Source organism: Pelobates fuscus, chromosome 4 (genome assembly GCF_036172605.1).
Source record: "Pelobates fuscus isolate aPelFus1 chromosome 4, aPelFus1.pri, whole genome shotgun sequence".
NCBI lineage: Eukaryota > Metazoa > Chordata > Amphibia > Anura > Pelobatidae > Pelobates > Pelobates fuscus.
The window spans coordinates 204,040,063-204,112,151 of record NC_086320.1 but is presented as its reverse complement, the minus strand read 5'-3'; positions in this window follow the sequence as shown (position 1 = coordinate 204,112,151).

The window sequence follows — 72,089 nt, the reverse complement described above, 5'->3', positions numbered from 1 at the left end:
TCATCAAGCCTGGATTTGAAATCTGGACTAAATGCAGGCTTTTTCAGAGCCTGAATTGCAAAATCGAAACATTAATAAATAGTATAAAATAAGAATGGCCCTATATTCAGCCTGATTGTTTGCCAATTTGGATTGGGCCAATAAATCCTATTGGCCTTTAAAGATGTGTATGTATATTTAGGGCTGCCATCAGAAATGTTGGTGCACCTGATACAGCTCACACGCACCTGATTCTGCCCACAGGGTCTACCTCCGAGTTCGCCCACAAGGAAAAGTGTGTGTACTGAATGTGGTGTGTGTATAGTGGATGCAGAATGTGTGTGTGTAAAGTGGATGCAGTATGTGTATCATGGATGCAGTGTGTATAGTGGATGTAGATTGTACATTTGTGTAATGTATGTAATATTTTTGTGTATTAGATGCAGAGTGTGTGTTGTGTGTTTGTGCAGTTAATGTAGGTGTGTATAGTGAATGCAGAGTGTTTGTATAGTGGATGTACTGAGTATATAGTGAATGCAGAGTGTGTGTTTGTGTAGTGGATGTAGCATTCGTGTTTATTAGATGCAGTGTGTATAATGACTGCAGAGTGTGTATATTGATTACAGAGTGTGTGTTAGTGCAGTAGATGTAGTGAGTGTGTACTGACTGCAGAGTGTGTATAGTGAATGCAGAGTGTGTGGTTGTGTAGAGAATGTAGTGTGTGTATAGTGACTTCTGGGTGTGTGTTTGTGTAGGGGGTGTAGTGTGTGTATAGTAACTGCAGAGTGTGTATAGTGAATACGGAGAGTGTATTTGTGTAGTAGATGTAGTATGTAGTGTGTGTATAGTGAATACAGAGTGTGTATTTGTGTAGTGGATGTAGTGTATTTATAGTGAAAGCAGCATGTGTGTTTGTATGATGACTGTAGAGTGTGTGTTTGTGTAGTTAATGTTGTGTATGCATTGTGACTGCAGTGTGTATAGAGAATGCAGAGTGTGTGTAGTGAGTGCAAAGTGTGTATATTACCTATAGTGTGTATTTGTGTAAGGATCTAGTGTGTGTGAAGTGGAGGGGGAGCTTTTTTCACATTTGTGTATATTTCATCCCCCCTTCCTGCTTCTTACCTGACCAGGGAGCGGGAAATTGCACTCCCTGGTGGCATGGTGGAGGGATCCACCTGCGGTAAACTGCTGTTAGGACTTATTCTGAATACCTGTGATTCAAATCATAAAAGACTAAGTTGCAGGCTATTTAGATGTTGATTTGCTAAATTTAAGCTTTGATACATTAAAAGCAAACGTCTTCACCTCCCCAATCAGTCAAATTAAGAATTTGTTTGTGAAACCGTATTTAACTCAATGCATATATAATGCATGCAATGCATATACACAGGGCCGTCATCAGGCATGACAACCATGACTGTTGTCATGGGCCTGGCTGTCCTGTGGGGCCCAGCACACTCTGACTTCCCTTTCCAGCTCCTCTGTCTAACTCTTGAGTGCTTGCGTACTGTGCGGAGCATTGCCATGGTAACCTGACGGCTGTGGGGCTTGCAAGAGTTAGACAGAGGAGCTGGAAAGGGAAGTCAGAGTGTGCAGGGCCCCACAGGACAGCCAGGCCCATGACAACAGTCATGGTTGTCATGCCTGATGACGGCCCTGTGTATATGCATTGCATGCATTATATATGCATTGAGTTAAATACGGTTTCACAAACAAATTCTTAATTTGACTGATTGGAGAGGTGAAGACGTTTGCTTTTAATGTATCAAAGCTTAAATTTAGCAAATCAACATCTAAATAGCCTGCAACATAGTCTTTTATGATTTGAATCACAGGTATTCAGAATAAGTCCTAGCAAAGCTTTTTATCAAAATCTTATGTACTTTATTTCCCCCAAAACGTTTAATAATAGTGCCCGTATAAACATCGCTTTGCTGTAAAGGATGTTTTTCAACTAATTCATCAGACAGTCAAAATGAAAAATGAATCTTATGATACGTGTTCAATGACCTTGCTTTAAAGCCAGCTAATGGAACTCATCCATACCTGCCCACACAGACATAATCAAGAGAGTATGTTATAAAGAGTGTAAAAAACCCTCACCATTCTGACATTGTGTAATAAGTACACTTTCAGGGTTAGTTTATAAAGTTCAAAGAAAAATATGAATTTGCAAAGAGCCTGTGGCATGTAAATGTTCCTACTATGCATATATCCTGCTCTTCAGATGCCCTTGGCCTGGTTATTGTGTAACATTATAGTTTTGGCAGGACAAAAGCCTGACTTTGCTGCTTCCAGATAGGCCTTTTGGTCTTAGCTTTGTAGACACACTTCAATACTCTCAGATCATTTATCTACAAATGATGCTGGAATTGACCATGCTTTTGAAATGTAACACATATTTTATTAATTATTGCTGTGTTTAAAAAGTTTATCTTGTTCCAAAGCCCAAAGTTGCCCTGCTTAATGGCACATTCTCCAGCCACAAGCACTGTATTGCGGCCAGGACCTGAATTATGATTTATTGGAATTCCCAGGTACACAGGCACAAGGAACTTAAAATCAACAGTGATACACGACCTTTTCATCTCAAACTCACTCACACTACTTGCACTTAAAGAGACCTGGCTGTCCCCTGCCTCTTTATGTTTTGGTGGGCTACAATTCTCTCACACTCCCAGACTCAACTGTAAAGGAGGTGGTGTAGGCCTCCTTCTTTCCCCTCAATGTACCTTTCAACCAATCATAACTCCCCCTGCCCTAACCTTTATTCCCCCGCCTCCCCCCGGTAGTCCAAAACTATTCATTGAGCAATTTTCCTCATGGCTTCCCCACTTCGTCTCATCTAGCACTTGGGGATTTCAATTTCCCAATCAACAACACCAATTGCACTAATGCCTCTCGTCTGCTCTCTGTAACCTCCTCCTTTGGCCTTACGCAATGGTCCAATTTAGCAACCCATACAGTGGGAAACACTCTTGATCTCGCCTTCACCAATCTCGCCTCTAATCTCTCCAATATTCTTTTTCCTCTATCTGACCACCATCGGCTGACTTTTGACATTGGCATACCTAAGACCCAATTGACACCACCGTCTGAACATCAATCTCACAGAAATCTCCAATGTCTTGACCGCCCAACTCTTCTTTTAACTATCTCAAACTTCACCTGTCCTATCTCTGCAACCTACTTTTACAATTCCACCCTCTCCTCTCGCTACTGCCTTTTGCATCCAAGATCCTTGAAAGAGTTGTGTAGGTGAGATTGACAGACTTCCTCGAGTCCAGCTCTCTGCTAGACCCGCTTCAGTCTGGTTTCCACGCTAAGCACTCTGTGGAAACGGCACTGACTAAAGTATCCACTCACTGCAAAATCTTGTGATCACTACTCTATCCTTATTCTCCTTGACCTTTCTGTGGCTTTTGACACTGTTGATCATCAACAGCTTCTTCTCATCCTCCGCAATATCGGTCTACAAGATATTGCTCTCTCTTGGTGCTCCTCCTACCTTTCCCAGCACTCTTTCAGAGTTTCTTTCTCTGGCTCTGCTTCTTCTCTCCAACTCCTCTCTGTTGGTGTCCCCCAAGGTTCAGTCCTTGGTCCCCTACTGTTCTCTATTTATACTGCCTTCCTTGGTAAACTCATTAGCTCCTTTGGCTTCCAATATCATTTATATGTGGATGACACGCAAATCTACCTGTCGTCTCCTGATCTCTCCCCGTCTCTCTTGACTAGTGTCTCTGACTGCCTCTCTGCTATTTCTAACTGGATGGCTGCCCACTTCCTTAAACTTAGCTTGACCAAAACTGAAATTCTGGTCTTTCCTCCCTCAAGTGTTGCTACTCCTGTGTCTGTCTCCGAACTCTTCTTCACACGTCATGTTCAGTCTATCACCAAATCCTGTCGCTTCCATCTCAAAAACATTGGGCTTATCTGACCCTACTTAACGCCAGATGCGACTAAGGTGCTGGTCCATTCCACTGTCCTTTCTCGCCTTAAGTACTGTAATCTGCTTCTCAGTGTTATAACGTGCTCTCAACTTGCAACGTTACAGCCCATAATGAATGCGATGCTGAGGCTCATCTTTCTGTCTGCCCGCACCTCCCACACCTCACCCTTCTGTCAGCCCCTACATTGGCTTCCTGTAAGATATAGGGCTCAATTTAATATTCTGGTTCTTACTTTCAAATCTCTACATAATGCTGCTCCCACCTATCTATCCTCCCTAATACACAAGTATGTCCCGTCTAGGCCCTTACTCTATCTTCTGTCCATACTCCCACCTCTGATACTCGCCTTCAAGACATCTCGAGAGCTGCACCGTTCCTGTGGAACTCACTTCCCTCCTCCATTAGATGCTCCCCCAGTCTCCACTCCTTCAAAAAAATTATTAAAACCCACTTCTTCATAAAAGCGTATCAATTAAACTGTTAATAGCTCCCGACTGATTCCTCTATTGCATCTGTCATTAGTCTAATACTATCCTTACCTTTTGTGTCACTTTACCCCACTCCCTCTAGCATGTACAGTGCGCTACTGTTTCACAAAATAAGGATGTAGCTGGAGGCCTGAGTGTCCAGATCAATCTACTGGATAGGACACATACATAGCATAAAAATGAACATCCTACCTCGGCTACCTTTTCTGTTTCAGGTCCTTTCCATACCACTCACCGAGCCTGATCTTGAAACTACACAGAAACACATAGACTCATTCATCTGGAACGGCAAAAGACATAGACTAGCGAGAAACATGCTGTACAGACCTAAAACGAGGGGAGGCTGGGAGTGCCAAACCTCCTCATGTATTACTCTGCGGCCCAGATTGCACAGATGGTGATGTGGCACTCCACTCCAGGGGAAAGACGGGTAGAATTAGAGTCAAAACTTATGGACTCGGATCTCCCCACGTTCTACATGTGGCTTTCTAAGTCCCAACGAGCACTACTTACAACTGAGTGCCTGGGTGTCCTTGCCTCCCTAGTGGTCCTACTCAGCCCCTGCTTCCTTTTGTGCAGCATGATCTGGCGTTTGGCAGTGAGGATTGGTGGAGGTAAGTGTGGGGCCGGGTGAGGGAATGATAATATGATATGTATTAAATATCTAATATATAAAGATAGATTATTTTTTTACTGCTCCTCCAATTTTCCCTCCATTGGTCACTTCTCACTTGATCTGTGAATCAAAGCAACATTTAGTATCCATTTAGACACAGATTGGCGGAGTATGAAATTGAAGCACAAATGGCGCAAGACAGAGCCCTGCAAAGTGGCGACAAAATAGTTTGGTATCTAACGGGCTCCAGTCTGAACTAGGTTAAAGTGGGCCAATGCTGCCGCTGCTTTAGCACAAAAAGATTGTCATAGAATGCATGACCACCGTATTTATGCCCTAAATCCACCTATTTGTGTATATACAGATCCATCTCCACTCTACGGTGAGGGTGCTGTGAGCAAATTACGTCCCTATAAAGACCGAAAGTCAATACGAACTCCAGGATTGAAAGTTTTTTGTTTAACCTCGGATCTCTAGCTTTGAGAACGACTGAAATGTCACCGTAGCAGAATGCTTTGTTCTCAACTTTGTCTTGGGAAGTGCTAAGTAGAGACACAAGGTTAACATCTTTCCCGTCTAGAATGTCTTTACGCAGAGCAGTGGGCACCAGGTGTGAAGGAGTGATAATGTGAGTGGATGTGGCTGTGGGGAGAGTAGTTAGAGTGACGTTACCTTGATATCCTGAGTCGGGAGCAAGCGACTCAGGAGACAATTTTAGTAGGAGGGGGACCCACAGTGGGGGTTTCCAATTTCTCAAGTCTTTAGTTGACCAAGTGCATGGACGTCACCAAGGATAAGATCATGGAATGCATTTCTGCTAAGTTCTCAGCAATGTTCCTGTGAGCGCAGGAACTTGGTCCTGGGGTGCCTGACAGAGCTGACAACAGATGATACAACTCTGCCTTACTGTCGTAGCTGAGAAAGGGATGCCTCGCCTACGCAACTCGGCTGAAATTTTTGAGTCCAAAAACGAAGTGAACCCGGGATAGTCGAGTCATGAATCTCTGTAGAGGATGTAGGTCTGGCTGGTGAGCCTATCGTAGATGGGGAGTCCGGGAGACCTAGATCATCTCCAATGTCGGAGCCCTGAGACATGCTGTGTAATAGAATAATATACTATGAAATAGGGGAAATAACTTTCTCAACATAAACTAGTATAGGAACTGGCTTGCTATCCTAATGTCCAAAGATGAAACAATTACCTAATTGGGAGTGAGACCCTGTGTGTCAAAAGCAACTTCCCCACTGTTTTTTGGAGAGGACTAATGGCCAGCCTTTTACCCTGTGACTATGCCCCCTGCAATAGAACTGGTTAATATACTTTAAACCAGCTATTTTCGTGCAATTGGACTATATGGTTCGTTTACTGAACAACTGCATGAACAGAGACCACCCTGGAGCTTGTTAACGCCTATTAACAACTTGGAACGTTTCTCGCCGCAGTGTTCTAATTGTTCGTCTGGGTGGCCGCGATTCCTATGAACAACCACAAGGTGATGGCCATCTTGTTCGCATGAATGCAGTCAGTGGTGTTTGGGCATGAATTTCCTGGAACTAAAATCGGATACAGAAACTCCCGAACACCGTTGAACTTCCCTCATCACCTGCGTTAGTTTCTATTCAGCTTAGAAGGGCACTGTTTGGTGAGATCATTCGTCTGGATGAAGGGAACAAGCTCCAGGGTAAGACTTTTGACTCTGTTCAGTAGTTTGTTTTATTGTTTGTTTATTTCCAAACTACCGAACTAGACCGGCCGCAAGCCCTGATTCTCTGGAACTGTTTTGGTCATGAAATCATGCGTGCAGTCGGTTAAAAGAGACTTTCAGGAATTTCCTGATTTCCTGTTTCTTGGATATGTTGTTCACCGAGATCAGGGGATGTAATATTTTTGGGAATATGTTATGTTTTGGGGTACTTATGGGGCTTTATAAAAATTAGTTTTTTTCATTCCTATGGATAATTAAGTTAATGCATTAGCTACCTTAATGATATCACAGGCAGAGGGGAGGTATACTGTATGTGGGAGTGTTGTACTGTTAATTACTGTTTTGATTGGTTTACGTCCCTTGTGTCCCTGTCCTTCATCAGGTTCAGTGGGTGTGCCTCTGACCTGAAAAACTGTATAAAAATCCAATCTGTGCCATTAAACCTTCTGTTCCTGTTTGACCCTCAACACGTAGTCTTGTCTCATGATTGGAGGGGAACTGCTATAATCACACTGGGGATTGCTATACTTGGTATACTCCCCCTGGGTTCTAATTACTAGCTCTTCTAAGAGCTGTTCCTGATACGCTCTCCAGGAGGAGAGGTCTTTCCCACATGGTCCCAGATGTCAGAGTTTCATACAGGGTGGAAGGAAGACGGCGAGATTCCAGTTAAGGTTGTGGAGTCTGCGGTGCTTGTGGTGTCCAGTGTTGTGTTTATCGTCCTCGGCGTCAGCTCGGAAGCATCCGTTGACGGAGGTGGCCAGTCGGAGTGCCAGGAGGTCCGTCACACCCTGCTAACTGCCAAACGGCATTTGAGAAGCGCTGTCTATGAGTGGGACACAGAACAAAGCAGAGATGTAGTGGTGGGGAGTAGGCCTCTCGGTGATGTAAAAGATACAACATGGATGGCCATGTCAGTTGAGGTCCTCTCTAATGACTCCTAGTTGAGTCTATTGAGGCTCTGACTATTAAGTGGCCTGGGGTTGAACCTCCGTGGTTAGGTGGGGAAGACCATTCAAATGGCTGACGCCTCGGATGCATTGACTACATTTGCATTGAAGTCAGTTCCACTAAGCCTGCTATGGAATGGAATGAATATGGTGTAGTTTGGAATGGGGAGATATGCTGTACTTACCTGCTCATTAGGTAAGAACTGTTAGGATATATCTGGTTTGGGCAGCTAAGTATACCTATGGAGTGATATATGCAAGGGACTAGTGATGTTGTAATAAGCAACCTAACCTATGAAAGGTAAGTGCTTGCTAACTTTCCCAAAAGGGGAAGGAATTGACAGCGTGCACTATACTAGTTATTAAGAAAATCCCAAATAACCTTGCTATACCTTAACAGGGTGCAGAAACAGGATAAGACACGAAAGGTGTTTCTTGTTTTAGTTAGTCAATTAACGGATACTGTTGAATTATCTAAATATAAAGCGATATATTGGAGTCAATACCTTGGATACTTAAAACTACTTAAAAACATGGCAGGGAGGTACTCGAGTCATGGTAGGTATGATGGTGAGAATAAGTATAGATAAGCGTGTGACTGGGTCAACAATAAACCATCTTAGGGATAGTGTATGGTTAAAAGTCCTAGGCATGACTAGGGCAGGGTTACGTGATTAAAATGGACACAAGAAAACCTGGCTGAGGGCTGAATGGATGGCCAAATGTACCTGAATATGATGTGCTCTCAGGAGCAGAATAAATCCAGAGAAAGAAAGAGAGCGCACCGTAACGGATGAGAATCAACGAGAGCTGGAAAACAGAAACATAATAGGCCGGCTTAGAGGAGCCCCAGGTAATAACCTGTTTGAGAACATAACTATGATGACAACTTCCCTGAATACCTGGTAGAAATTTGCAGTGTGAGAGCGACCGTAGTAGATTGTTTTATGCCCGGGGGGAGGGTTGAAGCAACTGAAAAACAAAATGAGAGCCATACTATGACCATAAGTAGTGGTACTACTGGCATATCCGACAACTAACATGTACAGAGGATTTTTTAATGCATATACTCCTAACAAAGCCTAGCAATTAGACCCCATGTAATATTATATAACTGTATGACTTGAGGAACCGATGTTTTAACGCAAATTGAGGTAAAGTTATTAATGCGGTAAATAGTAAGACAGATGTGTTCAAAACACTATCGAACAGGTATGTCAGGTGCATAGAATTTGTGTGTAATGCACCTGACCCAGAATGAGGTTAAGTAAGCTCCCACAGCATAACCAAACCAAACAGTTAATGGGAGAAGGAAAACAACTCAAAGGAATTATTCAGCATTCCACAGAGAGCAAATAGCGAACTACAGCATGTATATAGTGACTGAAACTGATCAATGACAACGGAACACGATTGTAACAACGAGATATGTGTTTAGTGATGCGTGGAATATGAAGAATATGCCAATGTGTGGTTGCTTTAAGAAGTATGGCTAAGCCTATTGGGAGTGAGAACCTAGTTAAGCTAAAGTAGTAGCGAACTGAGCAGCAATCAGCTGCCTGTGGGGTAACACTAAATGGCCGCGAGGGCCATTACCTTGACAGGCTTAACAAGCCCCTGGAGCTGTTCTGGGGAGGAGGGGGAGACCCTTGGCAGCATCCTCTGAGAGTTCCCTAGGGACCCAGGAGCTCTGGGTAGTCGGGGGAGGTAGGGAGGGGGTGTGGTGCTGCTTTTACCCTGCTTGCTGGAAAGAGCACGAAAGGAGAGGGAGTTCAGGGGAGTCGTGCGGCGCTGGCAGCAGTGCAGGTCTGACTGGAACCCGGAAGTGAGGGATCGTCCAAGGCAGGGTAACTCCTCTCACAAATACAGGCTATTATCCTTAATACATATGTATACACTTTATATTTTAAAACAATATTGCACTATTTATTTTACATGTTGATAATCCCCAATATATATTGACGGATAAGTGTTAAATACTATAAGTGCTGCACTTGTACTTTTTTGTTTAGGTGGTGGGGTTGATCACCCAAACATCAAGTTTGTTTTTTGCAGGAATGACAAAATGCCTTCCAGCCAAAGTGACAAGCTCCTATTTTCCTCTCAAATTGTTCTCTAGTGCTCCTAGCAGTACTAGCTGCTAGATACAGCATAATAAAATCAATGCCACTCTCACACAGAGACAGCAAGGGTAAATACTGTATGACTACTGTTTTATCTCCCTCAGTCAAAGTGTCTAGAAGAATCCTGCATGGAATTATAGTTGTTTTATTGCTCCTTATTTCCCTCTATTGGTCACTTCACTTGATATGTAAAAATAAATTGCATTTACTAGTCAGCATTTAATAATTCACTAACCTGAAAACTATATGTAAGTTTTCAATTTAAGGTCAAAATAGCTGAGCTGGAAAATGTATCTAGGTTTACAGTTCAGCCTTAAATTTGAAATTCAGTTTGAATTCACATTGAATTTTCACTTTAGTAAATAACCCTACAAGTGGATGTCTCCTAATCATCAACCATCTTTTTTTTTTTTTTTTGCTACCTCTTGATTGAACAATAGATTCAATCCACGTGATTGGGCAGCTCTTCTGTCCATCATGGAAAACTAAGCTGCTTATCTGCCACCAAAAAAAAAAAAAAAAGCCTCTTCTCTATTCCATACACATTTTCTCTGCATTGTTTGGGTTCACTCAAGTTGGTTCAACTGGGATTTTACCATGTGGCTGTTTGGATATCACAAATTCTTCCGATCACCCAATCGGCCTGATTTGAGAGAAACTGCAGTTTGTTCTGAAAAAAAATTTCAAAGTCTATTATTAATAGACTGTAATAACAGTGTCTGGCTATTTTAATAATTATATTGTATCTTTATCGCTAATTCATTTTTGTGATTTAATTTGTGGAGTACCTTTAATAACAAAAGCAACTAGCGTGAATTAACTTTTTTTTATTTATTTAAAAAAAAAGAAAATGTCTCTATGAAATATTACAATCATTTTGTGATATGCTGTCAGAAATAAGCAAAGTTCAACACATGTATAGTAAACTGTGTATTATTTTCCAAAAATAACATACAAAAGAAAGTGGTGTAAATTGCTTTGCTCCTTTTTCATTGTATAATAATACTTTACCTTCATGTGCATCCACTACGCGTGTGAAATAATTCCCATGTGATAACAATGAAATTGCCAATTTTGTGTCTCCCTTTTCACATATATCTGTAGACCCACAGATAAAATAAGGATTTTGTATTTCATTCAGCGATAACCTCTATCACGAGACTGTAAAATCCTTTTATCAACTGTATCTAATTCTGTAACTTGTTAGAAGAGCTCCTGCAATCTCTGAAGACATTATTTTTTTTTTACACTTCGGTTGATGGAATAATGTCTTTACATTCTATCAAAGGCTTCCTTGAATTTGAACATTTCAGCAGTTTTTTATGTAAATGAACGCTTGGTTGTCAAACACAAACAACGAATGAAAAAAAATAATAAACACAAACATAAAATAAACTAATTGAAATATAAATATTAACCCTTTAACCCCTTCGTGACGAATGACAGACCCGGTTCGTCATGCCGGGGAAGCAGTTAATGCCGGAAGTTAACCCCAGATCGCCCCAATCGCGATGATCGCGGGGTTAATGCTTCTCCGGTCTGCCTCTGTATTCGAGGCAGACCGGGAGCACCCGATCATGCTGTTCTGCAGCAGTAATCGCTCTGACAGGCTGTCAGAGCGAGCACATGTGCTGCAGGGACTTCTGATTCGTCTCCCTGCTCTTCTGCATTCTGTGTGAAGTGCAGGGAGACTGATCAGTTATGATCTTCTCCCTGTTAAAAAAAATAAAAATAAAGTTAGTTTAAAATCCCACCCCACTTTACCAATTTTAAATAAGAAAATAACCCCTTCCCTGCCAATTGATCACTGACTACAGTTATCAATTGGCAGGGACTACATTTTACTGTGCTCTTATTTTTTTTTGTGTGTATATATTAAAATGATATATTTAGCTAGCTGGCGTGGTTTAAAGTTAGTGGGGAATTGGGGAATTTTGTGTTAAGCTAGCTAGGGGTTAGCGTTAAAAAAAGTTTTAAAAAGATAAAAAAAATGTTTTGATAACGTTAATAAAATAATTAATACAATTAATAAAAAATAATTAAATAATTATAAAATAAAATAAAAATAATTAATAAAAATTAACCCCTTCCCTGCCAGTTGATCACTACTTACAATGATCAAAATACAGATCACAATATTATACCATGATCCGATTATTTTTTTAATCCCTTAGGGTTAACTTTTATTTATTTTTTTTAAGCCTCAGGGGTTCAATTTATTTCATTAATTAATTTAAATAAAATTATATATTTTGCTAGCTGGGGTGGGTGGGAGTTATGGGAAATTGGGGAATTTACGGTTAGTGCTGCTTACTGCTAGTTAGGGGTTAGTGGTAAAAAAAGTTTATAAAAATGTTAAATCTGTAAAAATAAGTTTTAAGAAAGTTTAGAAAAGTTTAAAAAATTTTATAAGCAAAAACAAGTTTAAAAATGAGTTTTAGAAACTAAAACAAGTTTTAAAAAGTAAAAAAATACACTTAAAAATGCTAATTACCACTACACTTTTAAAATATTCCTTTTGAATTACTCCAGGGTGTATTCTTTAATAAACAGTATGTGTTTGTGGGGAAGTTTGAATAACCAACAAGCTAAACTATTCCAAAATGGAACATGGACACAGCGTAAAACTTCAAAGTTAGAAAAAAAGAATGTCAGCTTCTCAAATGTGCCCCTTCAACATTCACATATACCTGGCAAAGGTACATACGGGGGTATTGCTGTACTCAGACGACATATCTGAGCAACCTATTTAGTATTATACAGTCGTAGCACACATAAGGTTTGCAAAATATACTGTGCAAACTTACTTAGAATGTCAAAAAGGCAGAAAAAATGCTTATTACCACTACACTTTGGTACAAACTAGTGGAAAATTTATCCCACGCTAAGGTTCAAAATATGACTTTTGAAATACCCTGGGATGTCTTCTTTAAGAAATGGTATGCCTTTATGGTGTTCTTGTAATATGTAGCCTGCTCAAGTGCTCCAAAGTGGGACACGGACGCATCAAAACCCTTCTTGAAAATTCACACTTAAAAACCTGAACTTGTCGTGTCTCTTTCACAGCACTGTAACTTCACAAAATAGTGTCTAGGTCATACATTGGGCACATTGTTTCACTCAGAAGATGTAACTAAGCATAATTTGGGGATTTTTATGACAGTGGTACATATCAAGTGTAAGCAATGCTCAGCAAAAACGCAACATATATGTAAAAATTAAATTTTATCCCCTCTTACCACAAACATTGACATAAATTGGTGAAAAAATGGTGACAAGTTAAGTCACAATATACACCAGATAAGATACCCTGGGGTGTCTGCTTTATCAAACGAAAGCCCTTTGTAGGATTATTTAAATAGTCACACTGCTATAATACCCTAAAATGAGACATAGGCCGGTCAAACCCATCTACAAAAATTCTAACTATAGAAAGTGAAATAGCATTGTCTCTCTTATGGCATTGTAGATTTACAAAATAGTGCCAAAGGCATACAATGGGGGTATTGTTATACTTAGCAGATGTAGCTGAACACAATATGGGGTTCTGTGTAGGAATAGCACACACCAGCTTTACGAAATACACATTACAAAAACCTTGTTATATGTGTATATGCCAGAATAAAAAAAAACACAATTTTACTCCAATATTTAGCAGAGATTGGCAATGAAATGGCTACGTAAAAAATGTCAAACTAACCTTAGGTAAATAGCCTGTGATGTCTACTTTATATAAATATATAGTTTTGTGTGGCAATTTTTTTTTTTTTATGTGATGGCTATTAAACCTACAAGACAAACATACCAACTTCTAAACTTGTTGCAAATTGAAATTTTATTTTAGTCCTTGTATTTTGTGACCTGTAACTTTCAAAACAAGCTAAAATTCTATACATATGATGTACTCTATAAATCAAGATACATGAATGAAGTTATTTGGAAATATATTATGCACACACTATTAATGAGAATGTATCTAAGCCTATGTGACCTCAAATTAAAGCCCTGTTTGCCCTCTAAAAAACAATATACATAGTTACATAGCTGAAAAGAGACTTGCGTCCATCAAGTTTAGCCTTCCTCACATTTGTTTTTTGCTGTTGATCCAAAAGAAGGCAAAAAAAACAATTTGAAACACTTCCAATTTTGCAACAAACTAGGAAAAAACATCCTTCTTGACCCCAGAATGGCATTCAGATTTATCCTTGGATCAAGCAGTTATTACCCTACATTGAAAGATTATATCCTTGAATATTCTGTTTTTGCAAGTATGCATCTAGTAGCTGTTTGAACATCTGTATGGACTCTAATAAAACCACTTCTTCGGGCAGAGAATTCCACATCCTAATTGTTCTTACAGTAAAAAAAACCTTTCCTTTGCCTTAGGACACAAGCCATCTCTGTCATTTTGCATCTCTGTCATTTATTGCACCAACACATATATAATAGCATAACAGCATAAAATGCAAAAATGGCTTGTGTCCTTAAGCGTAAGACAAGCTTCTGAAGCTGTGTCCTTAAGGGGTTAAGGACTGAACTGTTTTGGATATATTGTAGGTTAAGGAACCAGAGCTGTTTTAACACTTTTGTGGTGTTTGTGTTTAGCTGTAATTTTCCTCTCTCTCATTTACTGATCCCATACAAGTTATGTATTGTTTTTTGTGTTTTTTTCAGGACAAAAAGGACTTTCTTTACATATCATTATTTGTATCATGTCATATAATTTACTTTAAAAAAATAATAATATGGTGAAAAATTAAAAAAAAAATGTTTTTCAACTTTTACTTGAACAATCTTTTACTGATCTACAAAAGCTAATGAAAAAACCCGCTAAATAGATTTAAATTTTTTGCAAGTTTTAGGGCTATAAGTACAAAGAGGAAATTGCTGTTTGAAAATATATATTTTTAAAATGTATCAATAGTGACATTGTAACACTGTTATCTGTCATAAATCTCAGAATCACACCTCACATCTACATATTTTTTTTTTTTTTAAAGTAGACAACCCAGGGTACTCAATATGGGGTATGTCCAGTCTTTATTCATAGCCACTTAATCACAAACACTGGCCAAAGTTAGCATTTAGATTTGTTTTTGTGTTAAAAATGCAAAAAACAATTATGAATGCTAACTTTGGCAAGTGTTTTTGACTAAATGGCTACTAAAAAAGACTGGAATACCTCATTTGCAATACCTTGGGTTCTCTACTTTTGCAAATGGTATGCCATCATGGGGGTAATTCTCATTCCTGGGCTACCACATGGTCTCAAAGGCAACGTAACCAGTCTGGCAAATTTTAATGTGAAAACACTGAAATGCATGCCTTATATTTGACTGTAACTTTTGAAAACACTGTAAAACCTGTACATGCTTAGTACTGTTATTGGGGTATTCCAGTCTTTTTGAATAGCCACTTAGTTACAAACACTGGCCAAAATTAGCATTCAAATTAGGTTTTTGCATTTTTCACACACAAACAAATACGAATGCTAATTTTGGCCAGTGTTTGTGACTAAGTGGCTACTAAAAAAGACTGGACATACCCCATTTGTAATACCTTGCATTGTCTTCTTTTGCAAATGGTATGCCATCATGGGTGCCATCAGTGAATTAGGACCCCGCGGCCATGTGACCGCTCTGGATCCTAATTCACTGAGGGGAGATTGTCTGGGCTGTCAGGCAGTCCCTCCTCACCGGGATCAATGCTGATCGCCGCAGGGGGAACGGCAGCGATCAGGTAAGTAAATTATACCAATACCATTATGACTGTTCAGGACCGTCACCGGTCCGTCATTGGTCCCTAAGGGGTTAAGAGGGTTATTAACTAAAGGTAGAATTCTGAGAGATGATACAGTTCGATACTGTTGAAATGATTTATCTGCAAACATTCCCATAGACTATAGTAGAGACTTCCAAATTATTGTTTTTTTTCTAACAGTATTGAATCATTTGGAAACGGCATTCACTCCATTTGACATCTCAAAAAATGTTTATTTTTGTCTAATTTACTAATAATCATTATAAATAAACAGAAACTGTTTTATGCCCATGCAAGAAATTAAACCCTGGCTGCCTTATTTAAAAATAAAGTACTTACACGCTGGGCTACACCAACATGCATGCTCTATAAACATACAAAGCTGTATTCTTGGTACTACCGCTCCTCCTGCCTCCCCCCTCCCTTACGCGGCCCCTTCCCGGTAAATAAAGGGTTAAAAAAACCTTCATTTACTTTGCCTTTTCCAGTGCCAATGTCCCTCAGTGCTGGGTCGACGCTCCGCCCCTTCCTCCGTTCCGCGACTAGTGGGGGTCTAATGCACATGTGCGCATTAGATCTCCCCATAGGAAAGCACTGAATCTATGCTTTCCTATAGGGGACAAATCTGACACTGGAGGTGCAGGAAGTCCTCTGGTGGCTGTCTGGTAGACAGCCACTGAGGGTAGACTTAGAGCTGCAATGTAAACACTTTAATTAGCCTAAGTGGTACCGGTGCCTATAGTGCCTGTTTAATATGATATCCAATAACAGGAAAGTGTGTATGATGAAAATGTCTTTACCAATGCCAGGATTGTGTTTCTCTTTTGAAACATGCTGCCAAACCATCACAGGTTTTTAAGTTCAGTATCATTATTGTCTTTTCCTTTATCCTGTAAATTGGAGTTTGCTGTGCTGGCAGTTGTAATAGATTTGATTAGAAAATTATTATTTTTTGTGTGTGTCTGGGCAGATATAGTGTACCTTATAAGACTATGTAGTGTCCAAAATACTGAGTAATATATAATTAATATTTACATAATAGTACAATGTCAATGCCAAAGTGTATTTACATAATAGTACAATTTCAATGCCAACGGTGTGACTTCTGCGTTACATTGCATCGCACTGCATTGGGATGGTCATTGTGGCACTAAAAGGATTAAACAGATACTATAAAGTTTTTTTGTATATACAAACTTGCTAATTACAATACACAATTTAACAAATAAAGAATTTAAATTAGAGGCCTGTACAAGTGAAAAAAAAAAAAAGACATGCCACCATACAAGGACTAAACTCAGAACATTTACATAATAAGTCCTATTCTATATCTCTAGGCTACTCTTTATGCAAGAACATTTCTAACATTGTAAGACTTTTGAATTATGATGCACCAGATGCTCATGCTCAAATACCCTACACGAGATTAAATGGGAAATTTCAGAAATAACCTCTAGGAGCAGACTGATAGGATTCATCTCTAAACATTGTATTTTGTTCAGATGGACTAACTCTGGTGAAAATGGTTGAACTGTGATCCACGTCATTTGTTGTATTTACCAATTCCAACTCTGTTGGGCTACTGGATTTGCACCAAGTGCCGGCAATAGGATTCTGAATATTTACAAAGTTGTGGCCAAAATTTTACAATAATTACAAGTACTATTTGTCTACTGAAGTTTTACTGCTTTAAAGCCTCATTCTATGAAGAAAAAAATATTTTTGTGGTGTTGCGGGGCTACAATGGTATTTAGTGTGGTGGAAAATGTCTACCCACCTTGAAAAGGTTATTCTTTTAAACCCTTACACACTTGTTTACCATTCATAGGCTACACATGGGATGGGCAGCAGCACTGTGACATGACAGTGTAATACAGAAGAATTTACAAAGGCATAATTAAAGCCCTGGGTTTAAGTTACCTCTACTCTTGGGAGCAATGGCTATAGTATTCATCAGCCAAAATCTACATTAGAAAAAAAAAAAGTTACCTGCGCACTATCCAAAATTTCTATGCATATTTTAGTAACCTCCTCGGCAAGTCTTACACTAACAATTCATTTTCCAGCTTTCAGTTAAAAGGCAAAATCTGTAATGAGAGAAATGGGTATTCTTATGAACCCTTAAGTGCAGGTCTTACTTCTCTGTATTTTTACTTCTTCTGCATTATTTTGTATTACAGAACCGTGTTAACCCCTTAAGGACTGAGTCAATAGTGCACGTTCTGATCAAAACAAAATGTAAACAAAACCTGGAATTTGACAATATGTCTGTTCAACCGTAATTCACCTCTTTCATATTAAGTGCACCCACACTTATTATATATCATTTGATTCAGGAGAAATAGGCTTTAATTTCACATCAAATATTTAGCTACGAAACATCATTTAATATGAATAAAATATAAAAAAATTTGAGAAATTAACCCCTTCAGGACGGAGTCAATAGTGCACGTTCTGATCAAAACAAAACGTAAACAAAAACTGGAATTTGCGCTATATGTCTGTTCACCCGTAGTTCCCCTCTTTCAAATTATATGCACCCACACTTATTATATATCATTTTGTTCAGGAGAAACAGGGCTTTAATCTATCATTAACTATTCATATATGGAACATCATTTATTATGAATAAAAGTAAAAAAAAATGTGAGAAAATAAGATTTTTTTTTAAATTTGCATTTCCGTCTGACATTTTAACTGTGAATGTCATAATACTGGTTTTACTGCAAAAAAAATGCACATATTTGTAATCAGCGATGTCTCACGAGTACAACAGTACCCCCCATTAACAGGTTTTATGTTGTTTTGGAAAGTTACAGGGTCAAATATAGAACATTACATTTTCAAATTGAAATTTGCCAGATTGGTAATGTTACCTTTGAGACGGTGTGGTAGCCCAGGAATGAGAATTACGCCCATAATGGCATACCATTTGAAAAAGTAGACAAGCCAAGGTATTGAAAGTGGGGTATGTTTAGTCTTTTTTAGTAGCCACTTAGTCACAAACACTGGCCAAAATTAGCGTTCATATTTGTTTTTGTGTGAAAAAAGCAAAAAACGAATATTTGGCCAGTGTTTGTGACTAAGTGGCTACTAAGAAAGACTGGACATACCCCACTTGCAATACCTCGGGTTGTCTACTTTTGCAAATGGTATGCCATCATGGGGGTAATTCTCATTCCTGGGCTACCATACGCTCTCAAAGGCAACATAACCAATCTGGCAAATTTCAATGTGAAAAAAATGAAATGCAAGCCTTATATGTGACTCTCTAACTTTCCAAAACACCATAAAACCTGTACATGGGGGGTACTGTTATTCTCGGGAGACTTCACTTAACACAAATATTAGTGTTTTAAAACAGTAAAACATATTACAACAATAATATAGACCATAAAAGTGCACTTCGCTTGTAAAAAATGCAAAAAACGTCACTTTTACTTAAAATATCATCGTTGTAATACAATTTACCAGTTTGAAACACGAATATTTGAGTTCAGCGAAGTCTCCCGAGTAAAACAGTATCCCCTATGTACAGGTTTTATGGTGTCTTGGAGAGTTACAGGGTCAAATATAGTGCTTGCAAATTAAATTCTCTGCACTTTCTCCCTGTGTTGTCAGGCATGTCAATCAAATTTTAATTAATCAAATCACATAATTACGTTAAAAGATTATTTAAATATACATGTAGAATTTTAATATATATGCATTTATAGGTATTTAAATTCTACGTGTATACTAATGTAATCTTTTATTTAATTATATGTATTTATCTATATATATATATATTTGCGGTTATTTGTATTTTATATATATATAGATATATATAGAATGTCATTCTAAGTGTATTTTGTTACCGATATATATATATATTAATAACAAAATACAGTTAGAATGAAATTACATATGCATATATAATTTATATTAAATTTTGTTTCAATATTTTATTTATTTATTTTATTATTTTATTTATTTATTATTTTAATTATACGTATTTATATATAATATATATATGTACATCTATTATATATATAATATATATACATATTATATATATGTAACGTCATTCTAAGTGTATTTTAATATTAATATATATACTTATATTAATATTAAAATACACTTTGTATGACGTTACATATATATAATATGTATATATATTATATATATAATATATATACATATTATATATATATAAAAATATATTTAATTTATTTTTACACTTGTGTTTGATTTATTTTTTATACTTCCCACCAGCAGGGGGACTGTCTGATATTTCAAACAGTCCCCCTGCTGGCAGATCCACAGCCAGCTATAGGGGGCCATGTGATCGCTCTTTGAGAGCGATCACATGGCCCCCGGGGGCCTCATTTGCCGTGGGAGGGCTGCCTGGGCTGTGAGGCAGTCCTCCCGAAGCGGATCGCGGCGGAGGTAAGTACATCTTACCTCTTGGGGCTGCAAGCCGTTACGGCGTGCTATGCCGTCATAACGGCTTTAAAGCCCACTTAACCCGTGACGGCATAGCACGCCGTAACGGCGTTAAGGGGTTAAGAAATGTTATTTTTTTAGTTCTGCGTGGCATTTTAACTGTGAATGTCATAGTACTGTTTGTGTTTACTACAATACACATATTTGTATTCATCATTGTCTTACAAGTAAAACAGTGCCCCGTTTGCAGGTTTTATGGTGTTTTGGAAAGTTACAGGGTCAAATATAGCATGTTACATTTTCAGTTTCTGCACAGTGATACTCAGTGAAATTTGCCAGACTGGTGATAGCATGATAGCATACCATTTGCAAAAGTAGACAATGCAAGGTATTACAAAGCATGATAGCATACCATTTGCAAAAGTAGACAATGCAAGGTATTACAAATGGGGTATGTCCATTCTTTTTTAGTAGCAACTTAGTCACAAACACTGGCCAAAGTTAGCGTTCATATTTGTTTGTGTGTGAAAAATGCAAAAAACTAATTTAAACGCTAATTTTGGCCAGTGTTTGTAACTAAGTGGCTATTAAAAAAAGACTGGAATACCCAAATAACAGTACTAACCATGTACAGGTTTTACGGTGTTTTCAAAAGTAAAAGAGTCAAATATAAGGCTTCCTGTTACGGATCACCTGGCACCCCGACTGGGTACCTCCGTTGGAGGATGTTCCTAGAACTTCCTGAGGGCTCCAAGCACTTCAGCAGACACCATAACCACCATAGACTCCTTTCAAAGGGCAAAACAGGAACAAGCTCTTAAAAGAGCTTAGTAGTGATTATAGCAAGAGAGTATGACTAGCATAGCAATCCCTTGTAGCAGATTCCCCCAATAAGAGACGGAACTCCAAATTGAGGGTGAAGTAGAACTGAACTTTTAAAGGAACACGCTGCTTGTATGCCCATTCTACACACATAGTACTGCCCACAAGGTTTTGTAAAACCCCTCTGCCTGTGATATAATTACTGAACACAATGGGTTAATGTAATTATCACAGGCAGGAAAAATATACTTTATACACATGTACTGTAACTTAAAAAATATACATCACATTCACATAGAACATACCTTTTTAGAATCAGCATACTTTAAAAATAAACATAACCAAAAATCAGACAATTCAACCCAGTAGTTCAAAAGTTAGCTGGAAGTCCTTTGTGGCCGATCGGAAGCACATTTTCATGCCCAAAACAGTTCCATAGATTTAGGCTGTGCGGTCAGTCAATTTCACACCATTTGTGCAAATGGCTCAGTATAGCAGTGAGTTCAAATAGCCGAACGGGACTTAGTCTCTGTGTCTGAAAACTCAGTGAAGGAGAAGGTAAGGGTCAGCGGTGTTCGTCTAAATGTGTAGCCGATTTCAGTTCCATAGATTCAGGTGCATACACCGCTGAACGCGTTCGAATGAACAAAGATTGGCGCCACCACGTGTTTGTTTGTACGAACGGTGGCCCCCCCAGCGGTCGGCAATTTACCTACAGCAGCCTCCAAGCCTGGGAGGTAAATTAGCCGCATGCTTCCACTTCTGGGTGGTCCGCCTGTGTGGTACTTGGTTCAGTAAGCCCCATTTACTGAACCAAGTGGGAGAAAGCCACAAACAAAGGATATTAAAGGTCTGGAGACATAGTCTTAAAGGGGCATTGTCACACAAAGTCTCAATATGTCCCCAGCTGGTTCTTAAAGGGCCAGCACAGTCCAATAAAAGTCCAATAGCTGTTTTTAAAGTGCCCAATCTCCCAGGGGCCATAGTCCCAAGGCAATCAGTCCCCTCCAAAAACCAGTGGCGAGGTCCCTTTTGCCACACTTGTATTTCAGTGTTTTCACATTGACATTTGCCAGACTGGTTACGTTGCCTTTGAGACCATGTGGTAGCCCAGGAATGAGAATTACCCCCATGATGGCATACCTTTTGCAAAGGTAGACAACCCAAGGTATTGCAAATGGGGTATTCCAGTCTTTATTCATAGCCACTTAGTCACAAACACTGGCCAAAGTTAGCATTTATATTTGTTTGTGTGTTAAAAATGCAAAAAACTATTATGAATGTTAATTTTGGCCAGTGTTTTTGACTAAGTGGCTACTAAAAAAGACTGAAATACCCCATTTTCAATACCTTGGGTTGTCTACTTTTGCAAATGGTATGCCATTATGGGGGTAATTCTCATTCCTGGGCTACCATGCGGTCTCAAAGGCAATCTGTGGCAATGAGAAGAAACAATCGATTCGAGTAGGGGCATAGAGCCATCTAGAAATCCTCTTGTAATTGCCTTTGTGTGTGTGTGCTGATTGAAGTTTTGTAGATGTTCGAGAAAATAAGTTTCCAGTCAGAGCTAGAGATGATAATGTTAGGGTCGTGTTGTCAGGCTTGGGTAAAAAAACATTTTTTTATTAGTTTTATCACAAATAGATACATAAAACAATCGTTAACAAACAACCATCTTTACATAAGTATTGGTTTGACACAAGTTCCATAAAACACACACAACAATCTATCTAACAGTACAAAATATATTCATATATTGATAGACTTAAGTAAGGTCAATAACCTGTGCCCTACATCTGTCTACCCGAAGGGTTCCCTACCCAACACAATTCCCACATCTCCCTTATATCCTTTAATAGGGGCATTCTCCAACGCCCTGCCATGGTCATCATTAGCCATAATATCCTAGAAGTAATACCCTGTATGATATGACCATCTTCTATGCTAAAGATAGAGGGTAACCCTGGAAGAGATGGTAAATCCGTATGATATCGACAATATCTATGCTTAACAAACACACATAGACACACACAACTCACATTAATTCTTCAAAGGGAACATGGGAACGTGGGCTGAGGAGGAGAAATTACTATAAAGTATTTTCTCCAAAGGTCAAACAGTAGGCATCCCAAAGCGCCCATCTATACTTCGGAGCTGTGTAAACCCCTAAATGTCCGTCCTCTCTTTCTAGTATTCTATTTCTCTGCATCACCCTTTCCACATCTGGCCATTTTGGCAACCTTCCTGCTTTCCAATTAACAACAATTAGCCATTTCGCTATTGATAAAATATGAAGCAGGGGGGATTTTAGTTCTTTTGTACGGTGACTAGGTATAAAGTGGAACAGCGCCAATTCTAGGGTTAGATTAATTTGTTCATCAATAATTTGTAATATCCCATGTTTTACCTCCTTCCAGTACATTTGCATGTGAGGACAAGACCACCACATGTGGATCGCTGAACCTACTTGGTTACAGCCTCTCCAACAAAATTTAAATATAGCATTTTTCTTTATCTTCCACAGCTTAACCGGCGTTACATACCATCTGTTTACAATTTTAAAATACATCTCCCTATATGAGACGTGTTTAATTAATTTGTCTGTTAAGTAGTGATGTACCGAACTGTTCGCTGGCGAATAGTTCCTGGCGAACATAGCGTGTTCGCGTTTGCCACGGCGGGCGAACACATGCGCGGTTCAATCCGCCACCTATTTGTCATCATTGAGTAAACTTTGACCCTGTGCCTCACGGTCAGCAGACACATTCCAGCAAATTAGCAGCAGATCCTCCCTTCCAGACCCTCCCACCTCCTGTACAGCATCCATTTTAGATTCATTCTGAAGCTGCATTCTTAGATAGAGGAGGGAAAGTGTAGCTGCTGCTCATTTGATAGGGAAATGGATAGCTAGGCTAGGGTATTCAGTGTCCACTACAGTCCTGAATGACTCATCTGATCTCTGCTGTAAGGACAGCACCCCAAAAAGCACTTTTTAGGGCTAGAACATCAGTCTGCTTTTTTTTTTGCCCAGTGCCACCACTCATATCTGGTGTCACAATAGCTTAAGCTTGACATTTAAAAGCAAAAAAATTGTCAATGGAGGCCTAAAGAACTGGTGTCCACATGTCAAAGTGTACCTACACTTTCAAAAATGAAAGTGTAGGTACACTAAAAACTGAAATGGGGGTGTTAGTTAATGAAGGCAGGAATTTTAAATAACTATTTCTCCTCCGTATATATTAAGGAAGAACCCATGGAAATAGATGTGGAAATGATTGCTGCTAAAAACTTTCAGAATAATTGTGATTGGTTAACTCAAGACAAGGTGCTGCAGCAACTAAAGAAAGTTAATATAAACAAAGCTCCATGGCCTGACGGTATTCATCCACGAGTACTTAAGGAACTAAGTGTAGAAATAAGTGAACCTCTGTTTTTAATCTTTCAAGATTCTTTTCTTTCAGGAAGTGTTCCGGAGGATTGGAGGAAGGCAGATGTGGTTCCTATATTCAAAAAGGGTTCAAAATCCTTGCCAGGAAATTATAGACCTGTGAGCTTAACTTCTGTGGCTGAGAAAATATTTGAAAGGTTATTAAGGGATAATATTCAAGAATTCCTTGAGAAGATCATGTTTATCAGCTAAAATCAGCATGGTTTTATGAAGCACAGGTCATGTCAAACTTACTTGATTGCGTTCTATGAAGAAGTAAGTAGAAGGATAGATCAGGGTGTTGCAGTCGATGTGTTCGATTTTGCCAAGGCATTTGATACAGTTCCACACAATAGATTAGTGTTCAAACTCAAGGAAATCGGTCTAGATGAAAATGCATGTTCTTGGGTAGAACACTGGCTTAAAAATAGAGTTGTCATCAATGGTAAATTTTCAAGCTTGACAGAGGTGGCAAGTGGTGTCCCTCAGGGTTCTGTTCTGGGACCCTTTCTATTTAACATGTTTATAAATAATCTTGAAAAAAGCATTGAAAGTCATGTTTCAGTGTTTGCAGATGACACAAAACTCTGTATAGTAATACAATGTGAGCAATATATTACTTTGCTGCAGAGGGATTTAGATAGACTGGGGGACTGGGCACTCAAATGGCAGATTAAATTTAATGTTGCAAAATGCAAAGTTATGCACTTTGGCGTAAAGAATACACAAGCAATGTATACCCTTAATATAAGCGAATTAGGGATAACACACGAAAAGGACTTGGGAATTGTTATAGACAACAAACTATGCAACAATGTGCAATGTCAATAAGCAGGGGCTAAGGCCAGTAAGCTATTGTCATGCATGAAAAAGGGCATTAATTCTCCGGATGAGAATATAATTTTGCCTCTTTATAAATCACTGGTAAGACCACATATTGAATATGCTGTGCAATTCTGGGCACCTGTTTTAAAGAAGGATATTATGGCACTAGAAAAAGTGCAGAGGCAGGCTACAAAATTAATAAAAGGAATGGAACATATCAGCTTTAAAGAAAGGTTAACAAATTTAAACCTCTTAGGTTTAGAAAAACGTCGCCTGAGAGGGAATATGATAACATTATACAAATATATTTGGGGCCAATACAAACCATTGTGTGGAAATCTATTCAAAAACCAGACTTTACATAGGACACAAGGTTATGTGTTTAGACTGGAAGAAAGAAGATTTCGTCTAAGACAAAGGAAAGGTTTTTTTACTGTAAGAAAAATAAGGATGTGGAATTATCTGCCTGAAGAAGTGGTTTTATCAGAGTCCATACAGATGTTCAAACAGCTACCAGATGCATACTTGCAAAAACAGAATATTCAAGGATATAATTTTTCCATGTAGGGTAATAAATGCTTGATCCAAGGATAAATCTGACCGCGATTCTGGGGTCAAGAAGGACATTATTTCCTAGCTTGTTGCAAAATTGGAAGTGCTTCAAACTGTTTTTTTTTTTTTTTTGCCTTCTTTTGGATCAACAGCAAAAAACAAATGTGAGGAAGACTGAACTTGTTGGATGCAAGTCTATTTTCAGCTATGTAACTATGTAACTATGTCCACATGACTTGGGCTATTGTGTGTTATGTAGGTTTGTTCCAAATTGTACCACAGTGGTAAATCATTACATTATAGTAAAACTGATGACTGAGCTGGCAGTGCTTATAGCAGTGCTTGATATGAAGTACTCCTAATCCACCTTTAGTTTTGTGTTTACAAAGAGTATTTTTTGCAATACGCGATGGTGTTGTGCCTAATCATTAAATTCATGAAGCACCAATATCCAAAAAGTAACAATCAGTTACCTAATAAGGTTTATAACGATAATGGCGGGCACATAACTCAGTTCGAGATGAGTATCTTGGGCTATAGGAAAAAGAAACTACACAGAGACCAAGTTGCAGATAAGAATTCAAATCAAACTTTATTGTCCACAAGGGGACCCAATACAGAGTAAGCTTAACTCTCATTAAGTAGTTGCATGCATTCACTTCAAAACAGCTTGGTATCTTGATATATCAGCTTAAGTATACATCACCATTAGAGGGGCTTGGTTGTGTCCTCTGCATGTGACTGGGGGAACTCTGACAATCAGGCTTGGAGGGACCCTCTCTGGCAACAGCAGAGACCAGCAACACGCGTCCGCATTACAGGTGGTAGTTCTCCAAGTGAGTGCCAAGATTCTCCATCTTTTATCAAGTTTGTAACTTTTCCAAGATTTCTTATTAGTGCAGCCTAGCAGGTATCTTGTCATGAGCATTAATTAATCAGTATGGTTGATCAGGCCAGTCATGACCACCCAAGGCCCATGCCAGACACATGCAGTATCTTATTCTATCTATGTCCCTACTCTTATCTTTCTACACATTGTTGGCACCAGACCCCTCTTTTCAGCACGTGGGCCTTTTTGGATATTGGCCATACATGCTATGGAATATTTTATGCAATGTTATCTTTGTTGAATTTCTTAGTGCGACACAGTTTAAGTATTTTATGCAATGTCATCTTAGTTGAATTTCTAAGTGCAACACAGTTTATGCCAAGTGCCATCTTAAATATCTACAATAGATTAATTTGCTCATTAGTGATCAATCATGCTTAATTAGTTAATTGGAATTTTATCACAATTATCACAGATGGGTATTTATTCTTGATGTGAGAATTCAAGGTCTTTTGGAAACGTTCTAAGATTTATTTTGGTAGCTTGACTGGTAGGGTGCGGAATAGATATAGTATCAGCAGAAGGGCACTCACTTTCATAGAGTGAATGCGACCAACCTTTGAGTATTTGTGAGTCAACCACTCTCTGATGAGTGACTGAAGCTTGTTTAATAGGTTTGTGTGGTTATCTTCAATGAGGAAATTGGGAAATGATCTTGACATCTGACTACATGTGTTGTTTGCCAGTCGAAAGGTTATGAAGACTGGAGCATGGTCAGGGTGGTATGAGGAATGCCTAGTGGGAGAACTTGAATTTGGGCTACATTGTTTTTGTAGTATGATAGTTTGCAGGTTTATTAAATAAGAATAACATTAGTTGATTACTACAATGACTGTTTAAAATTGATTTATGAAAATATGTTTTAAGGGACTGACACTTAAATGTCGACCGAGTAAACTGTATATGTATATATATATATATATATATATATATATATATACACACACACACACACACTATGCACACTGCATTATATTACTGAAAACAGTAATGCTTGTTGAAAGCATATATTGCTTGTATAATTTTACATAAGCATTTGAGTTCATGATTTTTAAGCTTCAAAATAGTATTTGTGAGGTACAAATTTATTTCATGTTTGCAAAAAGCTGCCTTGGTTACTTGTACACCAGAAATATCAACTGTGAATTTCTAATGTTCCAATCTGCATGACATTAATAATTCCAGTCTGTGGTTAACTGTTCTACCTGCTCTCTAGCTCATTACTATTGATTGAAACAAATCAATGCAGAGTTGTTTTCTCATGGGACGAGGCTTTAGAATTTCTGACATAGGGACAGTTGGAGTTGATTGGATGTAATTTGGGTTATCTGCCCATGCCTTTCCATGATCCATGTATTAAAGAATGCATAACATATACAGCATTGTTAATTTCGATGACTAACAATTGTCGTTTTTGTCAGCTGCATGTTTTCAGTGTTGAAGACTAAATTCTAACTGAATAAAAATTAAGCTAAAAGGACAAAAATTGTGACGAAAATGCATTGCAATTTTGTCATTGTTTTCATCATCTTAAAGGACCACTATAGGCACCCAGACCACTTCAGTTCAATGAAGTGGTCTGGGTGCCAGGTCCATCTAGGGTTAACCCTGCAGCTGTAAACATAGCAGTTTCAGAGAAACTGCTATGTTTTCATTAGGGTTAATCCAGCCTCAAGTGGCTGTCTCACTGACAGCCGCTAGAGGTGCTTCTGCGCGTCTCACTGTGATTTTCACAGTGAGAAGACGCTGATGCTTTCCTATGGACTGATTGAATGCGTGCGGATGCATGCACATTCGGCGGATGACGTCGGAAGAGGGAGGAGAGTTCCCAGCGCAGAGGGACCCCGGCGCTGGAGAAAGGAAAGTGTTTAACCCCTTAACCCTTCTTGAGCCCAAGGGGAATGGGACCCTGAGGGTGGGGGGGACCTATAAACACTATAGTGCCGGGAAAACGAGTTTGTTTTCCTGGCACTATAGTGGTCCTTTAACTTAATTTTTATTCCATTGTAACACAGAAGATATTGGAGCAGTGTGGCCTTATTTTTGTAAATGAATGCTGGTCAAGTACATTCAACATGGTCATAGAACTCCTCAAAGTGAAAGACTCAGTGTTCCAAATCATTAACAACATGGGGTGGGACAGCTTGGTATGGCAAAAGTTTACATCAGTGCATGACTTACTGCTGCTTTTTGCAGAACAATACCATGTCCATGTCCCTGCCCTTTTTAATCTGCTCAGCCACTTTGAGCAGAACACTAGTTACCGAGACCTTGCCGTCCTTGCACAGAAAATGAAAGGGAATGTAAACCAGCATTTTGCTTCTCTCTTAGATCCATCTGATGAAAGGTTGCAGCAGCTGCTTGTTATGTGAACCCCTCTGTGAAACCCTTATTAATGTGGCTGATGATAATATTCAGGAATCGCTTAAAAAGGCAGAGGAGTATGTGATAAAAAAAAAAGTCCACATTGCCACACACAAGGTGAGGATCAGTCTGAGAATGATGCAGAAGAGGAGAATATTCAGAAATCAAACAAAGAAGCACCATCCACATCAAAGTAGCCAGTCTATTGGTTTCTCTCAAAATGCTGCAGAAGACCCAATCAAAGGGCCTCCCCAAACAGCATAAGGCAAAAGATTATAAAATATAAGGAAGAAATTTTGCAACAACCCACCACTTATTACACCGGGACAGATTTTTAGCTGGCAAAGAGTAACACTTTATCACAAGTTAAAACCTTTTTCTTTAGATTTGTTGGCTATGCCAGCTTCTCAGACCTTTGCAGAGAGGGTATTCAGCATCACAGGTGACCTCACTAGAGGCTAGCAGAATAGAGCAAGGGTCATATTGGCGCGAAGTGCTTTCCTTAAAATTAATCGAAACAAATAGAACGGTTTTATTCTCCAGCTATTTATAAAATAAGAAGCATACCAAAATACTTACTGGTTGTGCTTATTGCTATAGGAAGAAGCAATAATTTAACAGTTCTAATTCACTAATTCTATAAGAATCACCATTCTTTCTCAACATGTTCATGTTCCTGTGCTAGTGTAGTACAATATAATATGTGTAATGGCATTACAGCCAATACAGCTTACAGTACCAGGACCGGCCAGACTATCGAGAAAGAGGATCCTTCCTTCTGCAGGTAAGTATACAATTTGCAAATTATAGTGGCAGAATCACTGTGTAGAGTTTCACTGTGTGCTGACATTCTATTGTAGACAGTGTGTTGGAAAGTCCCATTTTCTCTTACTCCTGCCTCTAGAGTTGGCTAGCCTTCACACTATGTTGGGAATGATCGGGAATCCTCCTGCAACAAACAAGCATGGTTTCTACCATTGTGTTGCCTTCGATAAATGCAGCCTTTACTAGAAAATGTAGATATGTGCCAAACAATGAATGCCTACATGGGAACCATCTTGCAGAGCTTTAACCATGCTAGTTGCTCTGTTGGTGACCAAAAGCCCCACATGCACATTGGTGCCTGCCTGCTCTCCCAGCCAATTTTCCATTCATCTGTTTGCCTTTAAAATAAGTTCTGAAGTGTGCTTTTCACTTGGACAATCTCCACTACCACCATACCTACCAGTGTGTTATGAAGGAGACTAAGGAATGCTGGTTCCAGAGTTGAGGAATTTGAATGATTTGCCGGTCGATCAAAATTTAGTTGAATCACGATTCAGTTGCTCTGAGTAATTTCACAGGCATTAACAAAAGTTTCATTAATCCAATGTTGACGAAATAGAGTATTATTATTTATGGAAAAGTATAACAAACCACTGATAACAACTGACCGTCAGGACTAACAGCAGTGGTTTGGCTGGGTATTAGAAAGTCAATTTATTTGTTATGGCTTTATAAAATTTTCAGTCTGCTCCAGGTAAGAGAATAACAATTGGGGCTTGTCCTGCTCTGTGTTGTATTGACATTGAATCATTATATTAGCATCAATAACAATATTATGTGTTTGGTGGATGTGCGCCTACTGGAAAATAACACACTGGACAACACACAACATCATTTTAATAATAATAAATATGTATCTGGCATAAGTGAATGGAATGATACAGCCTAACATGTCAGGTCTACAAAGAAAGAATAACAATACACAAGATTTTCAATATAATAGACTGCAGAATATATTATATATATATATATATATATATATATATATATATATATATATATATATATATATAATTATTATTATTAACCTTCTCAATATTGTGTACTTTCATCTAAATACCATCTCTTTACACTCAATACAATTGAGGATTTGGTTTTGTAGGTCACCTTACCATGAAGTATGACATATAACAGAATATAAATATAAATATATATATATATATATATATATATATATATATATATATATATATATATATAATATAAAAAAGGTATGGATTGGGCACTCACCCTTAAATGGCTATGGCTGATTCTTGCCTTTGGTGCTACCAGCGTCCAAAATATATAATCGAAGAATAATCGGAGCACTCAAAAAGGACTTATTTTTCTGTGTTTTAATGTGACAAAAAGTTACATCAAATCTTCAAATCGACGTTTCGACCCCTTAGGGTCTTTTTCAAGATCAAACAATGTGTGCAATGACAGAGTTTAAATACAAAATACTAATTGACAACTCACCAATCTCGTGTGTGCTGCTACCCGGACCCGGAAGTGTTCCACCACCTCACGTGACTCGTGGGACATGCGTCCGTGCGTGCGTCATGGTTGCTAAGAGATGGAGTGTAAACTCCGTGAAACTTACAGCGTGGTTGCTAAGCAATGGAGTGTAAACTCCGTATGTGAATAGTGTGCACACCGGGAAACCCGTGCATAAAGACATATGGCTCAAAGGAGTTAAGAGATCTCTGAGAGAGATCATAAGGTGACGATTAAAAACAAATGAATAGGGAAACATATTCAAACAGAGGATTTCTGGTATGTTGAAGATGTCACAATGAGACGAATGCCTAAAAAGGTAAATAGTCTAGCTGTGAAAAAAAGTGACTTATGTGGATAAGTGAAAACGTGACAACAAAACAAAAAATCTCTGCAATCTATTCGGCAAAGGTCTCAACAACATACCTCAAAAGCAGGTAGTGATAAGCAGGATTAATGTAGAACACCAATATATCAGGTTAATATTTAGGAGAAAAAAATGTACAATATACAATATTCTATAGTATGTAACAATGGGCATAAATATCGCTGTTAATAGATCACAAGATGAAATATATCCATATCTGGAGAGTAGGGTTGTTGACTGGCAACTAAGAATAACTCACAAAAACATGGTGAATGAAATATATTCGTTTAGTCCCTTAGGTGTAACAGTGTCTAGGCGGTGTATCCAATAAGTTTCACGTTGGAGTAATAGTTTGGACCTATCTCCTCCTCTGGGACTGGGTGGCACATGATCAATGGCCATAAATTTGAGTGTGGGAAGTCTATGATTCAGTTGGAGAAAATGTTTGGCGACGGGTTTATCGGATTTTTGGTCTCTAAATGCAGTGGTGATGGTAGATCTATGGCCTCGAATCCTTTCTCGGAGAGTGAGGTCCGTTTTACCGACATAGGACAGACCACACGGACAAGTGATTAGATATATTACATGATCCGTCAAGCATGTGATATAGTGGCTAATGGGAATTCGAATGCCACTGTGTGGGTGGACAAATGAACTGCCAGTGTTCATGTGACTGCAGGTGACGCATCCACTGCAACGGTAGCAGCCTTTCTTGATGGGTCCTGTGGGTCTCTGGTAACATAAGGTGGGATCGCTTTTGACCAATAGGTCTCTCAAGTTCTTATTTCTTTTTAGACTGATATTAGGTTTTTGAGAGAAAATTGATGGTAGATTTTTGGCAGAACCTAAGATGCCCCAATACTTGTGCATAGCTCTTTGGATTTGTGGGGTACCGGTGTGAAGGGTTAGTGGTAAATACATCTTAGTTGCAGTTGGCGTTTTTCTTGCAGTTTCCATGGGTTCCCTTGTCATGTGTCTATTGGCTTTATCCAAGGCTCTTTCAAGGACTTCATGGCTGTAGCCTCTGGCCAGGAATCTCGCGGTCATCTCCTGTAGTTGGTTTGCTTGATTCGTGGGATCACTGTTATATCTCAACACACGCATGTACTGGGATACTGGAAGTGACTCTTTCAGCTTATGTGGGTGATAGCTGTTGAAGTGGAGTAAGGTATTCCTCGCTGTCTCCTTGCGGTAAAGGGTATAGCCCAGCTTGCCTGCCTCTCTGTCTTTATAGACAGAGACATCCAAGAATTGAATGATCTGGGTATTCACTGTGAGTGTCAATTTCACCGGAAGTTCTGAAGAGTTGATTCCATTGATCATTTGTTCCAGACTGCTAGTAGTTCCCGTCCAAATCAAGAAGATGTCGTCTACAAAGCGATGATATACAAGTATCTGTTGATGGAATTTTTCCAGAATATATTTGGTTTCGAAGAGGAACATATATGCATTGGCATATGAGGGTGCCATTGCTGCTCCCATTGAAGTACCCATCATCTGTAAGTAGAAATGGTCTTCGAACTTAAAATAATTACAAGTGAGAGCTATATGTAAAAGCTCCATGAGAAATTCGATAGGTGGACCATTATATTTGGAAGAATTACAGAGAATCTGTCGTAGTGCCTGAACACCTTCTGTATGAGGTATTATTGTATATAAATTTTTAACATCTAATGTAACCAGTAGGTGTTGTGCTTCCACTGAAGTTACCTTTTTGATGTTGTTCAGGAAATCACTGGTGTCTCGTAAGCAGGTTGGAAGATCCGTGACCGAGGTTTTGATATGGTAGTCGATGGTGGTTTTCCCTTTAGTCCTGTGCTTCGAGTGTCCCTTCTGTCCCCTCCTGGTGATTGGGTTCTTTTTCCTCCACGGAACTGAGTGTTTAATGTTCCTGGGGATTCGTGCGGTCGAGTACCAGTCTCTAAAAAAGGACGTTTGTCCTGTATGGTACTTTCATCTTGATTGTCCGCATCAGATGCCGATTCTCCGGAGCTGATATCGATGGTTTGAAAAGTAGGTTTTTTAATGCGATATCGGTATCTGGGGAAAGGTTCTCTACTCGGTGTTTGGTTGCCACTCAGCCATCCATATACTCGGTGGCTCGTGTAATCAAAGTTGACCTTATCTAATTTTTGTCTCTAGCACAGGACTAAAGGGAAAACCACCGTTGAGGAAGAGATGAAGCTTGTATTTAATTTATCATCAAAGAATCTAACAGAACACCACTTATCAGTACTTTCAAAAGGACTGACCTTTGTACCTGTCTCCAAACCAGCTCCTCTACAAGTTGACATCGAATTTTACAAAATCCAACGAACTTTGATCAATTATGAAAGATGGAAAGACAGTCCTATGATATCAGACACCACCACAACTATCCAACAACCATTCAAAGTGAAGTACAAAGGCGATGTAAAAACCTCTAATACATCCATTAGGACATTCATGCAATCGGTGAAGAACGAATCCGAACAAACACTCAAGAATCCCACTGACAATCGACAGAACTTAACTAGCTCTGAAAAGAGGGCCCTTCAAGACCTAACGTCAGACCCTAATATCATTATCCGCCCCGCGGACAAAAGGGGAGCTATCGTAGTGATGTCTTATACCAAATACAGAGATGAGATATACCATCAACTCTCCGATACAACTACTTACCAGAAATTAACCTTTAACCCTGTGAAGAAATTCCAAAATAGAATTCAAATTACTATCAACACTGGGGTTCAGATGGGTTTCATTAATTCAAATTTGGCCAAATTTCTGTACGTTGAACATCCCAAACATCCTGTTCTATACACCCTACCAAAAATTCACAAAGACCCACTTAATCCGCCAGGAAGACCGATAGTTTCGGCTCAAGATAGTCTACTAGAACCTATCGGCAAATACATCGACTACCATATCAAAACCTCGGTCACGGATCTTCCAACCTGCTTACGAGACACCAGTGATTTCCTGAACAACATCAAAAAGGTAACTTCAGTGGAAACACAACACCTACTGGTTACATTAGATGTTAAAAATTTATATACAATAATACCTCATACAGAAGGTGTTCAGGCACTACGACAGATTCTCTGTAATTCTTCCAAATATAATGGTCCACCTATCGAATTTCTCATGGAGCTTTTACATATAGCTCTCACTTGTAATTATTTTAAGTTCGAAGACCATTTCTACTTACAGATGATGGGTACTTCAATGGGAGCAGCAATGGCACCCTCATATGCCAATGCATATATGTTCCTCTTCGAAACCAAATATATTCTGGAAAAATTCCATCAACAGATACTTGTATATCATCGCTTTGTAGACGACATCTTCTTGATTTGGACGGGAACTACTAGCAGTCTGGAACAAATGATCAATGGAATCAACTCTTCAGAACTTCCGGTGAAATTGACACTCACAGTGAATACCCAGATCATTCAATTCTTGGATGTCTCTGTCTATAAAGACAGAGAGGCAGGCAAGCTGGGCTATACCCTTTACCGCAAGGAGACAGCGAGGAATACCTTACTCCACTTCAACAGCTATCACCCACATAAGCTGAAAGAGTCACTTCCAGTATCCCAGTACATGCGTGTGTTGAGATATAACAGTGATCCCACGAATCAAGCAAACCAACTACAGGAGATGACCGCGAGATTCCTGGCCAGAGGCTACAGCCGTGAAGTCCTTGAAAGAGCCTTGGATAAAGCCAATAGACACATGGCAAGGGAACCCATGGAAACTGCAAGAAAAACGCCAACTGCAACTAAGATGTATTTACCACTAACCCTTCACACCGGTACCCCACAAATCCAAAGAGCTATGCACAAGTATTGGGGCATCTTAGGTTCTGACAAAAATCTACCATCAATTTTCTCTCAAAAACCTAATATCAGTCTAAAAAGAAATAAGAACTTGAGAGACCTATTGGTCAAAAGCGATCCCACCTTATGTTACCAGAAACCCACAGGACCCATCAAGAAAGGCTGCTACCGTTGCAGTGGATGCGTCACCTGCAGTCACATGAACACTGGCAGTTCATTTGTCCACCCACACAGTGGCATTCGAATTCCCATTAGCCACTATATCACATGCTTGACGGATCATGTAAAATATCTAATCACTTGTCCGTGTGGTCTGTCCTATGTCGGTAAAACGGACCTCACTCTCCGAGAAAGGATTCGAGGCCATAGATCTACCATCACCACTGCATTTAGAGACCAAAAATCTGATAAACCCGTCGCCAAACATTTTCTCTAACTGAATCATAGACTTCCTACACTCAAATTTATGGCCATTGATCATGTGCCACCCAGTCCCAGAGGAGGAGATAGGTCCAAACTATTACTCCAACGTGAAACTTAATGGATACACCGCCTAGACACTGTTACACCTAAGGGACTAAACGAATATATTTCATTCACCATGTTTTTGTGAATTATTCTTAGTTGCCAGTCAACAACCCTACTCTCCAGATATGGATATATTTCATCTTGTGATCTATTAACAGCGATATTTATGACCATTGTTACATACTATAGAATATTGTACACAGAAAAGGAGACCCTTGAGACAAGGGGATCCTGAGAAGCAGCTTTGGACACGGAAAAGGCACTTGAATGCCTGGTAACAGGAAAGGGAGAGAGAGTAATAGGAGAGAGAGTAGGTAAAAAGTATCCCTATGCAGTCCCCCCAACTTCCTTAGTATACCACCCTTTACAGAGTAGTGATAATCAATAGCCCAACATAGGAAATATAAGGAGGTAAAAAACAAAACTCTCCAATTACTGCCTGAGTAGTGTTGCCTGTGAAAAACTTCCACCAGGACTAAGGCCAGGTAGCCTAAAGACCTGAAAACACTGGCAAACTCAAAAGTCACCCAATAATAACTACCTACGTGCTACCTAAATAAAGTGCAAAACAAACATAAAAAGAAAAATAAAGTAAAGAAAAACGCTCGACGCGCGTTTCAGCGTGGATACACGCCGTCGTCAGGAGCCAGTCAACCACTGTGTGCACACAAGCCTCTTAAATACCTGACATATCAGGGCGAAAAGTCCTGCAGCTGATCGGAGCATTTTGGAGGGGCGTGTGTGTGAGCTCCGTTGTCCCGCCTCCTTTGCCACGTCATAGCCTCCCGCGGCTATGCATTGGTGGTTATGTGGGTCAATCAGAGACGATCCCACAAGGTCCGCCTCTCCTTACTGCATCATACACTCGACGGTGGTCATAGGTTGACCGACACGTCCGTCAAGTGTGGGCAGGGGAGGAGGAGGAATGCGGTTTATGACAAGCTGCTCACAACATATCCTCTATCACTGGGCGGTCCGATCGAGTGGGAGTGTAAAGTCCCGTCTAGGGGGCGGGGCTTGGTCCCACATACTACGGACCGGTCAGTGAAAACAAAATGCTCACCAAGATGACATATCGCATATACACCTTATAGGGTGTTTAGCGATGGCTGATGTGTGATGGGTAATAAACTTACAGGTGCCTGGGAGTGGAGGGTCGAATAATTTCGACCTCTTCACTACTCCAAGACTGTAAAGTAATTAAACACATACTGCAGAACCAATTCTATAGCTCCACTGTCCAAATAATTAATGCTAATACATACTGAGGAGTATCTATAAATTAACCCCATTGCAACCATCATAGGACTAGAGAAAAGGAGAATATGAATTAGACTGCATTTATAAGCCATCCCAATTTAAAGGGGTAGTCAATAGGAGTGCTGTATAGTCAGGTGGGCTGGTGATTATACACAGTGTATTCAAAAGAACAAAAAAACAAAAAAACTTTATTATTTACATATATACACCATTACATGGTTAGCAATTTAAAATAAAGTAGTCTAAATAGGTGACCAGCCTATTGACCGTGGATGTTAGGTACCCTAAATTCTATAAAAATGACGTAAACGAAAACCCTTCATTGAGTCCTTTGGGGGAGAGTGTTTTTAATTATATCTAAAGAAACTAGGACCTTCTCAGATAGTTCTAACCAAGATTCCCATTACGTACAATCCTTCTTTAACTGTCGTACGGAAGGGGTTATCTACCTTCTGACATGCTCATGTGGAATTAAGTACGTCGGGAAGACCTTCCGCCCTTTTAAATTCCGCATTAGGGAACACGTGAATTCTGTCAGAAGGAGACTGGAAACCCCCATCTCCAGACATTTGAAGATACACCATGCAAACTCATCAAGCAGGCTACGCTTCATGGGTATAGAACGAATACCTCAGACTCAACGTAAAGGTGACTGGGATCGTAAATTGAAACAAAGGGAGTCCTATTGGATCTATAAATTAAAAACACTCTCCCCCAAAGGACTCAATGAAGGGTTTTCGTTTACGTCATTTTTATAGAATTTAGGGTACCTAACATCCACGGTCAATAGGCTGGTCACCTATTTAGACTACTTTATTTTAAATTGCTAACCATGTAATGGTGTATATATGTAAATAATAAAGTGTTTTTGTTTTTTTGTTCTTTTGAATACACTGTGTATAATCACCAGCCCTTCCTGACTATACAGCACTCCTATTGACTACCCCTTTAAATTGGGATGGCTTATAAATGCAGTCTAATTCATATTCTCCTTTTCTCTAGTCCTATGATGGTTGCATTGGGGTTAATTTATAGATACTCCTCAGTATGTATTAGCATTAATTATTTGGACAGTGGAGCTATAGAATTGGTTCTGCAGTATGTGTTTAATTACTTTACAGTCTTGGAGTAGTGAAGAGGTCGAAATTATTCGACCCTCCACTCCCAGGCACCTGTAAGTTTATTACCCATCACACATCAGCCATCGCTAAACACCCTATAAGGTGTATATGCGATATGTCATCTTGGTGAGCATTTTGTTTTCACTGACCGGTCCGTAGTATGTGGGACCAAGCCCCGCCCCCTAGACGGGACTTTACACTCCCACTCGATCGGACCGCCCAGTGATAGAGGATATGTTGTGAGCAGCTTGTCATAAACCGCATTCCTCCTCCTCCCCTGCCCACACTTGACGGACGTGTCGGTCAACCTATGACCACCGTCGAGTGTATGATGCAGTAAGGAGAGGCGGACCTTGTGGGATCGTCTCTGATTGACCCACATAACCACCAATGCATAGCCGCGGGAGGCTATGACGTGGCAAAGGAGGCGGGACAACGGAGCTCACACACACGCCCCTCCAAAATGCTCCGATCAGCTGCAGAACTTTTCGCCCTGATATGTCAGGTATTTAAGAGGCTTGTGTGCACACAGTGGTTGACTGGCTCCTGACGACGGCGTGTATCCACGCTGAAACGCGCGTCGAGCGTTTTTCTTTACTTTATTTTTCTTTTTATGTTTGTTTTGCACTTTATTTAGGAAGCACTTAGGTAGTTATTATTGGGTGACTTTTGAGTTTGCCAGTGTTTTCAGGTCTTTAGGCTACCTGGCCTTAGTCCTGGTGGAAGTTTTCCACAGGCAACACTACTCAGGCAGTAATTGGAGAGTTTTGTTTTTTACCTCCTTATATTTCCTATGTTGGGCTATTGATTATCACTACTCTGTAAAGGGTGGTATACTAAGGAAGTTGGGGGGACTGCATAGGGATACTTTTTACCTACTCTCTCTCCTATTACTCTCTCTCCCTTTCCTGTTACCAGGCATTCAAGTGCCTTTTCCGTGTCCAAAGCTGCTTCTCAGGATCCCCTTGTCTCAAGGGTCTCCTTTTCTGTGTATTTTCTGGGTTACCCCCTATTTTGCAGCTCTGAGGTAGGCCATGTATAGGGCATTTTTCAATACTTTACATTTGCTTTTGTGAATTATTGCATCTACCCTATCCATTCTCTCTCTTGTATAGAATATTGTATATTGTACATTTTTTTCTCCTAAATATTAACCTGATTTATTGGTGTTCTACATTAATCCTGCTTATCACTACCCGCTTTTGAGGTATGTTGTTGAGACCTTTGCCGAATAGATTGCAGAGATTTTTTGTTTTGTTGTCACGTTTTCACTTATCCACATAAGTCACTTTTTTTCACAGCTAGACTATTTACCTTTTTAGGCATTCGTCTCATTGTGACATCTTCAACATACCAGAAAGCCTCCGTTTGAATATGTTTCCATATTCATTTGTTTTTAATCGTCACCTTATGATCTCTCTCAGAGATCTCTTAACTCCTTTGAGCCATATGTCTTTATGCATGGGTTTCCCGGTGTGCACACTATTCACATACAGAGTTTACACTCCATTGCTTAGCCACCACGCTGTAAGTTTCACGGAGTTTACACTCCATCTCTTAGCAACCATGACGCACGCACGGACGCATGTCCCACGAGTCACGTGAGGTGGTGGAACACTTCCGGGTCCGGGTAGCAGCACACACGAGATTGGTGAGTTGTCAATTAGTATTTTGTATTTAAACTCTGTCATTGCACACATTGTTTGATCTTGAAAAAGACCCTAAGGGGTCGAAACGTCGATTTGAAGATTTGATGTAACTTTTTGTCACATTAAAAGTCCTTTTTGAGTGCTCCGATTATTCTTCGATTATATATATATATATATATATTTTGTCAATCTTTGTTTTTATTGAGGCTTATGATAAAACAATAAAGAAAATAAAGCAAGGCGTCAGTGCACATAAAACATATGTTATGCATAACAGAGATAGCAATATCAATGCTGGAACTCCCGCGTATAACGGCCTCTTTTTATATATGTTTCAACAATGTATTACTATGCAGGTTAAACAGGTAGTTACAGTTTAGTTAATGCTAATAAGAGCAGTCGAGTCCTAAGTAGCATATATGGTAGACACCAGGGGCGGACTGACCGGTCGGGCACTTCGGACATGGTCCGAGGGCCCGGCCGGGAGGGGGGCTCGCCATCAGGGGGCCCGGCCGCCCCTTTAAATGCTGCAGCCGCCTGAGCGCTCTCTTAAGAGCCTCAGGCGGCTGCAGCTTCTCACCTCCCCTCCCCTGTAGCGTGGCCGAGCTGCACTCCGGTCCGCGGTGCCCGGCTGGAGTGATAGGAAGGTGCACACTGAGTGTGCACCTTCCTGTCAGTCCGGCCGGGTACAGGAAACAGAAACTCCGTGCGGAACAGGAGTTTCTGTTTCCTGTACCCGGCCGGACTGACAGGAAGGTGCACACTCAGTGTGCACCTTCCTATCACTCCGGCCGGGCACCGCGGACCGGAGTGCAGCTCGGCCACGCTACAGGGGAGGGGGTAAGAAGAAAGAGGGGGAGGGGGTAAGAAGAAAGAGGGGGGGTGTAAGAAGAAAGAGGGTGGGTGTAAGAAGAAAGAGGGGGGTTTAAGAAGAAAGAGGGGGGTTAAGAAGAAAGAGGGGGGTTTAAGAAGAAAGAGGGGGTAAGAAGAAAGAGGGAGGGGGTAAGAAGAAAGAAGGAGGGGGGTAAGAAGAAAGAGGGAGGGGGAGTAAGAAGAGAGGGAGGGGGAGTAAGAAGAGAGAGAGGGGGTAAGAAGAGAGGAGGGGGGAGTAAGAAGAGGGGGAGGAGTAAGAAGAGAGGGGGGAGTAAGAAGTAGAGTAAGAAGAGGGGGGGAGTAAGAAGGGAGGGGGGAGTAAGAAGGGGGTAAGAAGAGGGAGAGGGGGAGGGAAGAGTAAGAAGAGGGGGGAGTAAGAAGAGGGGGGAGTAAGAAGGGGGTAAGAAGAGGGGGAGGGGGGAGTAAAAAGAGGAAGTGGGGAGTAAGAAGAGGGGGGTAAAAAGAGGGGGTAGGGGGGAGTAAGAAGAGTGGGGAGGGGGTAAGAAGAGGGGGAGGGGGTAAGAAGAGGGGGAGGGGGAGTAAGAAGGGGGTAAGAAGAGAGTGAAGGGGGAGTAAGAAGGGGGTAAGAAGAGGGGGGAGGAGTAAGAAGGGGTAGGAAGAGGGGGAGGGGGGAGTAAAAAGAGGAAGGGGGAGTAAGAAGAGGGGGAGGGGGTAAGAAGAGGGGGAGGGGAGTAAGAAGAGGGGGTAGGGGGGAGTAAGAAGAGGGGGGAGGGGAGTAAGAAGAGGGGGGATTAAGAAGAGGGGGGAGTAAGAAGAGGGGGAGAGGGAGTAAGAAGAGGGGGAGAGTAAGAAGGGGGAGTAAGAAGAGGGGGAGGGGGAGTAAGAAGGGGGTAAGAAGAGAGTGAGGGTGGAGTAAGAAGAGGGGGGAGTAAGAAGGGGGTAAGAAGAGGGGGAGGAGGGTAAGAAGAGCGGGAGGGGGAGTAAGAGGAAGGCAATTGCCCCCTCCCCTGTCCGCAGGCACTGTGCGGGCAGCCGGCAGGGGAGGGAGGAAGAGAGGACCCGGGAGCTCAGCCTTCAGCTCCTCTGGGTCCTTCTTGCGCGAGCACAGATCGTTGCCGCGGTTACCACGGCAACGTTGCGGCTCTTGCAAGAGTAAACTCTAGCCCTGGAGCTACGGGCTAGAGTTCACTCTCAACACTGTGACCACCAGGGATTCCTGGTGGTCGCAGTGGTGAGAGTGAACTCTAGCCCCATAAACACACTGCCCCCACACACCATACACATTCACACACTGCCCCCCATACACCCACACACCATACACATTTACACACATTGCCTCACACACACACACATACACTGCCCACCCATACACACACAGCCCCCCATACTAACATTGCTACACACATACACAGCCCCCTCATACAAGCATTGCCCCACACACCCTACACATTCACACACTACACCCCCTCACACACACTGAACCTTTCACACACACTGCACCCCTCACACATTGCACCACTGCTCCCATACCCTACTACAGCCTCATATCCCAGCAGACCCCAAGTAAGTTGTCAAACTGTTCTTAAACGGTTTGACTACTTACTCTGAAAGGGGGGCCCAGCCCTCCTGGCACCATAACGACTACACAGAGCAGTAGTGGTTATTGTGCATGGATTATTTCTTTAAATAATCTACAAGTGCCCCAGTAGCCAGCAAGCCAGCCAGCCCACAGGCCGGCCAGCCAGCCAGCCAGCCCACAGGACGGCCAGCCAGCCCACAGGCTGGCCAGTAGCCAGCCAGCCAGCTCACAGGCCACCAGTTAGGCTTACAGCCAGCAAGCCCACAGCCTACCAACCGCAGCCAGCAAGCCACAGCCTGCCAGCCAGCAAGCCACATCCTGCCAGCCGCAGCCAGCAAGCCCACAGCCTGCCGGCAGTAGCCAGCAAGCCCACAGCCTGCCAGCTGCAGCCAGTAAGCCCACAGGCTTCCAGCAAGCCCACATACTGCCAGACAGCAACAGTAATTAAGGTAAGAGGAGCCAACTTGGCCTAGGTATCAGCGAGCTATGTTGTGTTGCTATATTGTGAATAGGAACCAGAGTGTTGGAGAGACCCCCCTCCAGGCCCCATTAGACTCCATTGTAGTCTCTAATGGGACCTGGAGGAAATTCTTTCTAACACACTCTCTAAATGACACTGAGATAGCCTCTGCTAGAATGCTCCCCCCCCCTCCATGGCCCATTAGCCCTCAATTGTAGTCTCTACTGGGGCCTGGAGGCGATTGCTTCCAGCAGGGACACTGAGATGGCCTCTGTTAGAAAGACCCCCTTCCAAGCCTATTAGATTCCATTGTACTCTCTAATAGGGCCTGGAGGGGATTCTTTCTAACACACTCTCTAAAGGACACTGACATAGCCTCTGCTAGAAAGACCCCCCTCCATGGCCCATTAGCCCTCAATTGTAGTGTCTACTGGGGTCTCAAAGGGATTATTGCACTTTTGTTCCTTGTGTCTAAAGATTGTGTAGGGTGTGGCTGGAGGCGGTGCATGGAGGCGGGACATGGGTGGCACTTGCTGCGGAGTATGGGTGGGGCCTGTAAGGGGGCCCTTGATTTATTTTGCCCGGGGGCCCTGAGGGTTCTGAGGGGCCCCTGGTAGACACTATTCTACCCATGAGATTAATAGAACACTTTGCTTAATAAGGTATGCATTAAAGGATTTTGCATTATGTGGCATTTTTGCTGGTTTTGCACTAACTTATATTAGTTTAGAGGTATCAAGCAAGGCAACTGTCAGAGAACAAATTAGTATAAAGTAAACTGTGCTAGAGTTGAAGGCTATTCTGGTGTGCCAAGTTCTTGGAGGCTTATCTGTCCAGATAACGGAATACATTTTAAAGTAATTCAACTTAGTGAGCATGTCCACAGATCATATATGTGCGGTTTAAGTACATGGTGGCTTAACTGAAAACATGTTTCCTTGCTGGGAATATCACTGGGTATGTATGCATGAACCACAAATCTCAATTAATCTACAGCCTACCATCTAGTTTTAAAAATAATAGTAGTAGCTAGTGTAATCTGCGTTAGAGACAATTAGCCCTCATATAAAACTAGGGTGTCTATATGTATCGTCTTGTGGCAATGCCCTAAAACCCTCTAGGACTGACAATATAAGACTTTCGATTACTTGCAATAAACCAGGGTAATGAGCATTGCAGTATGTCCACATGTGTACTCAGCCTACCCACAGGGTGAGTTGGCACTGTAGAATATGGGAGCCATAAGAACTGAAATATACAATGTATTATTAAAAGCATAGCGTTTAAAAACAAACAAAACCAAAAAAACAGGTATAATATACGATGCTGGGGCGGAGCTTACCAGCCGAGCAAGCCGGACGCTCATGGCGGGAGCTCCCGACACTGAAGCCTTGATTCGGGGCTTTACGCCCGACCACCGGATCATGCCGGCAGCGGCCAATCACCCTCGTATCCAGGAGGGAATGCTGAACCCGGAGACACCCGTTTCGGGGCTCCCCGCCGCGGAAAAGCCTTCATCTCAACCCGCGGCCTGCACAGGTGGGAGCCGTGGAGAGACGGCCGCTCTCCCGGTTCTCAGGCTGTAGAGGAGACACTCACACGCCACTTCCCCCCCCCCCTTTGGACCGGTGGGGGATATCCCGGTCCCCACCAGCACGACACTGCAAGGCAAGTCAGCATAGCAGTCGCCACTGACCTTCCAAGCAGAATGGACACGGTGGCGCCCAAGATGGCGGAGGAGCTCAGCATCACTACACGTGGCCTGCTGCAGCCACGACACAGTGATGACAAGCAAACAGCAGTAGGGAGAAAGAGGGCAAAACATGGTAAATGCAGTACCCTTGCCACCCCACCCAAAAGCACCCAGGAGTTTTTTGACCGACTCTGCTCTAGTTTATGGTCACAACTCCGGCATAAGATTCAGCCCTTTAACCGGACGGTCCAGGCACTAGCACTATAGGTCCGACCAGCTATAAGGTGGCAACTATATAAGCACCCACAGCGAGCCCCCAGGGCAGCCTCCAGAAGGGGACGAAGGCAGAGAGCAAAGCAACGGGTGGCGGCGAATCGCCCCTCTGGCGCCAGCATTCTCCTTCCCAATCGACCACAAGCGGCGGAGAAAGCCCCAGGACAAACGCCTGCCCAGACCCAGCACAGCCAAGCCGCATACAGACAAGATGGTAACCGAGCTCCAGCGACGGCTCACAGCCGGAACCGTACAGCCGCTGCGCAGGAGGTAACCCATACATAGAAAGCCTCGGACGGCTCACAGACCTACACCGAAAGCCTACCGAACTCTGGTATCGGGTAAATGGGGACACTGGCAACAAAATGGCAGTCTGATAAGCCACTGTGCACGGTCAAATGACTAACTTGCACCCCTGGTACAGTTCATGCTAACCTCCCAAATATTGCGATCACAGACTCACCCAACTTGTCTTTGTGGTCACTGTTACTGCACCTTGTTTATTGCATATTTTAAAAGTGTATAGTTGAAAAAAGTTTGTGTTAGGCATTATAAGTTCCCTATCTTACTGCTTATTCTAATTACAATATCTGAGCCTGTCGCTCTGCTGCCCCCTGGTGGATAAACTTACGCCTACAGAAATCTATTATTAATAGTGACCTTAACTTGCGTCTTCACGACAAAACGCAGCTCTCTGTTATGTTATTCACAACATCTGCACAGCTAAAAATGCCGACTTAGATATGTTAAGCGACAGTTATCCTGATGCATTTCTAATAGTCTACTAGACCAATTATAAATCTGCCAAGCTTAGCGTGTTTAAACCAATCTATTACTGTTATAAAGCCTGATATCTCTATGTGTTTACACAAAATGTATATCGATGTATCAACGTTACATTAATTAAGCTGGATAACCGAGACATACATTATAACCCACCTGTTTGAATAACTCAATGTTTTAAGCTTGTTTAAAAAATATAAAATGAGGCTGATAATTCTATGAGATTTTGTAACTTGTTACGACGATATTAGCCTGTATAACCCCTGCAAGTCTCCCTCTCTTTATTCTGTACCACCATAACCATATGCCTCAATAAAATAAAGATTGACAATAATATACGATGCTAGGTGGCAAGAGAAATTAGTGAACCACTGGTCCAATGTCAGATAAACAACATGCTATGATTTTTGTGATAGTTCTGTCAAGGTTACGTAGCTTGTGAGTGGGATCGTGGATTTAGGAGAAATCTGTGAGTCCACAAACCAGTCCCTCTCAGCCAATGTCGATTCGTGGCAAAGCATCAACAGGAGGATGTCGGAGAAGCAACTGCGGGGCGAGGACTCCCTCAAGCCCCAGGCCTGTGTAGAGGGTGGCATCCTCAGACTAGTGACTCAAGGGCTCTGTGAGCTCGAGGCATTCCCATGTCGGACGCAGCGGAAGGTGCCAGTGTTCTGTCGCCGCCTGCGGTGGGCATTCTTCCTGCGGGGTGGTTGATGCTGCGGAGGCAATCTCCTCACGACCCTCAGCCTATGTGGGCTCTGTGTTTGTGTAGCTAGCATGGAGATAATTGCTTTGCTCAGAGTAGGGTGCCTCTTCCCTTCACTCTCAGCTCTGTTCTTGTGTACATGCTGCCTTTTCGCCTCCATGTGCTTTGAGGGTGCCTCTCTCTTCTCCCTGTGTTCACGGCTCTGCTCGCCCTTGTATGGTAGGGTTTGCAGTTTTGCCTGAGGTGCTGTTAGCTGTTCCCAGAGCTTGATCCAGAATCGGGCAAAAGTTGCACCCATACGCTGCTGGACGTCGCTGCAGTCCTCCATCTCAGGTATACAACATTGCTCGCATGATAGGCTTGCCACCGCCATTTTAGGCGTGCCATGTGCTTGGCTGCCCCGTTGCTGCGGTTCATCGGGCTGCAGGTTCGGTTTGTGTCTGCCTCTCCAGTCACCCAATGTGGACCGAGATGACTACCATCGGTCCGGGGGGGGGGGGGGTAGGAGGTAAGAGCCCCGGGGGATCCATACTCAGGACAGTCAGCGTGGAGGGCAGTCTCTCCACAGCTCGATTTCCGGTAGGCCTCAGGTTTGTAGTGCAGGGTCCCGGTGGGTTACACGCTTGGTTTCGGTATCTGAGGGTTCAACCGGGTGTCCCTGTCTTAATAGCTCCACTCCAGTGTGCATTTGTGATAGTTTTTTGGGGTTTTACCCCCGATATGTGCCGATTTGAGCAGGAGCTGAAGCTCGGCACAACCGCCCCCCAACAGAATATTTTTTAACTGTCATCTGGTTTATGGATTAGGATGTGTGGAGAATAGTCTTTTACATATGCCAGATGCTTTGGGTCAGCTCTGAAATATAAAATTTGTCTCAAATGGCCTCTTTCAATATAGTAAGAAATAGACAAAATGGTAATTTAAACTCCCCCCAGTTCAAACATCCACTGTCAGATTATCCAATGGATCTTGGAAACCTTGGTAATGTTTCAGCTATTGCTCATCGGGGAGACAATATGGTCTTAACCTCTAGTACAGCATAGTGATTATCTTCTGCATGTGTGTCATCGGCTTATTGTGGTTATGGTTTTTAGTGGTAATGTGCTATTTGTTTGCAATGCCTAATTTATATTAAAAAGATTTCAATGCCGGTATACACATTTTGAAAATAATAAATAGAACCACCTAGACACATTCATATCTATAGCTTGGTCAATGGATAGTGGGATATACAAGGCACGAGGGCACATTGCACCTTTCAAGGATGCAAACAATAATTGTATCTACATCATTTCTATTTTTTATATTTTCTTTTATACTTTCACCTACATATTCTGTACTATTTTGTTTAATGTTTACTCTCATTACATACTTTAGCATCACTCAAAAGAGCAGTTGCCTTGATACAACAACAAAAATATGTAGTATATGTGCACACACAATTATCTACAACAAATGTATTTAGCAGAACAGTTCAATGGCACATTGCAAAAAAACTAATATTAGATGTTAAAAAAAAAAGAAAATATATAAAACATATATTTTAATTTGCACGTATACACATGTTAATAAGATTTTCTGGGTTCAGACAAATATAAATCTCTAAACAAACAAGGAAGGAGCTCTAAATATATAGTTTTAATAAAGAAAATTTAAATTTTATTAATCAATAGATATATCAAAAAGTGTCACCAATCTGTGTAAAGACAAACACTACCAAAGAGTCAAAGTGTGCATTCGGTATTTCGGTCACATGGAACTCCCGAAGGTGACCAGCCGCTACCACTGACTCCCTGAAACTTTTTGGGGCAGGCGCGTCATGTGCGGTTGGTCAGAATTTTACCCCGATGGTGATTTGATTGTGTTTGTGGGATCTGAGCACTATTTTGACTAGTTGGGCACTCAGATCCAGACTGTCCGGAGGTGTACAGGCTATGGGGGTTCCTATTTTGGAAATATGTATTTTTATGGTTTTTCATATTTGGAACATTATTGCTGAGACATGATGACATTGATACCTTGTGGGTGTGTTTATGGGTGTGTTTTGGGGAGTGTCTACTGTACCAGATTCTGTATAAATGTGAGCCATTTGGCTAGAAATAAACAGATCTTCTTCACCCTTCTCTAAGCCTTAACTGGTGTGTGGGTGATACCGCAGTTACTCTTTTGGCAATACCTATAATCACTGGCAGCTATAATCACTCTGGAGCTATCACAACCAGAAAGAGGCGACCACAGGCAGTACCAACCCATCTTTAGGAGGGTATACCGCCACAGCCACTATTCCCTTACCACTCTGGTTAGTATCAGCTTTCCTGGATAGCAATATAAGCGAGAATTAAAATATATTGATCTCTAAAATTTTCCACTGTAGTTAAGTTGTTGAGGAAGTCTGACTTATGGGTTTAAACATGTCATCCCTGGCATATGACTTCATTTTGTGAGAGAACAAGATGTGAAGATTCTAGATTGTTGTAGCTGAGTCCTGCTATACTGGCTGACTACTGTTGGATATTTAAATAATTCCATTTTGGCAAATATCTAAAATGAAATTTCATGGAAATATCTGGAACATTCACTGAATTTGAAAACTCTGTGACATAATCAGACCTTATTGAATAACACCATGGAAGCATGGCTCATTCAATTGATTTGATGGATTCCTGAAAGATAGGACCTGCTCTCCTTCATTTCTTCCTGGAAACATGTTTTTACTCTTGACAAACAAAGGTTTAAAGTAAACATACAGGTTAATTATGAATGGCAGCATGTCTGCTGCAAGTGGGGCAAAGACAAGTGGATTAACTTGAGCCAAGCATATTAAAAAAGTGATACGGATATAAAGTTACCTGCAGATATGTTCAGGTGGAAACCAAATTGTAGTTTTATTTCTCGAGCAGCTCGGAGCAAAAGTAATCAGATTAGACCAGACAGTTTTGATTCAAAGATTACTTCCCCTTTTTTATTGTGTAAGCTTACAGATTATATACTACTTTGTAAAAACAGCTTTGTGACTTGTGCGACAAAAAACGGATGCATGAAGTCACACTGTACCATAAAAAGAATTAACAGAACTAAGCATATTTCAATGGTTATATATAAAAAACAGGACATAAGAAGGGGGGCTGAGGATGAAGCCACAGAATGTCACAAATCATGATTTTATGCTTAGTTATGCTTACTTGTAAGACACTCGAAACTAGACTAAAAGTTTGAAGCATAACATAATTGAAAACAGACTGGACATCTGGTCATCTTAGTAGCTTGAGCCTGGGGTCAAGGTACCTTCCATTACAAAAGCAAATTATTCCAGCTAGCCTTCATGATTTGAAGGTATTTAAAAATCATTAAATCTCATAAATCTCATTTGGTTCATTGAAAAAGACTAATTCACTATGCTTGAACAAAAACATATGTGGGTAGATGCTGTATGCCACTGTGCTTTAAACATTTGATTTGTTTAACACATGCTGCATCATTCCAAATAAAGAGATGAAAGAGATGTGTATAAGCATGATAATATATTGCTAGTTTGATGAGAGCCATATTGCATATACATCACTTATCACTGCCTTCCAATAGTATTTTGACCAGTGAAGCAAGGAACAAAATCAAGTACATTGTTATTAAATGGAGCATTGACCTTCTCAGCACTGACTAGTGGTATGTGGAGCTGCGTTCGCCTTTGCAAATCTGAACAATTTTTCTTCTTTTCTCGTAGAGCTTAAATGACTCCTGCAAAGTTTGCATAAAGCATCAAATGCCACAAATTGATTTCTGCCATAGACTTATTAAAAATACAGTCTCATGAATGTGCGGCAATCAATACGTCTCCTAAGACGAATGTGCCCAACAGTGATAATACCTTAATTGCCTAAGCTCTATTGAATTGTTAATTTTAAAAGCATTTTGAATTTTCTTCCAATTAAAACACTTGCATGGCACACATTAGTACCTTGTAATTTCATGGATTGTACAGAGTTTCCATTTATCAGCAAGTAATAATATGGGGGAAAAAAATAATGTTAAGAGTGATATCAAATTTTAAATGGTTGCTTTGAAGATTCAACATTACTTCATTCTTTATAATTGACTGGGAATGTGGGTGTTCATCTTGATAAAATGATTCTGAATTCTGTCCATGGCTCAAAAAAAAGAGATGATTGATGTGATAAAAAGATGATTGATGGTTAAGGAACAGTCCCTAAATTATGTTTTTATCCACAGATCATGTGAGACGCAAACAAAAGAGGAGGAGCAGTAAAAATAAAATCTATATTTACTTAAAACACAGATTGGGGGCACACAATCACACTAGCAAATTGTGTGTTAAGGAATATAAAACTTATTGATCCTTGCTATATATATATTATTGAGACCTAAAAAGATAAAACAGATTCCATAGCATAATACTGTAAGTACAAATGCATATTAAAGGTATAGGTGACAATTGTAGGCTATGACTCTTTAGGCATATGTATATCACTCTGTCATTTCTTCCTCCTGTTCCACTCTTTCAGAATGTAAGATAATGCAGGCATCCATGTATGGAGGTAAAACAGAAGTTTAATAAAATACCAAAAAACAATGTGATAAAATAATCTGTGTAAAATTTTTATAACAGATAAAACCAAATACCATAGGATTAAATGTCCATAAAGCACAATGCATTTTGATCTGCCTGTTCTTCATCAAGGTGCATAATAGATCTATCTTGTGCCTTACTTTTATTTCAATACACAGCAAATTGAATTTCACTCCATAATCGGCATCTCCCTCTTCTCTGATGAAATAACTGTATCCTTTCGGCTTGTAGTAATGATGTAGTTACATTTGATGTCATGACGTTATTGAGTCTGACTTCACTCACCTTTGTCGAAAATGGCGAGTCCATAAATGCGTGTGTCCTACACTAGAACGGCCATATTTGAAAGTCCATACATCTTGAATACCTTGAGGACAATTACTGGCAATAATATATATAAAGAACTAGTTTACTTACTTCCTGAGGAGACTTGACCTCCCCCCGAACTCTCTTACCCCGTCTGTACCTCCAGCGAGGCCCACGAACCCCCTAAACTGGGACACTGCTGGTGCTCCGGAATTCGTCCCCCGACGCCCAACTGCGACAACTTATGCCGCAACCCCAACCTGAACGTAGATTGGGACCAAAAATACAATTAACCGAGACATTGCCCCACTATTCAGTGGCGGTTATTATTTGGGAACGCTGACACCCCACTTTGATGGCAAATACACATTATTAACTACTGATGGGTAGGCCCCCCCAAGCTTGCGTCGAGCTCCCTGACCTTCTGGAGGCGGTTAACCTCCCCCACCCTGTGCCCCAGGGGCAAACGGGCATCCTTAACCATGAGACCACCTGTGGTTTACATGCACCTCCCCCCTTAGGGACTAAGTCCGCCATAGACCAACCGACTCACTGCTATAGCACGGCAATTACAAATCCTTTACCATAAGTGCTCCCTCGGAGACATCAATACCCTGCACTTCCCCAGCACAGGCACGCATTAGACGTCACAATGTCGGTGACAGAGTGCCCCACCTCACTTTTAGACCAACATGGAGCCCAATAATATTTGACTCCCCCATCTACACTATCACAGGGTAATATCTTCCGGGCACATTGCTTATTATGGCTCACCTTACCTATTAGATTGAAATGTACATCACATAACCAGGCAATGTTTAAACTGCACACTGCCCATCCTTGCCTTATATATATTATGGCAAAGTCGTGCAGGGGCCACCACCTACTCACCACTCATAACCCTCGTCAAGTGAGCGAGTGAAGTTACACATGCCGGTCCTCACACTCACCATGACTCGCTATTAATGTTTTCTCAGTTATTTGTTATATTTTGCTGCTTTTAATTTCCAGTGCCTATGTCCGACTTTGCCTTCAGAATTGCCTTCAGAATACACATACTCGGACATCTCTTATAGACACACCGGCTTAGCACATCTTAACCAACAAAAATAACATTTGTGCACGTCATATAAATGCCATGCCAATTTTATAATGTATATGACAATGCAATGTTTGTTCTGTTGTTGTGGCGGTACAAGCTGACTGTGTATATTCCCTGCGCAACAAAAATAAAGAATAAAAAAAAAGATAGTATATGTCAAACCCAACTCTATCAAAATTTTATACTTAATTATTTAAGACAGTGTATATCAAACCTAAATATAAAGGAAAGAGAAAAATAAAACTAGATTTATATATATATATATATATATATATATATATATATATATTTGTGGTATTAATTTATGGTATATTTGTGGTCAGGGACAATAAGCCATGTTATGTTAGTGGTGCACAAGTTGGTTGTGGTGTGCCGAAACTGACAGTAGGCCTGTAAAAAAAGGGCTCACCAATTTAAATGGCTTGATAAAGGGAGTGGTCAGTGGGGTGAACCAGATAGTCTCAGCCCAGAGAGGGGGTGGGGCCACCTGTGTATTTATAGCAATATCCCCTCCCACAACTACAGGCTCTGCCCACAGGCTCAGCCTTTCCATTTGTGGTCAGGGACAATAAGCCGAGTTATGTTAGTGGTGCACAAGTCGGTTGTGGTGTGCCAAAACCGACATTCGGGTAGGCCTGTAAAAAGAGGGCAAAAAGTTAATAGTTTAACACTTTAATACATGAATACATTACACCATTAATATTTTAAATTTTATCAGCATTTATAACCATACCTGAAAGAGAAATTGGTTAGTGGGAGATTCTCTTTAACACCAAGATACTGGCTGACCTATGTTATGCCAAGTGGTAAAACAATAAAGCTAAATTGGTGACTTGGGAACCTAACTAGTTGCCAAGTGGCAATGAGAGGCTCTACCTATGATTTGGCCCATTGGGTATGTTTGCCACCAAGTGTTGTGGCGGGGTGTTGGCCTCTCGGTGAGGATTAAAGAGATTCAAAATAAGTTGGCCATGACAGGTGAGGCCCTAACTGCTTTGCCAAGATGGCGGAGATGCAAGGCAGTAACTATGATTTGGCCCCAGGGGTGAATACCTCAGTTGTTGAGGATGGGAGTTGGCCTCGCGGGACAGCTATATAATGGCACAAGACGTCGAAAACTACTTATGGCCACTTAGGGTACCCTAACAGCCAGACCAAACTAAAGATAAGTTTTGTAGAGTGAGTGGTTGTTTTAAGAAGGGAGGTAGTATCGTAAAGCGAGTCACTTACGTGGTGACTTAAAAAAAGTAAATGCAAAAGAATAAATGTGGCATGATAAGACATACACCTGGCAGATAAATGAAAGCTATGCTAGAAATTGATGGTAAGAATAAGTGAATAGAAAGTGGAGGGCAAAATAAAAAAGTTTACCAAGATCCAAAACCAAAATCCAGCCAGAGAGAGAGAGCCAAGAGCTTCATAATTCAGAACTACAACAACAACACCAATGAAAATGCAACAGATTGCCGGTAAGGTAGGTAAGTGCAAGGAGCCCAGAACCCACAATACCCAAATATTAATATCTGTTACCAAACTTAACAAAGGAAATTGAACAGTGTGATAAATGACTCAGTTGACTATAAGCGCAAAAGTACCTCCAGATATGCAATGGTCGGCATAAAGTATACCTAGTGAGACTTTACATAATGATATAGGTCATGAAGGAGTTGGCCAGAATAACTGAACAACAAGACCCCTGTGAAGTATATGTCAGGAGGTGAGGGTACGGTTCCCAAATTATCAAGTTGAAGATAACCAGCCGCAAAAGTGACAGAAAGGCATAATATAAAACATAACAGTGCAGACGTGGAATAATGGAAAATTAACAGTTTTTATAAAAAGCTGGAACCTGATACTTGATACTCTTTCAGTACATAATATACTGTGGTAACCCTAAGTAGATAAAGATGTTCAGACTTTAAGATGCCATCTTGACCTAAGTCAAGAACATTTCCATGACGTGTACACCCTTTAGTTATGGCCTTGTATTTTTGCCAAGTTAAGGGAGGTCCTAAAATGAATAATATTAAAAGAAGTTACTTTTTCATATATGAACTACGGTAACCCTAAAATGAAAACACCTAAGGTATAAATAGGTGTACTTTTAAATGTTAAGGGACAGAGGAGAGACTTGGAGACAGACGCTGCTCCATCTTAAAATGACAGAGAGGATGACATGATGACATGTTCAGGAGGGTATGTTAATCTATTAATGATATTTGTAAGCATTTAGTTTAATCTTATAAACTCTGCTATAATTTATTGTAATGGATTTTATATGTCTATATTTATATTTTTATATAATAAATATCTAAAAGACAAAAATGTATTGCTTACAAGACAATCCTTATTTTATATTGTATTCTCAATTATTTATATATTTTAAATAGAGGATCTCTTACTAACTATGTAAAATTATGGCTAAGATATATGTATGGTTGGCCCTGATAAATTCTATGCTTTAAGACATTATAGTGGTAAATAAGGGAACCAGCCGCGGTTACACCAGAACTAGCAAGTGCCTTAAGGTGGAGGTACTAAACAGTTAAAATAGTGAAGACCAAAGAAGCCTGGATATGTTAAATGCATAGTGATAGGTACCAGGTTCTCAGGTGTGTGCCGAGAGAGGGAAAAGACGTGTGTGGGCCTAACAAGGCCATGTGTAATATTGGAATGTAGTATGAAAGGTTGTATTTATTTGACCCTCATATATCAGGAAATTAACATATGTAATTGCCCAAATGAGGGCGCCGAAATTGACGTATGTAATTGCCCAAATGAGGGTCTGAAATTGCCATAGTGCCCGTAGAGGGCCATGTGTAAATGTATTGAGTGAAGGCTTAGTTAGGGCCATGTGTAGAGGTATTGTAATGGAAGGCAGAGTGCTCAATGTAGTTGACTTGAGACATAACATTGCTAATACTGTGCAAGAACAATGTGACAGTATGGGAAGTAAGGATACAATGTATAAAATAAGGGATTAACATACCATGGAGTTTTGCAAGCAGAGTTAGGGCTGTATAGGCCTAGTGAGTACAAGTGGTGTAATGAAATGTTGTAAGAAAGAGTGGTGTATACATATAACCCCCATGCAGCGAAAGGTACTTATGCATATTGGTCATATTGGGCTACCCACATATCATGGGAATTAAATCATCATGTGAAGGCATTGGACCTGAACAAGACCAAGATAGCATTTACTCACAACCTTGCTATATGTGAGCAGTTTCAATATGAGATCTATGAAAGATATCATAAACTCGTCTAAATACATATATGTGAACTGAAGTGTTTAATGTGAGGTAAAGATAGCGTACATAATGGAGGGATTACAACTACCCCATGAGATTGGCCAAATGAGAGGGTCTTAAGGATAGATATGTTGCCGATAACATGTAGTATAATGCAACCCTTTAATACCGATGTAATGAAAATGAAATGCCCAAATGGGGTTTCGAATTAGGACATGGCATATGACCGCACATTGTAAAGGCCTAGTGAAGGCCATGAGTAGAAAAATTCCGCATGATACCAGAAGGTGTCCCAATTTGTGTCCTGAGTTATCGGATGGTTGTGCTGCTGTGTTGGGATTAATGCAGGTGAAGGTAGGATGTCAATCAGGGAATTGTTGTGGAGAAGTTGTATGTAGCCAAGACATGTTGGTGATGAGATGGTAGAGAACCTAATAGAAATACTAATAATCATCTAGTTTGTGAAATGGTGAAACAGAATAGAACTTGTATGTAAACACGTATAAAGCATCATATAATACATACCCACAGAGCCAAATACAATAGGGTGTTGGCAGACAGAATTAAACTCTAGAATGCCACAGTGGCTGAACAGGTTAGTGGCCGTGACAGCCGTACTTAATCGATAGGAAGAGACGGGAGCTATAAGATATACATTTAAAAAAACCTACATGTGGAATGCTTAGGAAGATGAAATATACTTATGCATACACAACAGGCATGGAAGATTAGGGTTGAAAGAAACAGCAAATGCTAGAACAATGGTAGAATATCTCAGTAATATTAACATCAGCTAAAAGTTGCTTAAATAGAACATGACTGAATGAGGTTTACATAATGCGTGTAGACCCTACAAATAAGACATTAAAAGTAATCACAATACCTAAGCCGGCCTGATATGGCCAAATATGATTGACATGTGTTAGTGCAACCAATAAACGAGCGACCTAAGTGGGCCGAAATGTTAACAGTGTCTAAAAAGTGGATGAGGTTGTACTGTATAAGAAAACCAGCGCAGTCAAATGCAGACTGAATTTATGGAAGGTGGAAAAATCAATGTGCTTGAGTGGTAGAATGAGGCCATAGCAGACAAATCATAAAATGTAGTAATCAAATTGAAAGCCCCTACTAGGCAGAGTAGGGCTTAACTGTAGGGTACGTTAAAACACTCGTAAAGTAGGGCTTAAGACTTACTTGTAAATTGCTTATGACTGGAGAAAACTAACTCAAAGGGGCACTCCTCACCCCCAAAGCACTTAGTGTGCGATTGGAGAGCCACAAAAATACCGGGCAGGGTTAGACGGCAGAGCAAACAGACAAGAGAACTGCAGATCTTGCAAGCGGTTTTAGATTACACCATATGAAAAAATGACATAAATAAATGCATGCATGTTGTCATTCAGGGCACATCCACTAAACAATGATTTCCATTTAGTTGTATTTGGGCAGCGGCGCGTCCCTTCAAGTGCATGCAGCATTATTGGGATTATACAGAGATGTAAGCAGTAGGCCATACAAAATGACCCCGGAATAACCTAAAATAGCAAACTATTAATACAATGTTATTTGCAGAAAAATATAAAAGTAACTTCGGGCAAACATTGGCGAGCCACCGTTAGTTAAGGCTTAAATATGCAGGGATGGCTTAGTACTTAGTAAGCATGCAATAAACAAATCCCAATGACCAAACACATATCAAACAGGCTGTTACAGTGAAACAAATCCAGTATTTTTTTTTTAAATAATCACATGTATAGGCCCGAGATTGGGCCTGACATAAATGTAGGCAGTCAGTTGCAACACCTAGCCACATAATTAATAATGTAGGTTCAATGTGTGCCTAAATACTCAGAGGGCAGACAAATAAAACATTAAAAACAGGGTGGCAACTGAAATGCATATGATCAATTTTAAGAGTTTGAGTTTTTTTAGTAAGATGTGTATTTATAGCAATATCCCCTCCCACAACTACAGGCTCCGCCCACAGGCTCATATATGAATAAAAACATAATTTAACATGTCTGTCTTAAAACAATAATGATTTTATATAAGACTGAGTCACTCAACATAGAGACCATGCCTGTATGTTCATGACATCCTCTTCCAAGGCTCGTTCACAGTCAGTGAGCGGTTGGACTGATAAAAGCAAGGTCCGCTGCCAATAATTTTGTGCAGTGTGGCATGTACTCACTTCCAAAGTGTCGTGCAGCCTTTCTCCTGCAGCGTGGTCCGTCTGCTCCGAGCGGCTGCGTGGCAGCGCAGCAATGCGGCATAGTAAAGAGTACTCACCTCCCTCTAGCAGCGCGGTACTCCTCCACGCATACTCAAGTGCACTCACCTCCTCCTGTCGCGCAGTCCAATAGATCCACGTGGCCACGCGTCATGACAGCCTTATATAGAGTGTAGGCATGATGTCACGCTTGTTCTTAAAGTGACCACATCATCATTGCAATCCTAATATATTTTGAGTAGCAATGATGGCATGGACCAATCAGTACTATTTAAGACTTGCTTTGGCCCTAATTCACTTCCCTATCGTGGTTTCTGTTAGATCCTCGTTTAGTGCTCCTAGAGATTCCCTTGTGATTTCCTGTGTTTGACCTCGGCTTCAAATTTGACATTTGATTTCTGGTATCCTGAGCTCGGCTTCGTATTTGACTCCTGATTTCTGGTATCCTGACCTCAGCTTCGTATTTGACTCATGATTTCTGGTATCCTGACCTGGCTTTGTCTTGACTTTGTATATTTCTCTATCCCTGTCCTTGATTTTTTCTTGACCTTGATTCTCGCTAATTTAATACGTTAAGTCCGGCCATTCTAAGAATGGAAAGGGGAGGCAAGGATAGAATGGGTTGATAGACAGACAGACATGGAATGGTTCAGGAGGGAGACATGGGGGAGAGACATGGATGGAAGGGGTAGGGCGACATTGGGGGGAGAGATATGGAAGGGAAGGGCACATGGATGGAAGAGGGGAAAGGGAAACATGAATGGCAGATATGGATGGAAGGTGGATGGGAGATATTAATGAAAAGCAGGAGAGAGATATGGATAGAAGGGTGAAGATATGGATGGAAGGGGGAGAGACATGGATGGAGGAGGGAGAGACATGGATGGAAGGGGGGGACATGGATGGAAGTGGGGTAGAAGCTAGCGGAGTGGAGTGTGCAGCCACACCTTACCTTGCCTGAAGATTGCAGAGGGACTAGGGAGCCAGCAGAGTGGACAGTGCGGCTAACTACCTGGCTTAGACTGCAGTTTGCAGAGGGACTGAGGGAGCAAGCGGAGCAGACACTTCAGACAGTGGCATTACTGCTGAGATATTAAGTAACTTAAAGTAAAGCTTTTAAATGAATTATATATATGTACCAAGGATTACATGTTTTTTGCATGAGAGTTATACAAGTAATTTTAGCTTGTGTTGGTCTAGCTCAAACTTTTTTTTTTTGCGGCCGACATATACTTAAGCCTTGTTTATTTGGCCCCAGTTAGCTTTTGAATTTGACAGGTCTGTAGAAGCGCTCTACCTCCCAGTGTACAGTGCGTGTGGTTCCCTTATGGAGCTGCAAGCTGCCTGGGGGAGTAGGGAGCGCAGGCCTAGGCGGGTGCAAAAATCACTTGTCAATCTGATTTAGTCCCCCCCTCGACGGGTCACATTGTGGGCTGCATGCAGCCCGCGGGCCGCAAGTTTGACATGCTTGGTATAGAGGCTCTTTACATTACAGTTAACTAACTCAATAGAATCATCCAGTAGGGTGGCTTCTAAGAGTTGTAACAGTTTAATCAACAGAAAGTCAAGCCATTTAGCAAATGATTTGATGAACCCCCAATGGCAGATACTATGGCTATACCCGGAGGGTTTGTCATATCTTTGTGTATTTTTGGTAACGTGTTAATTATAGGTGTCCTTCGAGTGGACTAATTCAAGTAATTGCAAAGTTCCTGAAACAACAATTTGGCTTCAAGGCCCCGTTGTAAAACATCAGCAACCAATTGCATTGCTTGTACAGTTGGATCTCCTATCAAGGGATTATAGTTGTTACAGTCTGAAAGTTGTGATGAGTTCTTGTCTATAGTAGATGTAGTCCATCAATACAATTCTCCCACCCTTTTCTGCTGGTCTGATTATCAGCTTGCAATCATTTGCCAATTAATTGATTATTTCCCTGTCCTTTTTGGTGAGGTTGTGATATCTGTGTGTTGGGTATTCCTGGTCTTAGTAGTCTCATGTTGTAATGTCCATAGAAAGGACCTGATTGAGCATTGTAGGGTGGAGGATCAAATGTGCTTTTCACATGAAACTGTTGATCAATTGTCTGCATATGTGTAGTATTTTTGAAGAAGTCCTTGAGACGTAGCATCCTGCCAAATTTATATTGTTCTAATTCACTCTGAAACAGGTTTTGAGGATTGGTAGGCACAAATAAAAAGACCTCTCATAAGAATGTTTTATTCCTCAGGTTGCAGGGTTCTGGCTGACAAATTAAAGATTGGGATTTTTTCGGGGGATCTTGGTGGTCTGCCTCTGGATCCATTGGATCCTTTTGGCCCCTCCGGGTGCGGAGTCGTCTTTTCTGGTTCATGTCTTGTGCTGGATCTCGTGTGAATCCTTGTAGAAAACCAGTATCTGGTTTGACCACCATTTGTCTCACGTAGTGCAACACATCTCCTTTGCATAGAGTTGATTAGGTTGTTGTTTGTGGCCTGTGGAATGTTGGTCCACTCCTCTTCAATGGTAAAGGTTACATTTCTTGTTTATACATATGTACCTCTTTGAGCTGTTTGTGACCTAATGTATTATGTTTATATATCCTATATTAGAACAGAAACTCTAGAAACAACAAATAAAAGTTATTGGAAGCTAATTAGTTTTCAACAATATCTTAATCAGAGGTTAGTCCCATGGAGACTTAGATCAAACATTTCACTACCTGACAAAATGAATACAGATTTAACAAATTAAAGAATGGGACAATATCTGTATTAAGTGTTAATTTAAGTTACCGTATATACTCGAGTATAAGCCGAGTTTTTCAGCACATTTTTTGTGCTGAAAAACCCCAACTCGGCTTATACTCGAGTCAGTGTCTGTATTATGGCAATTTGCATTGCCATAATACAGTCAAGGGGGCTGTGGGGGCTGCAGAGAGTTTACTTACCTCTCCTGCAGCTCCTGTCAGCTCTCTTCTCCTCCGCGCCGTCCGTTCAGCACCTCGGTCAGCTCCCAGGGTAAGTCTCGCGAGAGCCGCGGCTCTCGCGAGACTTACAGTGTGAGCTGACAGAAGAGCTGAACGGACGGCACGGAGGAGAAGAGAGCTGACAGGAGCTGCAGGAGAGGTAAGTAAACTCTCTGCAGCCCCCACAGCCCCCCCCACTGAACTGCCAATGCCACTGGACCACCAGGGAAGGAGAGCCCCCCTCCCTGCCATGTATCAAGCAGGGAGGGGGGACGAAAAAAAAATATCTAAATAATAAAATATTAATAAGTAAAAAAACAATAATATTACAAATAAAATAAAATAATAAAAAATAACAATAAAAAATATTAAAATAATAATAAAAAATAATAATTAAATTAAATAAAATAATAAAAAATAATAAAATAAAATATTAAAATAATTAAAAATAATAATAATAAAATTGCCCACCCCCACCAAGGCTCTCTAACACACACACACACACACACTGCACTCATATACACACACTGCACACATACTCATACACACACACTGCACACACACACACACTGCACTCATACACACACACACTGCATTCATACACACACACTGCACTCATATACACACACTGCACTCATACACACTGCACTCATATACACACGCTGCATTCATACACACGCACTCATACACACACGCTGCACTCATACCCACATGCTGCACTCATACACACACACTGCATTCATTATACACACACACTGTAAATAAATATGCAATTAATATAATTTTTTTAGGATCTAATTTTATTTAGAAATTTACCAGTAGCTGCTGCATTTCCCACCCTAGTCTTATACTCGAGTCAATACGTTTTCCCAGTTTTTTGGGGTAAAATTAGGGGCCTCGGCTTATATTCGGGTCGGCTTATACTCGAGTATATACGGTAATGCAGTTTTTAATTCAACTTTAAAAAGAGAGAACCTAGATCTTGTGAATCAAAATCTACAGGAGGAGATAGGAAAAGCTAAAGAATTTCAGGCCAATAGGAAAAATAAACAGTTTAAAGTTCCAAAGAGACCATAAAGGTTTCAAGGGCTAAAATATATTCCGCCAGAAAAAAAGATTTAGGAAACGTCATAACAGTAGTAATAGGTCAAGGTCTGGTAATACCGACTAGACTTATTTGATTCCATATCATCAAGAACAAATACGAGTTCATGCAGTGCAGAACAGGCAAAGTTTCAGAATAATTAAAGTATACAAAAGGAATCTGACAAGACAGTTTCTTTTTCAGAAATTCCACCTCCTTCTGCCCCAACAGTATCGGCTTCAATATCTTCACCTTTTTCTTCCTCTTCTTATTTAGAACACAACTGGCCTCCTCCTCAGAGGGAACCTGAGGTATGGAAGGAGGTGTGACCACCATTTGCTCCGGTGAGGGAATTAAGGACGGCACGTTGTCCTTGTAACGGGGATCCAGCAGGGTGGCCACCCAGTAATCAGAACAAGTTAGAATGTGGGCAACTCGGCAGTCGTTGCACAGGCACTGCAGCATGTAGTCGCTCATGTGTGCCAGGCTGCCCAGAGGCAAGGACAAGCTCTGTGGGAGGTGTATCGTCTGTGTCCTCCGTATCCCCCCCCAGCCAAGCTCCAGTGATGCCCACGAGCTGCGTTGGGTGCCACCCTGCTGTGAGCATGGTTCCTCCTCCTCCTCATCATCATCCTCCAGAACTGTGCCCTGGCTGGACAATTGTGTACCTGGCCTATGCTGGTGCAGGAACCCACCCTCCAGGCCACTTGTGAATGGCTGGCCTGATAACCGTGGAAATGACACCTCCTCCTCCTCTTCTTCCTCCTGTGCCATCATCGCCCACATGATTTTTTCAAGGAGACATAGAAGCGGGTTAGTAAGGCTGAGAACAGCGTCATCAGCACTGGCCATGTTGGTGGAGTACTCGAAACTGTGCAAAATGGCACAGAGGTCTTGCATGGAGGCTCACTCATTAGTGGTGAAGTGGTGCTGTTCCGCAGAGCGACTGACCCGTGCGTGCTGCATCTGAAACTCCACTATCGCCTGCTGCTGCTCGCACAGTCTCTCTAGCATGTGCAAGGTGGAGTTCCACCTTGTGGGCACGTTGCATATGAGGCGGTGAGCGGGAAGTTATGCTGCACCACAGACAGACGAGCAGCAGCAGGGTGAGAGCGCCGAAAGCGCGCACAGACGGCCTGCACTTTCTGCAGCAGCTCTGATATATCTGGGTAGTTTTTCAGGAATTTCTGCACCACCAAATTCAGCACATGCGCCAGGCAAGGGATGTGTGGCAAACCGGCTAGGGCCAGAGCTGCTATGAGATTTCGCCCATTATCGCAGACCACCAGGCCGGGCTTGAGGCTCAGTGGCAACAACCACTCATCAGTCTGTTGTTCCATGCCCGTCCACAGCTCCTGCGCGGTGTGGGATTTTTCCCCCAAACATATCAGTTTTAAAACAGCCTACTGTCGTTTACCCCTGGCTGTGCTGAAGTTGGTGGTAAAGGTGTTACGCTGCCCGGATGATGTGGTGGTAGAGGAGGAGGAAGCGGAGGAGGAGCAGGAGGCAACAGGAGGCAAAGAGAAATGCCCTGCATTCCTCGGTGACAGAAGGACATGCTCCAAAAAGCTCTCCGCATCAGGCCCAGTGTGCAGTTAGGGAGATATAGCGTCCCTGCCTGTGCTTACTGGTCCACGTATCTGTGGTTATGTGGACCTTGACACTGATTTTGTGTCAATTGGTTGTGCAGGGAAGGGATGGCTCGCCTGGAGAAGTAGTGGCTACTGGGAACCACGTACTGTGGGACAGCCACCGCCGTCAGGTTTTTAAAACTGTCCTTCTCCACCAGATGGAATGACAGCATTTCAAAGGCCACAAATTTTGAAATGCTGGCATTCAGGGCGAGGGATCGCGGGTGGGTAGGGGCGTACTTCCTCTTTCTCTCCAGTGTTTGGGAGATGGACAGCTGAACGCTTCCATGGGACAGTGTGGAGATGCTTGGGGATGGTGGCGGACATGGCAGCGTTGCTGTCACATCCTCTGTTTGCGGGGTGGCAGGTGCCACTGTCACTCCAGAGGTAGAGAAAGAGGCCGAGACAGCAGCAGAAGAGGAAGCAGGAGGAGCCTGAGACCTTTCTTGTTTTTTGATGTGCTTACTCCACTGCAGCTCGTGCTTTGCATGTAGATGCCTGGTCATGCAGGTTGTGCACAGGTTTAGCACGTGCCTCGCTTCAGGCTCTGATTGCACAGCGTGCAAATCACTCGTGTCTTGTCGTAAGCACATTGTCTGAAGAACTGCCACGCCAGGGAACTCCTTGGAGCTGGCTTTGGTGTGCTCGGTCCCTGGTGCGGTAGGCAGGAACAGGCGTACCGTCTAGGGGACGGCCGCTCCGCTTTTGCACCCTGCTTCCTTTTATACTGTGCTGGGTCCTCTGTGCAACCACAGCCTCTTCCTCCAAACTGGACACGTCACTCGCATGACCTTGATTCCATGTGGGGTCTAGGACCTCATCATCCTTCACATCATCTTCCCCCCACTCCTCAACCCTGCCGAAAACCACAACACAACCTGTGTTTCATGTCCACATCCTCACACATAAGTGGTTGTGCATCAGTGCACTCAATCCCTTCCACTTATGGGGCATGGCTAGGTGGATGGCCCATGGGAACCCCACCAGCAGAGTCATCAGACTGCTTGGATGATTTGCAAGGGGGTGAGGTGATAGACAGATGGCCTTGAGGTGATAGACAGATTGCAGGTGCCAACTCTGAGCTTTCAGCAAGGTACCGGGTGGGAGACAATGTTCAGGAACTGGAGGCACTGTCAGCCATCCTATCTACTACCGCCTGTACTTGTTCTGGCCTCACCATTCGTAGAGCGGTATTCGGGCCTACCAAATAACGCTAAAGGTTCTGTCAAGTACTGGCACATGAGGAAGGTGTTTCGCTTATGCGTGTAGCTGGCACAGATTGACCACGTCCTCTCCTTGCAACAGTGATTCCACCAACACCAGAAGCACCACGACCAGGGCCACATCCCTTATTTGACGCTCTCCTCATTCTTTGCGTTCACCCACCAAACTAACAGATGTTTAATGTCAGATGACAATGTAACCGCCAACAGTCAACATTTTTTTTTTTAGTTTATTGGACTGCAAGAAATGCACGGCAGGCCGCAATTGTACTATTTAGCACAGAATAAAATAGAATTTTTTTAAGTGCGCTGTAAGCACACTATTAGATGCTTCTATTTGACTCTCAGATTTGAAGTGCAGGCCACAAAATGTACTATTTAGCAGTTTAGCACCAAAACAATTAGAATGTTTACAATTGCGCTGTAACCGCACTATTAGACGCTTCTATTTGACTCTCAGATATGAAGTGCATGCCCCAAAATGTACTATTTAGCAGATTAGCACCCAGAAAATAAGAATGTTTACCACTGCGCTGTAAGCACACTATTAGACGCTTCTATTTGACTCTCAGATATGAAGTGCATGCCCCAAAATGTACTATTTAGCAGATTAGCACCCAGAAAATAAGAATGTTTACCACTGCGCTGTAAGCACACTATTAGACACTTCTATTTGACTCTAAGATATAAAGTGCAGTCTTCAAATGTACTATTTAGCAGATTAGCCCCCAGAAAATAAAAATGTTTACCACTGTGTTGTAAGCGCACTATTAGACACTTCTATTTGACTCTCAGATATGAAGAGCAGGCCACAAAATGTACTATTTAGCAGTTTAGCACCAAAACAATTAGAATGTTTACAATTGCGCTGTAACTGCAGTATTTGACGCTTCTATTTGACTCTCAGATATGAAGAGCAGGCCACAAAATTTACTATTTAGCAGATTAGCACCCAGAAAATAAGAATGTTTACCACTGCGCTGTAAGCACACTATTAGACACTACTTACTTCAGTAGTGGGGAAAGTGATGAAAACCATGTTAAATGATAGGATTGTTGAACATCTAAAAACACATGGATTTCAAGATCAGAGACAACATGGGTTTACTTCAGGGAGATCATGCCAAACTAATCTTATTGATTTTTTTGATTGGGTAACTAAAATTATAGATCAGGGTGGTGCAGTAGACATTGCTTACCTAGATTTCAGTAAGGCTTTTGACACTGTTGCACATAGAAGGCTTATAAATAAACTGCAATCTTTGAGTTTGGATTCAATATTGTTGAATGGGTAAGGCAGTGGCTGAGTGACAGGCAACAGAGGGTTGTAGTCAATGGAGTATATTCAAAGCTTGGGCTTGTCACCAGTGGGGTACCTCAGGGATCTGTACGTGGACCCATTCTCTTTAATATTTTTATTAGTGATATTGCAGAAGGTCTTGATGGTAAGGTATGTCTTTTTGTGGATGATACTAAGATATGTAACAGGGTTGATGTTCCAGGAGGGATAAGCCAAATGGCAAATGGCAAATGATTTAGGTAAACTAGAAAAATGGTCAGAGTTGTGGCAACTGACATTTAATGTGGATAAGTGCAAGATAATGCATCTTGGACGTAAAAACCCAAGGGCAGAGTACAGAATATTTGATAGACTCCTAACCTCAACATCTGAGGAAAGGGATTTAGGGGTGATTATTTCTAATGACTTAAAGGTAGGCAGACAATGTAATAGAGCAGCAGGAAATGCTAGCAGAATGCTTGGTTGTATAGGGAGAGGTATTAGCAGTAGAAAGAGGGAAGTGCTCATGCCATTGTACAGAACACTGGTGAGACCTCACTTGGAGTACTGTACACAGTACTGGAGACCATATCTTCAGAAGGATATTGAGAGAGTTCAAAGAAGGGCTACTAAACTGGTTCATGGATTGCAGGATAAAACTTACCAGGAAAGGTTAAATGATCTTAACATGTATAGCTTGGAGGAAAGACGAGACGGGGGGATATGATAGAAACATTTAAATACATAAAGGGAATCAACACAGTAAAGGAGGAGACTATATTTAAAAGAAGAAAAACTACAAGAGGACATAGTCTTAAATTAGAGGGGCAAAGGTTTAAAAATAATACCAGGAAGTATTACTTTACTGAGAGGGTAGTGGATGCATGGAATAGCCTTCCATCTGAAGTGGTAGAGGTTAACACAGTAAAGGAGTTTAAGCATGCGTGGGATAGGCATAAGGCTATCCTAACTATAAGATAAGACCAGGGACTAATGAAAGTATTTAGAAAACTGGGCAGACTAGATGGGCCGAATGGTTCTTATCTGCCGTCACATTCTATGTTTCTATGTTTCTTTTTGACTCTCAGATATGAAGTGAGTCCCCAAATGTACTATTTAGCAGATTAGCACCCAGAAAATAAGAATGTGTACCACTGTGTTGTAAGCACACTATTAGACACTTCTATTTGACTCTCAGATATGAAGTGCACCCCACTAATGTACTTTTTAGCACCCAAAAATGTTTACGTTTTAAAACTGCAATGTGACAGCAGTGTTTGACGATTCTATTTGACTCTCAGTTATGAAGTGCACCCCACTAATGTACTACCCCATTAATGTACTATTTAGCAGCAAAAAAAATTTACTTTTTTAAAACTTCGATGTAACCGCGTTATTTGAAGCTTCTATTTGACTCTCAGATATGAAGTGCACCCCACCCCACGAATGTACTAGTTTGCAGAATTCTTTCCTAAGCTGTCCCTATCAGCGGCAGCATCCTCTCCCTACTATAATAAGACCGCATGTGCATGCGGCGCTACGCGACTCCAGCTTATATATAGAGGCTGGCTCACATGCTGCACTGGCCAATCACAGCCATGCCATTAGTAGGCATGGCTGTGATGGCTTCTAAGGGCACACAAGTCAAACACTGTTTATTGGCTGCCTGCAGCCTTTGAAAACACACAATTAAATCGCTGATTGATATGTCCGTGTTCGGGTCCGGGGTTCAAAAAACCTAATGTTCGGTACAAACCAGTTCGGGTTCGCTCAACTCTACTGCCTACCCAAAATTCACAAATGTTTAACAGACCCTCCAGGTAGACCTATTGCTTCACTTAAAGAGAGAGCAAGCCAAAACATAAATTTACTAGATCTATTTACATTAAGTCTTAAATCCTACCTCCAGGACATAAAGCAGATTATGTTAGTGCTTGAGGATCTTGTTGTGCCCCCCTTTAATTTGCTGGCAAGTTTAGATGTGGTATATATATATAACAACATTCCACATGACAAGGGGTACAAGCTAATGCCTATTTTTCACGAGCTAAAAGATAATTCATTGTGTCTTTATTGGAATTCATTGTAACACACACATTTTTAGCTTTCAAGCTAAAATACTATTTGCAGTTAAGGGTCACAGTGATGTTAACTTATATTTAGGGTGTTGGGAAGAAACAATCCTTGAAGAAATGTTGAAATTGAAATCTAAAGGTACAGGTATATCGATGACATACTTCTGTGTTATATGGCTCCTATCAAGTTATTTGAAAAAATGGTTCAAGAGTTAAACTTTAACAACATTGGTCTAAAATTGACTCATGTAATAGACACAGAAAAAATATAATTCATGGATCTTATCATTAAAATAATTGAAGATGGAAAGATTGAGAAAGAACTGTTTAGAAAATCTATAGCCTCAAATAGTGTATTATACTGGCAAAGTCATCATTCTTATAAGCTTAATGCTTGGATTTTATATGGACAGTATATTAGGACAAGATGGAACTGCTCAAATGATGAGGCATGTTTAAAGGAGGCTAAAGAACTCAGAGGCAGATTTAAACAAACATACTTATTTAATAGAGTCTTAAAGAGAACCTTCCAATGAGTTATGGCTCTGAATATGATCACATGTTTAAGAATGTCAAGACCAAAATCCTCAAGCTCATTGATCTGTTGTGTGGGAACATAGTATTAATACTGGAAATCTATGCAGAAGATTCTTTCATATAATTGGCCTATACCTACGTATGATAAGGATCCTGAAAATATCCTCAAAAAATATTTTGGATTAATGGATTCATAACTTGCAGTTCCACATGCATAGTTTACCCAATCCCATGTAGTTATGAACACTAATATAAAGGAAAAATGTTCAGTTTACAGTTTAGGTGGAAGATATTACAACATGTGTGTTCTGTAACCAATCTGAATGTATCAAACCCAGTGTCTAATCTAATAATGTTTCATCTCACTTCCCAGGCATTGGAAGAAAACATTATGAATTCCATGAACGGAAATTTTAACATGATTTTATTGAAGAAGGAATCACAATGTTTATATAAGTTCAAGACATTGTCACCAAGTGACCTGAATGAGGAAATCAACCTTAATGTTTCTATTCATAATTTAAACCTCTTTGTTAGCTATTAAAATTATATAAATAGGGGGCGTGGCCTGACGCTGGAGCTGGTCGGATGCATGTAGGAGCAGCTCCGCCAAGACGAAGCCAAAAGAGCTTAAAATAATCGGAATACTGAGCAAAAACCTATACACAAGACGAGAAAAGAGGCAACCATGTCCCAGAGACAAAAAAGCAAAGCTGGGAAGTCCGAACGTGCTTCTTTCTTCCTAACGAAAACTGCGGCCTCCAAACTAGGAGAGAGCCTGGAGCCAGCGCAAGATGGCGGCGACCAGAGGAAGCGGGAAAACTCCCTCTCACCGCGGACAACATCTCCTCACACGGCAGATGACTTACCACTGACGCTAGGAGGAATCCGCGCAATAATGGCAGAAGTCACAGACAACATACAGCAAAACATGAAAAAAACAGCTTCAGGAACTGGCATCTGAGCTCCGTAAAGAGGTACAGGAGATAGGTACCCGCACAGCACAGATCGAGAACAAAATGGATGAATACGCCGTGGCACATAATAGTCTGGCAGACAAGATCCAGGAAATGGATGATATCCTGGGGGCACAGAGACTAAAGTTGGCAGATATTGAGGACAGGTCTAGGAGAAACAACCTCAGATTCCGGGGAGTTCCAGAATCAGTACAGAACACAGACCTTCACAAATACCTTTCAGAAATGTTCCAAACCCTCATGCCTGAAATACACCCGGACCAATTGATCATTGACAGAGCACACAGATTACGCAGACCAAAGCATCTGCCACCAACAGCAGCAAGAGATGTAATAGCCAGGATACACTTCTTTCACGCCACGGAAAGAATCATGAGGGCTAGCAGAAACGCAGGCATGCCAGAAGAATATAAGACAATTAAAATCTTTGCGGACCTGTCAGCGGAAACGCTCCATTTTAGGAAATCGCTAACACCCATCACCACCGTCCTAAGAGAACAGAACATAAACTACAGATGGGGATATTCAGCCAAACTCCTGATCTCACACCAAGAATCAATACACTCAATCACAGAGACAGCACAAGGATTACAAAAGCTGAAAGAATGGGTAATACCACTACCTACCACATCATCCGTTCCATCCACAAAGGTTCTGAGAATGTCGCCGGAGTGGTCGACCCAGTGAGCCAGCTTGGATATACGTAACTATGTACCACACACACTATAAATTTAGTACCAAGGGTTATACACATGGCTGAAAGCTAACACACTTTATACCGCAAGACGAAGCCATATATGCCTAGATCCTACTTGGCACCAAATATTGTGGACTGGAAACATAGCAGCAAACCATGCTGGTTAGACTCTGACTCTGCCCAATATACACTGGAATACGGTCCTGAAAATTGGTGTAGATGGCGACATCTTTTTCAGCCATTGGGGTTTAAAATATTTATAACTCTTAAAGTTGTGTGTTGCATGGACGTGATTTATGTTTTGCAGACTTATGTTTTATAGGTTTATGTATTTAAAATTGTAATCGCTCTAAGGTTTCCAGGTGAATGACTGACATGTTAGGCATATTCACCTGCACCCCCCCATCAACCGCGCCTACTTGATAGGCCGCGGGAAAAGGCCCCAGCTTTGGGCGCCGAATTGGGCACACCACCCACAGTTAGTTTTGTTCCCCCTTCACATCCCCACCCCATCCTCCCCCAGGCAAGCAAAGAAACGCCCGCAAACTCAGCTTACCAACCAGCTACACAGCGATCTGTTTATGGATAGTGGAGATAGCCACAAATTACTAACGCAACTAGCCATTGAGCAAACGACCATAGCACATTGTAATAAACCGCATATACAACATGAAAATAGTGACTTATAATGTTAAGGGGCTGAACACCCCGGGTAAGAGAAGACTTCTACTGCAGGAACTTAAAAACAAAGGGACAGACATAGCCTGTATACAGGAGACACATTTTAGTGATGCAAAAACCCCTGAAATATATACGAAATTATTCCCAAACCAATACCACGCGATATCGACGAATAAGACCAAAGGGTCATCTATCCTAATCCACAAGAATGTGGCGTTTGTAGAACAGGATAAATTTATAGATCCTCAGGGCAGATATATCATCCTGATAGGCCTTTTTAACAATGCCCAATACACTTTGGTCTCCGCATATTTCCCTAACACAGGCGCAGAACCATTTCTCAGACGCTTATTACAAAAGATTGAGCAACATAAACTAGGTGGCCTGATCCTCTGTGGAGACTTTAATTTCATCACATCCCCCGAAGAAGACACAACAGCACAACACAGGGGGGCAAGAAAAAATTATATGGTATCTGTATGTAAAACATTAACAAAAAGACTTATGCTCCACAACCTATATGATAGTTGGAGAACCCTACACCATACTTACACTCGCATAGATACATTTTATGTAGACCAACCAACACTGGCACAAGTCTCGACCTGCACCATAGGGGATATAACCTGGTCGGATCACAGCCCGGTATACTTAGAATTATTTGACTCATTTCAATTTAAAGGGAGAGGGACATGGAGATTAAATGAATCGCTCTTACACGATCAGACTTTCTTGCTCCAGATAAAAAAGGAACTGGCCGACTATTTCCAAAATAACTCAAATGGAGACGTATCTGAACAAACGGTGTGGTCAGCGCACAAAGCAGTTGTTAGAGGCCTCTTTATTAAACGGGCCTCCTACCTAAATAAGAATAGACAAATGACACAGTTAGAATGCCAGAAACAACTAGCTATAGCGGCTACACAAAACAAACTGAACCCCTCACCAACCTTGGCCCATTAGGTTCAGACTCTGACAAATCGACTAACGGAACTTAACGCCACCAAAACTGCCTACTACTTACACAGGCTCAAAGCAACAGCATACCACCATAGTGGGAAGGCCACAAAATATCTAGCAAACCGCTTAAGAGCGAGACTAGCATCAGCTAGAATAGCACACTTAAATACCACGGATGGCAAAAAAATACAAAACCCCCTAGAGATCTCTCAAGAATTCGCGAAATACTACTCAAACCTATACAATCTACAAGACCAACCCAATGCCAAA